At 39.3% G+C, this 72,089-nt stretch overlaps 2 protein-coding genes across 2 annotated transcripts in view; one reads left to right on the top strand and one right to left on the bottom strand.

Annotated features, from left to right (window-relative positions):
* The window catches only part of LOC148117299 (uncharacterized), a 5,990-nt gene extending 3,102 nt beyond the window's left edge, over positions 1-2,888 (bottom strand). The window contains exon 1 of the mRNA XM_085684767.2: positions 2,391-2,888. Coding sequence (XP_085540893.2) covers positions 2,391-2,784 — 394 coding nt within the window. The 5' untranslated portion in view covers positions 2,785-2,888. The remainder of the gene's footprint in view (positions 1-2,390) is intronic.
* A 59,890-nt stretch (positions 2,889-62,778) lies between these two features.
* Positions 62,779-63,696, top strand: LOC148117298 (histone H2A-Bbd type 2/3-like). Its single transcript, XM_087902883.1, has one exon. It carries the CDS (start codon positions 63,002-63,004, stop codon positions 63,506-63,508), a length of 507 nt encoding a protein of 168 aa, XP_087759009.1. The 5' UTR covers positions 62,779-63,001; the 3' UTR covers positions 63,509-63,696.
* Positions 63,697-72,089: the final 8,393 nt, after the last annotated feature.

Here is a 72,089-nt window from a genome sequence, read left to right as displayed (position 1 = left end):
ATAAAGATGGAAAACATAGAGAGAGTCTGGATACTGTATGTTATTGTGCTATCTTTGAATTGTTTGACTGCTGAGGAAGGAGCAACAGTTGCTAAAAGACATTTGATTATAAATGCTGTTGGATTACTCCAACCTATACATTTTGAAAATGCCTTGACTTCAAAATTTAAGTCAAAAGATATGTTATTTTGGAGAAGAGATTTTGCTTTTGTTTCCACAGGAAATGAGAGGCTGTGGATTCATTCTGGGTTAAGAAAAAATAGGGTTTGATTGAGAAGCAGCTCCTGAAAAATCTCCAATGGGAACAGACGGCACAGATGATGCAATGTTTTAGAACACCTCTGTTGCAGGTTTTTTTGAGTTCTACATGTAGAACAGCCTCAAGGCTGCTGGCTGAGATGACCTAGCCTCACAGAATATTCCATTCAGGACTTGACCATGATCCTAAATTTTCTTTGCGTCCACATAAGATTATCAACACCCCCAATCAGCAGGAAGTAGCCTAAAACACTACACCCACATTCCCAAAAATGGATTATGGATGGTTGTCTTTGTTGGTTACAAGTTGTTATGGATAAAGGTCAGGAAAAAACCTAAACAAAGGAGATTAGATTCAGGGTTTTTGTTCTGAAAATTAAAAAGGGGAAATGCTGTGGGATAATGCTCTTATACACTGTATAGATTTGTCACTCATATTGGTTTAATAAAACACTGATTGGCCAGTAGCCTGGCAGGAAGAATAGGCAGGACAAGCAGACTAGGAAAATTCTGGAATTAGAAAAGGCAGAGAGAGTCAGTCAACAGTCAGATGCAGAGGAAGCCAGATAAGAATGCCTCACTTAGAAAAGGTTCCAAGCCATGTGGCTAAACAGAGACAAGAATTATGGATTAATTTAAGCTGTGAGAGCTAGTTAATAATAAGACTGATCTAATAGGCCAAACAGTTTGTAATTAATGTAAGCCTCTGTGTGTTTCTTTGGGACTAAATGGCTACAGCAGTGGGTGGGACAGAAACTTCCATTTAAAAATATATACATCTGAGGCTGAGGCAGGAGGAATGCCATGAGTTCAAGGCTGAATGGGGTAACATAACAAGATATTCTTCATTAGGATAGAAAAAGACTTGGGAGAGAGTTCATTCAATAAATGCCTTGTAAGCATGAAGATCTGAGTTCTATCCTTTGAAACCATATATGTATATGTACAAAGAAAAACATAATATTTTATATGTATTAATATTTATTGAACATTTTATTTATATATTAAATATAATTTATATAAATATGTACACAATATAAATAAATATGTGAATATTAAATACATTATATCTAAAAATAAGGCCTGGTGGCCATCACTGGTAATGATAGGGTCACAGAGGTACATAAAGGTAGATTACAGGGAATGACTGACTGCCCAGCCATCTGAGCACAATCTGCAAGTTCAAAATCAGGGAGAGAGCCTCTCTGTTTCTTTGTCTCTGCTTCTGTCTCTCTCTCACACAAGCAGGTAGGTGGTACCTGTGAGTCAACACTCAAGATTGTCCTTTGGCTGGCCTTTTACATGTGTGTGTACACTTTCACCTGAGCCACTAAAAGAGCAAAAACTAAGAAGTGTGAAGATGTACCTTAGTAGCAGGACATGTGCAATTTGAGGCTCAGAAATACAAATTAAAATACAAAGAAAAAAGGAGGAAGGATAGAAATAGGAGAGAGGGAGATGAGGAGAAAAGAGTTCATTTGCCTTCAATTAAAAAAATAAATTATGTTAGGTTTGATGTTGCTCAATCTTTGAAGATAAAACTAATACATTTTTCAAGTACTCTAGTAACAGTTTATTTTCATGGATCTCAGAGGTTAATTTGAAGGAAGCTTACTTTTTTTTTCTTCAGGGTCTTTATTAAATTGGGCTTCTACTTGAGCACACTAGACCCAAAGTTTCTATAAACTGGACCACCACTTAATCAGGATGGACAAGTTTGAGCAAGGGTTTTATGTGAGCCAGAGTGTCAATAGCAGCAGCAAGAGTGGGGGAATTCTCTGTGTCTGCAGCTGGACAAACCCAGGTTGGTGGGATTCCAACCATCTGCAGATGGCTAGCCCTCCTGCCCTTCAGTCTAGGCTCCCCACTGTTCTGCCTTCTGAGATGTTGCCTTGTTTGTGGCGTCCCATGCCTCCTAGCCTGGTAATCCCCCTCCTGCATAGTCACCTTCCCATTCCCCAGCCCACAGGCTCCTCTGCAAGGCTTCACATCCCACCTAGTGCAGTGCCTGCCTACCACACAGCACTTGTGGTGCTCAACCATAATAAGAATAAGGTCTTTCCGTCAGATAACAGTGAAGAACAAATTCCATTATATTCTAGAGTGGGGACCAAAATATAACCATAACTCACAGACACTTGAAGTTCCTGAATCATCGTCATCCTCCTCTTCGCTGTCTTCTTCGTTCACGTACTCCACGAAGTCCAAGTCCTCATAGAAATGCTCGCCGCACTGGAACTCAAATTCACCATCTTCTTCATATTTATTCACTCCATATTCATCTCCCTTTTCTTCCTGCTCCTGCAACATGGCGATGTCATCCACCTCCTGCTTCTCATCATTTTGCCAAAAGATTTGCAAGATTATCTGGAATATCAGGAAACCAAGAAATCCCACAAAGATAAGCCATTCAAGAGAAAACAGAACTATTATGAGGAATTCTTCCCTCAGGACCAAGTCTTCATCGATATCAGCTCTGCTGCACAGGCCACCTACAGCCCAGTCTTGATAGCTGATGTAGGCCATGTCACAAGCAATACACGAGGGCTAAGTTGTGCTAAGCTGCACAAAAGCCAAAGCCAAGCTCACGGGCAGCAGTTCACAGGAGTGCAGCACTGGGGATTGCACAAGTGGCTGTAGAAACAGGGCATGCTGGGAAGGGCAGAGGCGGGGCCTCACCCCTAAAAGGAATTCTTCTGGGGAAGGGCAGTCTGAGTCTGCGCAGAGAGGACAATTTCTGAGGAGAAGAGAAAACCACCGGATATGCTGTGATGGTTAGCGGAAACTCCAAGTTACAGAAGGCCAGCCTCTGGCCTCATGAGCTCTAAGCTCATTGGTTGAGAAATAATTACCTGCAAGTCACACACCCAATGAAAGATCTAGGTTCTCAGGAGGCTGTAAGATCTTTGGATGGTCACGTGGTCTTTTAAGTCTCTCGTCATGATGGACGAGAGCGTTCCAATATGGACACCAGCTTTATTTTTTTCCCAAGTCCCCTGGGACAGCTTGTGGCAGGAGGGACACAGGCTTGTAGTGTGAGAAAACACAGCTATGCATTACTAACAATCCCCAATCTTCATACCGAAAAAGGAACGGACATTTGAACGTGTTAACAGTATTAAGAATTTTTTTTTGATTTTTTCTTTTTTTTTTTTGAGACAGTGTTTTTCTGTGCTTTGTAGTTCTGACTGCCCTGGCACTCCCTCTGTAGACCAGGCTGGCCTCAAACTCACAGAGATCTGCCTGCCTCTCCCTCCCCAGTACTGGGATTAAAGGCATGTGCTGCCATATCCTCCTCAGGCTCTGTTAACAGAATTAAAACTGCTTTTGGCCATTGCTTGGCAAAGCTCGTGGCACTGAACATGATGGCCTGTCACTCAGAGATACCAGAGCTGCTGTAAGGGTTTTGTGGTTCAGTCTCGCCCTCCACCTCCACCAGCTTCTCCACACAAGCCACATAGGGTGGGGTGATGCTAGTACGTGGACACAGCAAAAGAGACACACAGGTCAGAGGATTATAGGAGGCATGAGAAGAGGTGGCAAAAATCTCTGTGCACTAGTAGTCTCCAAGGGACTCTAACAGAAGGGCTTGTCATCTGTTCACATGGAATCATGCAATTGACATTGGTTGGAGGGTGCTCCATTAAAGAACACCAAACAAAAAGCCGAAGTCAAGTTTGTAATTATGGACTATGTTGTTTCCAGGACACTAATGGCCTTAGATTTAAGGGTTTATTTTTACACTGTGGATGTCTGAGGACAGTTGGCTTTTCTTCCTTTTTAAAAAAATTCCCTCACCTTACACACTTTACACAAAAGCATTAAAACTGTACACAGTAATGAGGTAATATGTGTAGTATAATAGACATATATGTTGCATAATATTTCAGTCATGATAAACATGATTAATTAAAACATTCTCATTTGTTTCTGGCAGATGCTTTCGACATGCTTTTTAAATAGGAGTTATATTGCTATTATTTCTAGTCACCCTACCGTGCAGTACACATGAGACCTTTCTGTCTCCCCAGTGTCCATTGATCATTACAACTTACTAATGGGTTATGCAAAGTAATGGATTTTACTCCGCCATTTCAGACATGCATATAGTTAGCTTTGCAAACCATCACCCCCATTGTGCTCTCTGGTTCCTCTCCACTCCCTTTGTCCCTCTCCTCTCCAGAAGTAGATTCCCTACTCTTTTATGTTATCTGTGTGTGTGTGTGTGTGTATGAGCACACAAACAGTCCCAGCCACCCATATGTGTAGCACAAATTCATTTCCATATGTAAAAAGCCATGTGTTTGTCTTTGATTTTTGTCTCATTATCCTTTTTTCCTTACCCCTTTCTTCATTTTGGTTCCCTGCCATCTTTCAAATAGTCTCCCACCCCCTTTTATACTTATTCCTGTCAAGTTGAAATTAAGATTCTGCCTATGAGAGAAAATATGATGTGGCTGTCTTCTGAGACAGTCTTACTTTTCTAACATGATAATCTCCAGTTTCACCCATTTCCCAGCTAATAACCTAATTTTCTTTTTTTATGGCCTGAATTTCCATTGTGGTTATGTACATCACATTTTACCCACCTATTTTTGGAATTCAAGGTATACCTTTACTTGATGAAAATTGTGGAATAGCTGTGTATTTCCATTGTGTATATATGCATCACATTTGTATCCACTTGTTTTTGGACTTCAATTTTGGCTTGAGGAAAATTGCCACAATAACTAACCATGGGTATGCAAATATCTCTGTTGAATAATGATTTATGTTCCTTTGGGAGCATATGACCAGAAGCTACAGAGATAAGATTTCTAATATTTTCTAGTCTGTGTAGTAATTTCCATAGTGGCTATTCTAATTTACATTACCATTAGAGGTATATCAGGACACCCTCCACATATTCTAGTACTTACGGGGTTTGTATTTGTTTTTTCTCCATAACATACATTCTGACTAGGATGAGGAAGAAATTTTTGACTTCCATGTCCTGATGGAAAGCAATGATGAACATTTTCACCTATTTTAGGCAGTATTCTTTTGCTTAGAATCTTTCATGCTTAAGATTCATTTTACCTGTGAATAGAGAAAATCGTATTTTCCTCTTGAAAATTTGAAAGCCTGTTATTTAGCTTTATTGTCTGTTTGTCATGACTAGGGTGTTCGGTACAATTTTGAATAGAAGCAGTAAAAGAAGACCTTGTTAATTCATTTATTACATTAGAAATGATTTTATTCTTCCTAATTATGTGGCTATGTGTGGGGGTATGTGTAGGTGCCCCCAAAGACTAGGGGTGCTAGATGTGGGTGTGAATGTGCAGGGTAGTACATGCCCTTAAAGACTGAGCAGCCCCCATTCTTATTTATTTTTAATCTTACAGAGAGAAGTTAGGTGAAAAAAAAAAGCTGGGAAGATTTGGGAGGTACTAGAGGAGGGAGAAGAATATGATCAAAATATATTATATGAAAAAATTTAAATAAAAAACTTTAGGCTTTTAATACTCAGTATCATGGTACTTGTGAGTTTATCATAAATGGCTCAATGATGTAAAGTTCTCTCCATTTTTGTGTATGTATGTATATGTGTGCATATGTGTATTTAATGCATGTAGAAAGATTGATAACATCCAACTCTTTTCTGTATCAATGGAGATGGATATATGGTGTTTTGGTTTTTTCCCATATTTATTAATTTATTTATTTTGGTTTATTGGCCTCGCTGTGTGTACCTGGATGTCTTGGAACTTGCCCTGTAGACCAAGCTGGCTTCAAACTCAGAGATCCGCCCGTCTCTGCCTTTCAGGTGGTATGATTAAAGGCGTGTGCCAAAATGCCCTGCCTTTTCTTCTCTTTTAATGTGTTACGATGATTGTGTTTTGTACAATGAAGCATCTTTCTGTTTCTGGGATAAATACTTCTTGACCCTGATGTAAATCCTGTTTGTATTCTGTTGGGTTTTACTTGCTGCTATATATGATTCAGGTTCTTACATTTATATTTACAAAGCATTTCTTTTTCCTGATGCCTTCACCTAGCCCCAGGGTCAGAGTAACTCTGGTTTCCTAGACTGAATTAGAATGTGCTTCATACTTTCTTTCTAGCAAAAGAATGCAAGAGATATTGGTGTTAATTCTTCCCGACAGTTTTGGTAAAATCCACCACTGAAGGCTATTTGATTACTTATTCAGTGCCTCTAATTACTAGTGGTCCTGTTTCATTTTATTTATTATTTAGTGTTTTTGGTAGTTTTGCTACCTAATACTTGAGCTAAGTATTCTCATTCGCTGTCATGCAATTATTCATACTGCACTCTCTTATGGTCCTTTTACTATTATTCATGAAAAATGCAGCAATGTCCTTAATTTAATTTATGTCTGTGGTGATTTCAGTTTTTCCCCTTTTTTATTGATTGGTGTAGCTCAAAATGTTAGACGGGTTTCCGGGACGAGCTTCAGATCCCAGAGTCTAAAAGGATTCTACTCAGCTAACCATCTATCCGTGAACAGTTCACATAGAAAGGACTTTACTTGGCTAACTATCTCTCTCTGAATAGACTATTAATGGTGAGAACTGAATTTTGTCCTAAAACTTACATTGACAAATTTTCACATCATCACGTATTACATTCCTGGAATAAATACTTTGTGTGTGTGTGTGTGTGTGTGTGTGTGTGTGTGTGTGTGTGTGTGTGTGTTTGCACATGTATTTGAGGGCCAGAGGTATGCCTCCCGACCATTCCTCTGAAAATAATACATGTTGTTTTTAATATGGATCTCTCACTGGCCTGAGCTCACTGACTAGCTTCATTGCCTGTGTGCAAGCTTCAGAGATTGTCTTGTCTCTTCTCCCCTCTGCTGGAATTACAAATGCACATGCGTACAGGGCTTCATCTGGGGTCTCTCTGGATAGATCTGAGCTTGTCATGCTGCTGAAGCTAGTGCTTTATCCACTGAGCTGTCTCCTTAGTGCAAATTTTACTTTTTATTTTTATTTTTAAGATTGTATTATGTCCTGGCCAGTTTTATGTCAACTTGACCCAAGTTAGAGTCACCAGAGAAGAAAGAGCTTCAGTTGGGAAAATGCCTACATAAGACTGGGCTGCAGGCAAGCCCATTAGGAATTTTCTTAATTAGTGATTGATGGGGGATGGCCAAGTCCATGGTGGGTGGTGCCATCCGGCAGTGGTGATCCTGGATTCTATATAAAAGCAGGCTGAGCAAGCCATGTGAGTAATGCAGCAAGCAGCATCCACCCATGGCCTCTGTTTCAGCTCCTGCCTCCAAGTTTATGCCCTGCTTGAGTTCCTGCCCTCACTGCCTTGATGATGAACTGTTCCATGGAACTGTTAGAGAAATACTCCCTTTCCTCCCCATGCTGCTTTTGGTCATGATGGTTCGTCGCAGCAATAGTAACCCAAACCCTTCACATTCACAATTCTCTCTTCCTAAGTCACATCTGCTACTGAGCTGCAATGGGCATGGTTTCCTTTTTGTTGCTGTGCTTCTCATTTCCAGATGTTCTGTTTTCTGTCTCTGTCTGTCTCGAAACAGGTTCTGTTTATATAGTCTGTGATAGTCTCCAAATCTGATCTCCCTGTCTCAGCCCTCAAATACTGTGATTATTTGAATATTCCAGCACACCGAAATTCTTTCTGTTTGTTTTTATGAATTTATTTCCTTTGTTGTGCTTTCTTAAATTATGTCCATTTCTTGGTACTGTTAATTTGGAGAGTGTTCTCACATTTAACACTTCATTTAAGCTTCTTTCAGTGCTTTGAACATTTCTAAAATGTATGCTTTACGTGCCTTGGTGATCCAATGTCTGGCTTGATCAAGAACACTTCCTGTTGCTTTTGTGAGTCATACTTATTTGGAGGGCTATTTGTGGTTTTGTTTTTGTTAAACTGTTAAATAATGCAGTAGTAGAGATCCGCTTCTTTCAAATCTGTTGTTCGGGTTTATGCCCCTGTTGTTGTCTCACACAGTGATTTTGCTCAAATGTTTCCCTTTACTGCCTCATCATCTGTGGCCATTGAATTCTCTGCTGCAATGGCCGGCCAATAATTGGAAGCATTTCATTAAATGTTCTGTACCAATAAATATTCCAGCTCTTATCCAGGTGCTTGCTCTGTGAGTATATCTTGGAATGCTCTCCGTGGTCAGGCAGGAAGCTTACAGCTCTGGCTCAGCCCTTAGTTTCTTTCTGTACAGAGCACTGGCACCAGTTCTAAGCGAAAGCTTAGAACTTTCTTGGGTACTTCTTAAACACACACACGACCTTCCAGATCTCATTTATTTTTGAAATTCTTCAAAGCGTCCTGTGGATGCTTTCCTCTAAAATTTTTCAGTTTAAGATTTTGTGCAGCTTCTACTTGGCTTTAGGTGGTGTCTCTAGCTCTCTAAGTTGCAACATTAACGAGTGCCACCTAACATGTTCTTTTATTCCCTCCAGACACCCTGAGACTAGGTGACTTTGCACAGCATGAACGCCAAAGAAAACCCAAAGATGTTATACTGATAATTAGAGAGCATTGCAGAAAGCTGTCAGATGTGCGAAATGATGATCATTATCTGGGACTAAAGCAGGTGTGCAGATTTTAATTTTGTTATTTTTCACTCTCACATTTCCATTGGTCCAGGCTACAAAGTCTGCAAGTAACATAATAGCAAAGCAGGTGTTTATCACTTCCCTTGATCTGGTGTAAGAAGGATCAGAATAGGAGCTGAAGAGATGGCTCAGAGGTTAAGAGCACTGACTGTTCTTCCAGAGGTCCTGAGTTCAATTCCCAGCAACCACATTGTGGCTCACAGCCATCTATAATGAGATCTGGTGCCCTCTTCTGGCATGCAAGCATACATGGAAGAAATGTTGTATACATAATAAATAAATAAATCTTTAAAAAATAAAAAGGATAAGAATACAGCAAATTAAAACACAGTTCACTGTCCATTTGATTTGCAATGAATGTTGTTTGAATTATTGAATACCTGTTACTCATTTCCAGAGTTATACCGGTTTGATTTGGACCATGTTTTCAGTGTGTTTTGAATGCTGTTGCTCTGTGACTCTGAAAGAAGTTCCTTCACTTGTTTCTTTTCAACAGTGAGCATTTCTTTGGGGTATAGCATTTCCATTTGGATTTATTGCCCATCCACTTACTGTCTACTTGGTTTCATTGATTTCATGATTTTGTTGTCATGTAGTTAAGTGTTTCTAATGGGTAGCTACTTAAATGATAATGAAATATTCCTCCAAGTCCGCTTAGAAGCAATTTGTAAAGAATCATATTATTTCTTGTATAGACCTGACTTTATTTGCCCTGTTATTGTTCAACACAGAGACTATTTCTCCTTAGACACTCTTAGTTACATATTTTAATCTTAAATGCATTCTCGTAAAATTATCAGTTATTAGAAGAATTAAAAACATATTTTGTTTTCCTCAGTGGGGGGGCGTTAAAATAATTATTTGAAAACTTTATATACTCCTTCTGTCTCCACTATATAACAGTGTTCCTTGGGTTGAGATGGTAATCAGGGTCATTTGGTCCCATTGGTATATCAGCTCCTCTAGAATTGTGGGGAGGAGCAAGTTGATTCCTCGCACTCCTGCCCAGATCACCGAAGCAGCAGGATGCGATATGCCCCACTGAAAAAGGTACTGAGCCACATGGCTAAAATAGATCAGAAAAATGGGTTAATCAAGATGTGAGAGTTAGCCAGTAAGAGGCTAGACCTAATGGGCCAATCAGCTTTATAACTTACGGAGTCCTCTGTGTTATTTTCTTTGGAACAAGCTGGCTGTGGGGAACTGGGCAGGACAGAAACCTCCAAACAAACAGGCCCCATCATGTTATACTCTTCATCCACTATGATGAAGAAATTTAAGTCACTAGGTAGTAACTGTAGCTGTAGCTTCCAATTTAGTAGAAACTAGCACTTGCCACTTAATGGAAACACTTCCCCGATCGGACGCAGGCCATCTAATATCCTGGGCATGTGTTGAAGCAATTCTGTGAGTGTGCCCATAGAGAAAGGAACGGCTGTAATCAGTCCTCAAGGAACGGATAGGCTTGACTTGACCTGAAACATGGTTCAGGGGTCAAGCCTCTGCCACCATACAAATAAGCAACGGGAAAGTATAGCTTCATAATGTTTTCATTGAAGATAAGCGTGGGTTCCCAAACAGATTTGAAAAGCAGCTCCAACGAGCAGAGGAGAGAAACTGATACGGGCGTTTTACTGTGGACGTGTTGAGAGATCTGATGAGTGCACAGGGAGTCGTGTGGCTTTAATTTTCCACTAATATTCAAGGAGAAATATTAGAGATTTCTCCTTTACTTTTCTGGTGATGGGGTAAGCACACTATCACTGAGCAAAGCTCCCAAATTCTGAGATTTCTTATCAGCTTGACCATAAGTGGGCTGAAGAGAGACAGAGAGACTGAAAAGCTTCCAGAAACAAAATAACAACAGCAACAAAGTGAAATCAGAAGCATTTCCATGGGTTCCAATCTGATTGTACTTCTTGGCTCCACATTTGTGTGCTCTAAAGTTTCGTGACCATAGCATTAAATATCTGCTTTTGAGTTAAGTGAACAGATATATCTGACCCTGAAAGAAATCGTTCTAGCTCTTCATGCCCTTAAATCTTAAAGTTTCAAAGTCCAGTCTGTTACCCATTACACCTTATACAAGTCAGTTTAGAATAATTTGCTGGTGTTACAGAGCTAATGTCATCTCATTGACTACACTAGCTACAATTTATGATAAGTTCCTAACCATTGTTTCTGAGAGAATAGACAGTGTTATCAGGGGGTATGGAACCATATCCTGGCTAGGAGAGAACAAGAGCTTACAAGGATGGCATTACTCTTAATAGTCTCAAGGAATAATACACAAGCTAAAATGGACACATATCAGCAACAGAAAAGATGCTCTATGGCCCATTTCCATCCTATACTAATATAAAGCCCAAACTCCTATTAGACCACCACATGACCATTCTTACATTTAGATGCAACATTGATAATATAGGTCACAGTTATGGCAGTTGAATTTTGTGGATTCATGTTAGTCACATACAAACAAGTTTATACTGGTCCACATGTAGATGCATGGAGCAGTCCAAATTTGCTAGCCATGGCCCTGGGAAATTTATGTTTCTGTATCACATCAGTATCAGTGAGAAACCAACCACATGTGTGTCATTCAGTGACTGATGCCACTTGACTCAAACAGATAGACAATGGAGATAGTTACCAACCAAGCTTTGGTGCTGGATTTAGGGATATATAAAGCACCATTTCCTCTCCAGTTCTTACCCTCCAAGGACCTCGGGAGCTCCACTCCTGCTATGTAAGTTGTTGGTCTTTCACCAAGTGATCAAGTTATTGTCTTCCCTCCATGGTTGCATAACACATTCCTCCTAATCCAGGCCCTAATACCCCATCTGGTTACTTGCCCACTCTTGTACCCTGACCCTTTTAACATGCATCATGGATTTGTGGGATGTGAAACATTGATTAGGACACCGGAGGAGTAATCTAGGCTTTACAAATTCTATAAACTGATCTTTCTCCCCGTGGCCTAGTGATGCATACTGACCAAAATCAAGTAATAGTAGAAGCAATGGCTTGAAGTCATCCTTGTTGTATAATATAATTAAGATCAGCATGGTGAAAGAGAGAAATGCCTTCAGATTTTCAGTATTAAGTCCCTAATATCCAAGGTCGGTCTTAGTATTCTGTGACCCTTCTGCCCTAGCATTCCCCAATCAACCATTCAAAACAGAATATCCTCCTTGCACAAAACAGCCTAATATAACAACCACGTAGTACAAATATTGTGTTTAATCCACAATTATGACAACATGGCTTGCTTTGCTAATTTATTTTATTCCAGACTAAAAATTCATTCAATCTCTTGATGATACCAATGTTCTGAACATGAAAAGGAGCGTGAAATGCACACTGAGGCAGGCCCATCATCTCACTGTTTGTTAGAGATCCTTCACTGTGAACAAGTGGGAAGTGGGAGAATGTACGTGTCACGAACATAGCAAAGATAATCTAAGTCTTAACATGGTATGGCCAGATGCTACCAGTGCACAAGAATGACAACTTCATAGCTGGAATGGGTTCCAATATCTGATGCCAGAAAGGACCACAAGATGGCAGCAGAGAACAAAGTAGGCTTTCCGTGGCATGGTAAGGGTTCAAAGTTTTGTCACCTACTGACAACACAAGTGGAATACTTCTTTAGAGTGCTAGTTAACATTCCTCAAGTTGTGGCCAAATATCTAATAAGAAACAACTAACAGATGGATGGATTCGCTCAGTCTCTCAGTTGAGGCAATGAAGTGTTCACAACTGTGCCAGTAGGAACTTGAGGCTTCTTGCTCACATCTGAGTGGATCAGGAAGCAGAGACGGGACAAGAAATGGGCTTGATACATATCTCAAAGCCTTCCATCCGTCCTCTTACAGGCTCTACAACCTCCAAAACAGCATAACCAGCTTAGGAACAAATGATCAAACCCCTGAGTTTATGGGGGAGCACATCATACCTACATCCTAATAAAGCCACATCATAATCTGTAGTCACTCTCCTAGTCTGGTAATGAATCCAGGCAATATATCTAGCCCCGCGAGTTTTCTAGGTTTAGTTGCCTGTGTCATTTGACTTAGACTCTTCCATGACTAAACAAATAACTGAATTATGCAGTCACACGGATTGCACAGATGCCCTGCTAACTTCCTTCTGAAGAAAATGGGAGTCAACTAGAAGTCTAGTAGTCAGTCAGCTTTAGTATAACCTCCCACTAACACTATTCAGTAAGAGGCTCTTCACAAACAGGAGAATCCAAGCCAGGTGATGGTGGCACAGGCCTTTAATCCCGGCACTCGGGAGGCAGAAACAGGCTAACTTTGTGAGTTAGTCCAGCCTGGTCCAGGGCTACCCAGAGAAACCCTGTCCTGAAAAACAAACAAACAACAACAACAAAAGCAAATAGGAGAATCCCCCACCCTGGTTTTTCTGAGTACTCATAGTGTGTGCATGTAAAACAATCACAAATATCCATGGAGCAGGACATATAATACTCATAGAGCTAAAGGGCACTCCAAAAGACGGCCTGAAAATGAACACTATTAGTCCTGGTCACTTTGTCCCTCATGAAAACATCGTGTATCAGATGTCCCTCATGAAAACATTGTGTATCAGAGTTTGTTCTTTTCTTTCAAAAAAATCCACTGTTATCCAAATAAACCAAAATGAATTTCGTCTCTTAACCTTTATGAAATGCTTCATTGTACAATTACAGAGGCATATGGTGTACAGCCTCTGGACCCAGCTGGGGACAGAGAGACCTTAATAATCACTCTGTGTGCCTGTTCCTCAAGTGAGGATACAACTGGTTAAGGTCAGGAAGTATGGTTATTGAAGAAAAATTTGTTCCTTGGTAGCCAGCGGCTTCTTTGTTCCCCTTACAAAGAGAGAATGACCTCTAGGGAGGAATCTGGTTCCTCAAAGAGATTTTCTGTTGCAGCTGGACAGGCGGTCGCCTATTCATTTCTCTCCCTACACACTACTCATATCTAGAAGCTGCTTCCATGCTCTGTGCATTAACTCTTCTTTAATAAAATTTATGTTGGTTATTTGGTGGCTGGAGTTGATTTGAGGCTGGGTGTGTGTGTGTGTGTGTGTGTGTGTGTGTGTGTGTTTGAGACAATGATGCACTCTAGCTCAAGTTGTTCTGGAATTCACTGTCTCTAACTTGTAACAATCTTCCTGCCTCAGCCTTCAGAGCACTAGAACTCAGTTGGGAGCCATTACGTCAGGTTTGGAATCTTGGCTTTGTAGCCAAATGCACATTGACTCGTGGGTAGGTCCTGCTCTGGGGAATCTACGCTCATGCTCAGCAGCAGCATTCTGTGAGCGATACATTCTGTTAAGTCAGGCTGGGGTAGCTACAGCTACCGTATTTTGTTTCGTGTTACTTTTTCTTAAGGCGGTCTCATTTGTAACCCAGTCTGACTTCGAACTTACGGTCTTCCTGCTTCACCCTTCAGTTAGAATGCTAGGACTGCACGTGTACATCACCACACCTGGCTCAGCTACTACATTTTGAACAGCTTCCTTTGTGTCCATTCTGGGTTGGTCATAGTTTCACTGAGACAGCAATCCGAAGCAGCAGGCCGTGTTTGGAATGTTTCTCCTTGTGTCATGAGGTCTTGTGTGAGAGAGCCCACACGCCACCATCCATCATCTGACTGTGTGCCAGTTCTTGTTCTAGTTTCAGATATGCTGACTGCATCTCTAGCTGCCTCCCATCTTTTAAAGGCCCTTATTCCCTATTTTGTACAAGGAACTGTTTAGACAGCTTAATGAAATGAGACCTTTCACCACGCAGTGACTGTTCATCAGCTCACTTCTGTTGACGGGAAAACCCACTTGCCGTCCTCCTATTCCACTGTATGGGCTAATGCATTCCTTCCTCATATCAGGGAATTGATGTGGGTGTGTTTCTCTTTCTCTTCCACAGAGGCACTGTCTATATTGGCAGGTTGCTATGCTGGTTCTTGAAGAAACCTAATAGGAGTGCATGAAGCAGCTACACTAGAGAGGAAATGAATAAGTATGCCAGCACACCAATTTGCCATTCTCCACAGGTGGCGAAAGAACACAAGATTGAGTGAGTCAGTACAAAAAGTTGATTACTAACAACACAGTCAACAGCCGCGCCAACAGCCTGGGAGCTCCAGTTCACCTGTCCCTGAATTCCACTGTGTGACACTTCAGGAGCAGATGGCAGCTAAGCATACTGGGTTTCGCCACAGCTGAGCAACTTGGGCTACAAATTCAGTGCCTTTATATAGCAAGTCGTTAACCAGCCAATCACTCTCCCGCAGGGAGGGAGTGTTGCTGCAGGTCCTGCTGCCGTGTCATGTCAGTAATTTTCCTCTCTTCTCCCCCATTCCCACCTAGAGCTTAAGATCCACCGTCACATATGTCTTCAGGGTTTGCGGCAGCATATTTGGTCTGTGCTTACCACTTCCTTTGTTCATAAGTTCTTTCTTCTGAGAGGAGGAGCTTTATATCCCTGCTTTTCCTGGAACGAGAGCTAATCTTACAAGTTGCTGTGGAGGCAATGAGAGCATGGTTTTTGAAGAAGGGGTCATCATGCCATCATCCTGGCCTTGTAATGCACATTCTAGTTTTCCTCACGGGAAATTTGCTGTCTTCAAGCAAACTGAAAGGGCAGTCATAGGAAGGGCTATTATTATTGATCGGTGTGCATAAGGGGCGTGTAATGGTTCAAGATTTCAGATTCTCCCTAACAAATCTTCACATCCAAGTGATCATAACGGCATTATTTTTTATTTGCAGTCCCTGATTTTGAGGGAGGAAAACTCTTCAAGTCATGTATCTAGTTCCATTTTGAAGCTGCCTCTTGACCCTGCATTTAAGTGCCGCCTTCTGTTTTATGGCAGTCTCATTAGGCACTGCTGTAGAAGCCCTCTGGGTTTCCCAAGGGTCTGTAATGGATCCCAGGCAGTTAGCTTCTTTATATTTGTGCTATTATGTTTACTGGATCATAACCTATAGAAAACGGAGAATAAACTATAAATTTTCAATTTGATGATTTTTTTCACAGTGTGTAACATACATGTAACTGTAATGACAAAAAGCATATTGTCACATCCCATAATCGCGTCTCATTCATACTTCAGGTTGTTGAACTCAAGGAATTAACACTAATCTGACTTCTCTCATCATATATTACTTATGCCTATTTTTCAGCTTCATATAAAGTGAGTTCTATATAATATATAGTCTCTTCTGAATGCCTTAACATGCTTTTGTAAATTCACATATTTTAGATGATTGTTTTTTGGTTTTTTGCTATGTGATATTTCATTGAGTATCTATGCCACAGTTATTTAATCATTCTATTTTCATGTGAGAACTTCAAGATTTTGAGCTATTATGAGTAATGAATGATGCATTTCCGCTGGATAATTTCCTAGGTTATGATAAAAATCATACACATACTCTATTGCTGCATAGTCATTATATGTATGTATATTATATATAGGCAGAATATGCTAATTCTGGTTACTCAGTGTCTTCACAAAGATATGATTTGCTCGGTAGTTTTCATTTTAGCTGTTAAGATAAAAGAGCAAATACAGTATAATATAGCTTTAACGTTCATTTTCCTGATCCTTACAGAGAATGAGAGTGAGAACCTTTTCATTCATTCGTTATTTAATTCTTCTACCCTTTTTTTTTTCAGACTGGCTTGTTGCCAATTTTACATGGCATTTTCTGTTCTGTTATGGATATGTAGAAATTCTTTATATAGTCTGTATAAAATTTTCTTTGGATGCACATATTCAAATTAATAGGACTTATTTCTTAATGAAAAGAATTCTCAAGTTTTTAATATTGTTCCTTTTTATTGTTGATGTGTTTACCCTTTCTGGTGCATCCTGTTAAAGAAACCATTGCCTCCCACAAAGTCAGTAAGGCATTCCCTACTGGGGGCTGGAGCTCATGCCTGCTTGTGGAGGCCAGAGGACGGTCTCAGCTGTCATTCTTCAAGCACTGTCCACCACTTTTTTTGGACACAAGGTCTCTCTCTTGGCTTGGAAATCACCAAGTAAGCTAGACTAAGTGTACATTGAGCCCAAGGGATGCACCTGTCTCTATCTCCCACTGTAATTACAAGCACATGCCACCATGCCTGACTTTTCTATACATGGCTTCTGTGAATCCAACTCTTGCCCTTACAAGCATTTAACCAATTGATTTATTTCCTCAGGCCTCCTCATGTCTCCTTTTGAATTTTTCTAAAACTCTGGCATATATACCTAGTGACCTTTTCTGATTTTTAGCAGTTGAAATCCTTTCCTCAGTGTAATATCACTTTTTATCATAAATCTGATAACTATGTTTATGTACATTTTTGCTGAATAATTAGTGTGTACATACCATTTCAACAATCTCTGTAGTCCTCTGTTAGTTTAGTTTTAACATACATAAATTGTCCAAAGTAATATACTGGGCAATTATATTTCCATTTTATAATTTTATAATTATTTTATATTTATTGTTATTTTATAATAAACAAATAGCCTTTATTTTGATCATAGTAGTCCTTCCATATTTCTAATAGTAGTTCTCCTTTTCAAGTTCCCTGTTTTCTCCTAGAGTCTGCATATGAGAGAAAACATGTACTTGTATTTATGAGAGTGACATATTTCAATTGGTATAATAATGTTTCAATTGGTATAATAATGTTCAATTCTATCCACTTTCCTGCTGATGATGGAATTTTGTGCTTTGTGGTTGAGTAAAAGTTCTCTCTCTCTCTCTTACTTCCTCTCCCTCTCTCTCTGGGGGGGAGGGGTGACTGGGTACACGTACGTACATGTGTGTATGCTTGTATATGTATATGTATGCAAGAGAGAAATTTTCCTTATTTAGTCATCTTCAACAGGCACATGGGCTGTTTCACAATTTGCCTACTGGAAAAAGTGCCACATTCAACATGGACATGCATGTATTTATATTGTATGCTGCTTTTTAACCATTCTGACTAGTTTGAGATGAACTCCTTGTTTGATTTGTATGTCCCTGGTGGCTATTAATGTTGAACTTTGTGTGTGTGTGTGTGTGTGTGTGTGTGTGTGTGTGTGTGTGTGTGTGCTTTCATCATTTGCAGAGTTTCTATTTAATTTATTTTACTGATTGAAGTGTTTGATTTGTGCTGCATATTCATCAAACCCAGGCCTTGAAACAGCACAAGACTTAGAGCTGCCTCCAAGCTGCTCCTGCCAGGTAAGCTATTGAACCACCTTACCAGAAGTTCCCTTGCACCAGTGATGCTCCACCAGAGTGTGAGTGAAGGTGGGAAATGCCTGAGCGGTGGTGGAAGGACAGTTCCACCAAATGTCTGTGGAATGCTCAGAATATAGAAAGCTCTCTAACCAAATGGTCTTTGTGGCAAGTGGGGGGAAGTGAGGGTCGTGAACACTATGTGATCCTGTGTGACTTTGCCATACTAATCTCTGTCTTGGTGTCCTATTCATGTTCACACAAAGCTGGACCAGCTCCTCCTTCCAGGAGTTCTCATATGAACATGCTTTCTGTTATATGCTCCACTGAAGAGGGTTTCTTATTATTCAGGGACCTACCACCCAGCTCCCAAATAAATACACAGAAACTTATTCTTAGTTATAAATGCCTGGCTGTAACTTGTTTCGAGCTAGCTTTTCTAATTTAAATTAACCCATTTATTTTTAACTACATTTTGCATCTGGGCTTTTTACCTGTCTTTATTCTACATATCTTCCTTTCCTTCTTACTCCATAACTGACTGTGTAGCTGTGTGACTAGCCCCTGGCATCCTCCTCTCCTTTTCTTTTACTTGCTCCAACCTCTTCTCTCCAGCCTAGATTTCTCCTACTATTTATTCTCTCTGCCTGTCATCCCCACCTATTCCTTTTTCCTGCCTGGCTATTTGCTGTTCAGCTCTTTATTGAACCAATCAGGTGTTTTAGACAAGGAAAGTAACACAGTTTTACAGAGTTAAGCAAATATAGCATAATAGAATGGAACACATCATTGCATCATTAAATAAATATTCCACAGCATAAACAAATGTAACACATCTTAAACTTATATTTCACAACAGTCCACAATTCCATACCACATTATCTTGTGTCTTTGGGACTGTGTCCAAGTTATAACTAGTTTCCTGGGGCCACTCGAGGCCTTGGGGATGTTACTTGCTTAGTGATATGGGATTCACATTTGTTTACTGTGAATACCATTGGCTAATAAAGAATCTACTTTGGACCTATTGCATCACAGAATATGGCAAGGTGGTAATTCCAAGCAAATAGAGGAGAAGAGAGAAGACGGAGTCAAGAAAAAGCCATATAACCGCTGCAGCAGACAGACACTGGACACCAGACAGAACCTTACCAGCAGGCCACAACTAAGTGGCAATACACAGATTAATAGAAATGGGTTAATTTAAGATGTAAGAGCTAGCTAGGAATACATTAGAGTCATTGGTCAAGCAGTGTTGCAATTAATATAGTTTATTTGTGGTCTGAGTGTCCAGGAAATGTACAAACAACCTCTAGCTACAGTTTAGCCCATGGAAACATACAAATGTAAGAGCCTCTTGTAAGATGATCCTCCATTAAGGAAACAAGGGGCAAAGTAGAGGGTGTAAGGGGCCTACTTGCTATACAAATCATAGCGCACACGTCTTAAACTAATTTTATTTGTTTTATCTTTAGATGAATTTGTGGAGAGCAGATGTCTTTGTAATAGTAAAGTCTTCCTCTTTTTGTCATTCACACAGTCTTAGTAGCTGAACAGCATAATGTAGAAAATGGCAAGATCAAAAAGAAAAGTATCATAGGAGACACTGCAGGTCTCCCATGGTACATTATTCAGAATATCTGGCACACAATAAAGTCAACAGCCACACACAACACAAAAATTGTGATCCATAATTAAGAAAATTTAAAAGCCAGTAGAAATTAATGAGGGATGTTGGAATTAGCACTAATAGTACAGGAGAAATGAGCCGTATGAAGTTAATGCTTCCAGAATATTATATCTCAAATGTTTTTCCAAGTGGATAGAGACATTATGATTCAATTGGTGTAAAACTATACTTCAGTGAAGAACATTCGCCTGGCATGTGCAAGGCTCTAGGCTTGATTCCCAGCAATTACAAAAAAGTCTAAAGGACTCAATAAATTTCAAGGATCAAGTCCCAAAGTATGCTCTCCTGTCATATGTAACTAAATTAGGAATTAATTATAATTTTGGAAGTGTGCTGAGCAAAAAGATAGCACAAAGCAAATCAGAAAATAATTCAAGCAAAATGTTTTGTAGAACTACCAAGTGGTCCACTGGAGGTGTGGTGTTGGAACAAGCTAATGCAACCCTTAAACAATAAATTTAGAGTATGTTCCCATGTCTGTATTCCATGATATCAAACGGATAGATTGAAATCAGACACATAAATTGTCAGTTGCTAATTTTGCTTTTTAAAAAACCCTCACACTTCTGAATCCCTCTTTCTCATATACATCATAGATAAAAGTTTGGCAGTATACAGCAGAACAACATTGAATTCACCAGCAAGACCATGTGGAATGGAAGATTTATCTGTGCAAACCTTGCTGGTGTCAGTATTGAGCTATTTTTTGACTAATGTATAATGATGTTAAAGTGGTTAAATAATTTGTTTTAAATTTACAAAGTGATATAATTATCATGATAAATCAGTTAGAATACTTTAATCAGTTCAGCATATTTTTTGTATGTATTTACTTTAGATCCCCATTCTCCCTTTCCTCCCCCAGGAAATCATTAGCATACTTCTTGTCTCAATGAGTTTCCTTTCTCTGGGTGAAAGATATATGGAATAATATGATATATACAATATGTAGCCTCTTGTGTCTGTCTTCTCTCACTATACATATTTTTGTAGATTTTAAATTTTTTTATTTTATGTATATTAGTGTTTGCACATGATGTGCTTGTAGTGCCAGTGGAGGCCAGAACGGGGCATTAATTCATCTGGAACTGGAGTTATACAGATGGTTGTGAGCCACCACTTGAGTGCTGAGAATTGAACTCTGGTCCTTAAGAAGAAGCAGTGCTCTTAATCATTGAGTCCTCTCTCCAGCCTCACTGTACAACTTTGAGATTCATCTATGTCGTAATTCAATATACAGATTACTAGAAATGGGTTAAATTAATATAAGAGTTAACCAATAAGAAGCTAGAGCTAATGGGCCGAGGAGTATTTTAATTATACAATTTCTGTGTGATTATTTAAGTTCTGGGTAGCCAGGACGAACAAGCAGCTCCTCTGTCTACACCTGGGCTGGATAAATTTAGGGTAGTGGGCAGAGAATGCCAGCCAGGAGGTAACAGGCAGTAACTGAGGGATGCTGGGAGAACCTGGCAGCCAGGTCTGCTTTGAGTAGGTACTTCAGGTGTTTGTCTGGATTTGAAACATAATAATGTTCATGTGAAAATAGATGAAGGAATGAAAATAAAATCATTTTATGCTGAAATTGGAAACATCACAAAATCCACAATTTATATATGGATAATAAAATGTGATTAATATATACAATGAAGCCTTAGCATGCAATGAAAAAGAGTAAAGAAAGCAGTGGTATATGTTATAACACAGGTGAACCAGACCGGGGTGGGGGGTGGTGGGGTGGGGACATGCTAAGCCAAAGAGGCAAGTTACAAAAACACCAAGTATTTTGTAATGAAATGGATGTGAAATATTCAGAGAATCAAATTCATAAAGTTATAAATTTGATTACCAAGAGACTAGAGGCATATGTAGAGGGAGACATCCACAGTCATTTGATCAACACTGAATAAAAAAAATTGTAGGGTCTAAGGGTGTAGCTCAGAGGTAGTGTTCTTGTATAGCATGTAATGACAAACTCTGAAAAGTGAAAAAATAAAAAAATTATAAAATTACAGTGATGATATCTGCACAATGCTGTGCATATACTAAATAACCAAACTGCTATGCACCTTAAAATAGGTGATTGTAGAATATATAGCTATGTCTTTATAAGCAAAATAGAGTGCCAGGCACAGTGGTGTGAGTCTATAAGCCCAGAACTTGGGAAGCAGAGAAAGGTAGGTGAGTCAGGAGTTTAAGGCCACCTTTGGCTGCACACCAAGTTTGATGCCACCCTGGGCTGAGAGCTTCCTGTTTCAAAAACAATTAACTTTTCCTATTGTTGTGATAGAAACTCTGACCAAAGTAACAAGGGAGGAAGGGTTTGTTTTGGCCCCATAGTTCAATGTTACAGCCCATCATGGTAGGGGAGTTCGACCAGCAGAGCTTGAGATAATCATATTTTATTTGCAGCAAAAGAACAGACAGCAATGGATGCTTGTGCTCAGTCAGCCTTTTTCTTTTCTAGTACAGAATCTCAGCTCTGGGGATGGCACCACACACAGTACATAAGTCTTCCTACCCCAGCTAGCCTAATTTAGATTTTAAGAAATCCTCTAACAAAAGAGAATAAAACAGAGATGCAACATATGGTACAGACATGAAGTAGAATACATATAATACAAAGTCACATTATAGAATAATTACTACATTAGAACAAATACATGGAAAAAGCCCCCACAAAATACATTTAAGTGGAGTCTGATTAGGTAAATAAGTTAAAGTGGATGTTCAAAAGTCAGAATTAACTACCACATAAAGAACTTGAAGACAACTGGAATGTTTTGTTAAGATTCATTTCAGAACTTTGATAAAAAAGGACGCTATCCAACTAGGGATGGCACCTAAAGCAGTTCAGAGAAGAAATCCCCTGCAGAATTGGGAGTCTTCTATTTGAAGCAGGAGAATTTCATGCTCAGATAATATAGAAGGTTCTCAGAGGAATATACTTTCAGAACTGAGATCAAGTGTGATTATAATAATAGTCCTTCATATTTGTAGAGTAGAGAAACCATAAATCCAATCACCCATCTCTAATGAATTAACATATCTCTGCCTAGTTGGAGTTGTTTTGTTAGGGTACAGGAGTGATGTAAGACTTCTAAAAAGTTGTAACAATTTGCTTCTCTCTACTTCAGACTTTCTGTCTTCATCTAAATTCATTTGATCAGAAGTTTCAATTAGATTTACAAATTTTGATTAGATACTTAAGCAGCAGCCATATTAGTGCTTTACTCAGTAACTGGGAAGGTGTCTGGAAGCCAAAGGAAATCTCTCTCCTATCTTGTAGTTTAACTTAGCCAACTTGAAACATTATGAAATTTCAACACTTTTGAGATGTGATTAATAAAATAGAAATAAATATGGCAAAATGCATTGCCCCAAACCTAATGGCATAGATCAGGTATATAATTAAGGATTTATTTTATGCTTGGGGAACCATTTTCAGATTTAGATACTGGTTACTACACAAAATATATTCTTCATAGCAGCTCTTTCAGAAATGGAGTGTTGGTTAAGGCAAGGAAATCCACAATCTGTTCCCTTTAGTGGTCCATAAAATATCATCTTAATTGATATATTCCTTTCATAAGTTCAATATTATTTCTTTCCTGTGAATATATAAACAGAAACAACTACATATAAAGTATTTATTACAATGGAGTTGAATACATGATTGTGGGGGATATATGTCTGTTATAAATATAGATGCAGATTTTGAAGTTATCTTTAAATACATTTTCTTACACAGTGTTGGATGATTAAGAATGTTTGCAAACCTCTTCATAGAAAAGCTCACTCACCATATGGCCTTCCCCCTACACTCCTTATTTTAGAACACAGAAACTAGGAAGCGGAAGTAAAGGCTGTTGACTTAGTCACTAGTCTCCTCTCAGCGTGAATTGACATCATTTCACACAGCAGGTGAAATTAAGCCCACTTATGCCTAAGCATACATCCCTCCCGTTAACACATGGTTGATAATGATAGACTTGGTGTTAATGTTAGTATCCCACACAGATCATCTGTGAATAGCACTGCCAAATGTTTCTGCTTCCTCAAAAAGATGAGTCCCCCTAGAACAAATGGTCTGAGTTGTCATAGAAACAAGATCTTCTGCCTGATGTCAGTCTACTCTAGCAACCAGGAAGTACGAATTCATTCACAGAAGCAAAGTTGAAATTACTAACCTAGCTGCTTACACTCAGCTCAGTTCAATTCATGAGTGTGTGGAAAGAAGCAGGAGGATGAAAACAAGTACTAATAAAGCATTACAAGTTAAGTAAAGTATTAGATGACAAAGAGTTTTAAAACGGCAGATTAAGGATGCAGTATGAGGTGGTCTGATAATTCTTCTACTCATCTAATAGATGTTCACTATCCCACCCCACAGACACCTTAAAATTGCCGCTAGAAGACAAGATAGGAAGTATGCAAGAAAAAGAAGCAAATTATTAGATCTTTCCACTTCTTATGTCCCTCTAAAACTGGGCACAATTTTATGACTACAATAATCAAACATCTGGGTGATAAATACGCAGACCAGCATCACATTCAAGAATATAACCATAAGCTCTCAAAGTAGGTTCCCTTGGGAGCCTTGATTTCTGCTGCTGGAGTTTAATAGCTTTCATCAGTTCTTTTTATCATCTCTTTTTATCATTTTCTGCCTTTGAGACAAAACTGAATACAGATCATTACAGAAAAATAATTGTATCTGGTTCACAAGGTTAATATCTTCTTTGTGTAGGAATTTTCTCTTCAACATTGCTTTAGGGTAGAATCTTAAGTCATATCCAAAATTCTTGTAAACTTCAAAACGCTCTACATACATTCATGAATGACTCATTGCAATAATGAAGTATCTGTAACTATGAAGTGTCAGTGATGTTGCTAGAAGCTGAAATTAAAGAACATAGAAGCTGACACACATATGAATCTGTCTCTAATACAAGGCCCACGTAGAGATCATGTGTTCTACAAGCTTCTCAAGGTATGTGCGAGTGAGAAGTCTAACAACTGTGATAAAATGGAAACAATACTAATTAGGAAGAGTTCCAGAAGTTTAGGAAAAGACAAAGAATGCCATGAGAGGCGCAATAGGCGAATGAATGCAGGTAAGTGCTCAAATAAATTTTCCTCGTAATATTAAGAGAGGAAAATTGTTCCCTACAATAGAAAGACGTTTGAACAATGTGCTCTGTATCCTATACTCCACCAGGAGATGAATTTGAGCCTACCATTCATCTGGAAAAATAAACATAACGTCGTGAATGCAAATATCCTGTAATAAGATTGTCAACATGGGCAAATCAGCCCTTTCATGTGTTAAAATAGTCCATAGAACCACAGCCACCTCAAAACAGGTACTAGCACATTTTTTTTCAACAAATCATATCATGAAGAAACAGGAAGGTTGGAAGATAGGACCACAGAAGCCCAAGTCATTGGTGAAGAACTACGGATAAGGCCCTTGGTGAATTTCATTTCAAACTAGAGTAATAGGTGACTAGTATTGCTTGAACTTTTATCACCCTCCCACACATAGAAAAACACACACATGAGAAAGACACAATTGATTGATCTCTCGAACCTCCAGTGAGAAAGCAAATAAAGTAATAAAGAAGGCCCCAACTAGTAAGTGTAAAAATAGTCACATTGTTCAATAAACAATTAAAGGAAAATGTGAACAGCAAGCAGAATCTCATTCAAATGCCCTCGCCCACCTGTCATTTAACTCAACTGTTCAAGAAACAAAGAATAACAAAGCATACTGTGGGCCAGCAGCTGAGGAAGCAGGCAGTTTGCCATTTGCTCAAGATCACACAAGTGGAAATGAGGGCCCACACAGCATTTCAGGTCTGTGAACCTATAAGGCAATTTTTTGTCTACCACTCAATCTCCCCATAGGTTTGCTCTCTTTGACTCTTCCAGTTTAACCATGCAGTGGTGGCGCATGTCTTTAATCCAAGCACTGGGAGTCACCAGCATTTGGGAGGCAGAGGCAGGTGAATCTCCATGAGTTCGAGCCCAGTCTGGTCTACAAGAGCTAGTTCCAGGACAGGCTCCAAAGCTACACAGAGAAATCCTGTATTGAAAAAAACAAAAAAGCATTATTAGAATACTTTAAAATTTATCCTTTTAAAGTATATATATCAACAATTATTATATATTCTTTGACATGTACAATCATCAGATAAATCTAAGTTTGGACATTTTTTCTCAAATATATTTTATTTTAGAGACAAGGTTTATGAAAGTGTTATGAACAAGTGTTTACATTTATACTTCAGAATTAACAGGAAGTAAAACACAGTGTACATGATTCTCATTTTCACTTGTAAATAGGTATAATCTTTCAGCTGTTCTGTGTACCAAGATTTTTAGATGAAAATACTGTTTACTATTTTAAGCCTTTATTGATACAATATTCTTACAAATTTTATTTCTTCACAGGTGAGATGGCTCAAAGAGAAAAATTCATGAGGTGGGCAAGGCTAGTAACTCGAACAGGACCACAGAAACCCTAAAAGGAGGATAGAGAGAACACCGCAAAAAGATATCATCTGGTTTTGACATATTTTCATAGCCTAAATACCTATAACTACATCACAGAAATGTTTGTCTAAAAAGAAATTTTGGAAGCCTGCTGCAGAGAGAAGATGGAGGTCATGGTGAGAACTTTGCAGGAGCAGCTCAAAAAAGCCAAAGAGAGTCTCAAGAACATAGATGAGAATATCTACAAGCTCATCGGGCAGGACACAAATGATGGGGCCTATCCAAGCCAGATTGCTGGCCCTTTCTGGTCCTGGTGGAGGTAGAGGACATGGTAGTTTATTGTTAAGGCGGTGGATTCTCATATAGTGAAGGAGGACCCCCAGGCAAACAGAGTGATCTGGACAGGGCAGTCAGTAGGCTGGGTGGGGAGCAGCAGACAAGAAGAAAATCATGCCAGGAAAGCAACCCAGAAGTGGATGATGTTAAAAAAACCAGCACAGCAATCTTCCGTTGTAGCTACCTTCAAAGAGCATACAAATAGAAAATCATATAATTGTAGCCTTTCGGATTAATTTCTTTCATTCTGAATGTTTTCAAGTTTCTTTTATGATGAAGAACAAGTTGGTTCTGTATCTCATTTCTTACATAGCTGAATAATCTGAACATCCTGCTTATCTTGTCTTTGATTGATAGACATTTTGTTTCCACTTTGTGATGTTATGAATGATGCTGTCATGAACATTCATGAACAGTTATTTTGGGTGAACATAAATTTCAGTGTTGGGGGATGGAGAAATGGATCAGCAGTTAATAACACTGACTACTCTTCAAGAATTCACAGTTTTGAGCCCCCAAATCCACATGACACCTCATAACCTAGTTTAATTGGTGTCAGTATTTTAAAATATTTATTTATTTTTAAAATTAAAGTGTAATTATATCATTTTCCCTATCCTTTCCTCCTTTTAACTGACCCTGTCTTTCACTCTCTCAAATTTATGGCATCTTTTTTGTTATTTTTTTCACACACACAAACGCACGAGCACACACATGCCTAAATACATAAATACAATTTGCTCAGTCTCTTTAGTATTACATACATGTGTGCATACATGTATACATACTGTGCAGTATATTTTCTTAGTGAAATGAATATGCTATCAAGCAAAATAATGAATCTTGGTATATAGTTGCCTTTGAGGAAGAACACCTGAAATACACTCAGCAAATTTCTACCGTATAAAACACTGTTATTAACTATATTTATCATACAGTGCATTAGGATGCTAGACTTACCAGACATTCCATAACTGCAACATTGTGCCTCCTTTTGAGTTACATTTCCTATTCCCTACATGGGGTCTTATGATCAAAACTCTGTAGTACTTTATAGATTAGACCTTTATAGATTCCAGATGTTAGTAAGATCAATGCAGCATTTTCTTTTGGTGTCTGACTTTTTACACTTAGCATACTGACCTCTAGTTTATCTGTGTTTCTGAAAATGATAGGGTCTCCTTTTTACGACTGTAGTGTTCCATGATAGGTACGTTAAAATAAATCAGTACACAGCACAAATGTTTTTGTCTATTCATGAGCTACCATGCATTTAACATAGCACATATCGTGGTTCCTGTTTATAATGCTGCTGTGAATTTAAGACATAGATATACCTATTGGGAATATATTCAGAAGAGGATTGCTTGACCCCCATGGTACGTCTACTTTAACGTTTATGAGAGGCCTCTATCTTATTGGCCATAATGGTTTAGCAATCTACTCTCCCACCACTAGTGTGTGTTCCCTCTTTATTCATTTACATTCTTGGTTCCCATGGCAAATTTAGATACCTATTTGTGCTTGCCTTTGTTTTTTGATTTTTGATTCTGTTTGATTTATCTCTGTATGTGTTATGTTCTCATGCTGCTGATTTTATTACTATAGTTCCATAATATAATTTGAAATTAAGATTTATGATCCCTCTTACTTTGGTTTTATTCTTCAAGATGGCTTTGGCTATTCGTGATATTTTGTGCTTTCACATGGATTTTAGAGAAATAAATTATGATTTAGAATTATGATTAAGAATTGAACTCAGGATTTTGAACATGCTAGGCAAGTTCTCTAGCATGTAGACATACCCACAGCTATTATATATATTTTAATTTTTTTCTGTTTCTGTAAAAAATCCATTTGATATTGGGGTACAATTGACTTCGAATCTGTTTATCACTTTGGATACTAAGGTCATTTTAAACAATATTTATTCTAACTCATCACTGTATCAACAGTGTTACTTCCTTTGTACAATTTTAACCTCCTTTCACCAGTATTTTATAATTTCAGTGTACAAATATTTTATTTCTTTGGTTAAGTTTATTTGTGAACATTTTATATATTTTGATAATATGATTGGTTTCTTGGGGTGTCCTCAGTGCAAATAAATGCAACTGGTTTCTTTGTGTTGATTTTTGTACCTTTCAACTTTGATTAATTAATTTTTTCAGTTATAAAATTTCTTGAGACAAAATTTTATTGCATAGCTCAGTCTGGACTTGAGCATTTAGCCTAAGCTAGCCATGAACTTGCTATCCTCTTGCCTCAGTCTTCCAAGTGTTGGAATTTCACCACCATGCCCATCAATTCTAAGGGTGCTTGTGAAGTCTGCAGGTTTTCCACATGTGGGATTATATTTGTGTATCCATGACAGTTAAATTTCATTTCTTTCTGTAGCATCAATCTTCTCCCTTTTGTGTAGACCTTCTCCTTTTTGTTCTTCTTCTTCCTTCCCTCCTCCATTCTTATTCAACCACAGACTTTCTTGCCTGAATCACAGAATCCTTCTACACCACCTTCTCAAGTTGTTGGCATGTACTAAACCTGGCGTGATGGTTAATCTCTATTTTCAAATTGATGAAAACTTAAATTATAGGCTGCTGGGCATTCCTATGAGAGATTATCTTAATTAGGTTAATTGAAATGAGGAAAACCCTCCCACAGTGGGTGCCAACATGCCCTGGGCTGGGATCCTGAAATCTATATAAAGGAGAAAGCGACCTGAGCAATAAACTTGTCACTCTCTGATTCTTGACAGCAGATATGGCATACTGCCTAAAGCTCCAGCTGCTGCAAATTCTCCAGCGATGAAATAACATGAGTCCTTTATTCCTCATTATTTTTGTCAGGACATTTTACCACTGCAATAGGAAAGGTAATAAGACATCTGACTTTTCACCTCTTTTTATTATACACATCTATTTCTCTAAACTTCCTCCTGAGAACTGCTTTTGCCATACCTATAAGTGTTGGTAATTTGAGTTTTCTGTCTTGTACTATTTGAGGTATTTTTAACATTCTATTAGTGGTGACTCATCAGTTAAGAATTCATATGCTCTTGTAGATGATCAGAATCCCTGCTTTCTATTTAAACCCTACCTTCATGGCAAAGCCCTAAAGATGCACTTCAGGGAGTTGCTGGATCTTTTTGTTCTTCCCAATGTGTAGCCCCATTAACAAAACCAAAAACAACAGAAAAATAAGTTTCTCTAAATGTTTATCTGAGTAGACAGCTCAAATAGGGGGGAAACACTCCATTTTATTTTCTCTATTGCAGATAAAGGGTAGAACACCATTCCCCATTAAGAAAATGAAGAAATTTATTTTTCAGTATGATGACCAAGAGATAGTACTTGGATCCATGGATTCTGTGAGAACTAAAATGATTCCAGTTTGCTCTGAAGGCACCCAGTCAGGCCCCAGTATAATATAGTCTACTTGTTGATCCCTTAAACTGTCTGATGCTGCATATCTACTCTCTATTAATTCATTATCCAATGGAGTGCTATGATTACAAGGTCTTTGTCACACTTATTTAAAATGCACCTTCTTAGCCAGGCGATGGTGGTTCATGCATTTAATTCCAGCACTCAGGAGGCAGAGGCAGGCAGATCTCTGTGAGTTCGAGGTCAGTCTGGTCTACAGAGCTAATTTCAGGACAGCTAGGGCTGTTACACAGAGAAATCCTGTCTCGAAAAATAAAAAAAGTATTTTCTTAACCTTAGCTTAATATTATCCAAAGGAACTCATTTCTAGCACCCTTTCTAAAGATGTATCAAGTTAACATGGCATTTGATATCTGTTAATATTACCATGAAATGGTGCATAGATAAAACAATTAGAAATGACGTAAGTAAATATATTAAAGGCCTTTAAAATATGATCCTGCAGGTGTGCAGTTTGGTTAAGTTTACTTGAAGAGGTTTTCCTGATTGTGGCTGGGTTCACTTGGATATATGTGTGTTGTTTGACAGTTGAACACGTGGCTGATCTAGATGTGCATCTTTCCAGTGCCTAGAGTGATTTGACTATGGTTCCCTTGTCTTTTATATCAGTAGTCTTGGCATATTATATGGGTGATAAAGTATAACAATTTAAACTAAAATGCCAACGAACTGTTTTATGCCTCTGATTTGTGCCACTACCATGAAAATATCATCAATCAATGCAAAGAAATGGACAGAATCAAAATGAATTGGTAGTATAAATATAGTTCATCTCCAGATAAGAACTTCTACTAAGTTGTGAGACAAAGGGAATAGATAAGATATATGGGATCACAAAATATACAGGACTAAGTTATTGCACATCCGATGCCTAAACTTACACTCACAATGAAAAGAGTTTCAGAGAAGCAGCAGCATAAACTCAAATGTCCAGACGAATTGTCCTGTTTTTAGGATGTACTATAATAGGATGTTTGTTACATGCTTGACATCTATCTTATACAATATAAAAAATAGATTCATTTTATGATTCACAAGTTGTATTCTTAGATATATAAAGGGAATGCATACAGCACATATACAACAAATTTTCATAGCCAAAAATGGAAATGTCCCAAACATTAATCAGTTAGTGAGTGAATATGCATATTATGTTATATCCACATTGAATAACATCGAGCCTTAAGTTTAGGAATAAAAAGGAACAAAATTTTGATACGTCTAAAACATGCCATTTTAAAAACATGCTGGGTGAAAGGAAGTAAAGACAAAAGGATATGTTGTTTTTTGGTGATTACTGAGGGACCCTGTAACATTAAGTCACTGGGAACAACTAGAAACAAAGAGGAGAGGTGGGGCTCACAGATCTGGGTAGTGACAGCATCTTTCTGCTGGTTGACAGCCTGTCCAACAGCTTTACTTCACCAAGGAATTGAACCAGTTGTTACAATAGTCTAGAAAGCACAGTTGACAGTTTTGTCTTGCTTGAATCCCTAACCAGTATTCTTGCCAAGCTACAAACGTTATTACATGCCTTTGACTTAAAGGGAATCAATTCAAGGAGCTCTCCAATCTACTTGACCAAAGAGCATATAGTAACTCTGCCAGCCTCAGAGTCCAGACCCTGCAGGAGTATATAGTTGAGCCAGAGACACAACTTGAGTAAGAAACATGGCCTATAACCCCATCTGATCATAGAGAATGAACTGTTACCCTGCCCAGTGGTGGAGATTAGTTTACATCTATGCACCATCACAAAGCTAAACTAGTAGCTCCTATCAGTTGAGGAGAGTAACCTTTGGCCTCATCCAACTAAGAAATCAGACCAGCAAATTTATCCATCTGCGATAGTCCAATGTACATCACTGCCTGACCAGATAACCCAGTTTAAAGTCCAGGCTTGTCATCAAACCCATTATATAACTTCATCAGATTAATGATCATTCCCCATGCCAAAGCAAGAGTGACCCCAGTTAATTGCAGATCAAAGTCTGAAAACCCACGCAATTGGAGAGCCGAGTCTGTAGTGCCACCTAATTTTAGATTTCAGATCTCAGCTTTGTCTAACTTCACGTTAGGTCTGTCATGGTCAACTGACTACAAGTATTGGCCAGAAACCTTCTTACCCAAATGTGGAATACAGCCAATATTTCAACCTGATCAAAGAATCTAAGAATTACTTCCCTATCCTAGTTTTCTTCTCTGTGGCTGTGATAAAAACCCATCACCAAAAACAAATGGGGAAGAGAGTGTTTATTTTATCTTATAGGATACAACCTACCAACAATGGAAACCAAGGCAGGAACTGAAGCAGAGACAAGGGGAAATCTTGCTTGCTGGCTTGTTTCCCCAAGGCTTGATTTCTTATACAGCTCAGGACTACCAGTCTGCGGGTGGCACCACCCATAGTGGGCAGGGCTGTCTTACATCATTCAATAAGAAAATGCCCTCACAGTCATGCCGATAGGCCAATCTGATGAAAGCAATTCTGCAATTCATGTTCTCTCTTCCCAGATGACTATAACTGTGTAAAGCTGATAGAAGCTAATCAAAACAAGTTCCTAAAATATAGGTTGGAGAAAAATAAAACTATAGTGATGTGGGAAAATGCTCTTGTACACTGTAAATATTTGTCACTCATATTGATTTAGTAAAACACTGATTGGCCAGTAGCCAGGCAGGAAGTATAGGAAGGGTGATCAGACTAGGAGAATTCTGGGAGGAGGAAAGACAGAGATGCAGTTGCAAGCCAGATACAAAAGAAGCAAGATGAGAATGCCTTACTGAGAAAAAGTACCAAGCCATGTAGCTAAACATAGACAAGAATTATGGGTTAATTTAAGTTGTATGAACTAGTTAATAATAAGCCTGAGATAATAGACCAAACAGTTTATAATTAACATAAGATTCTGTGTGTTTATTTGAGACTGAATGGCTGTGGGACCAGGTAGGACAAGAACTTCCCTCTACAAATGGTGCCCAATATTGGGCAACTACATCCATATAAAACCTGAGAGAGCTTGGGAATGGATTTTAGACACAAAAGAACAGAGTCAAGCATAGCTTCTTGGTAGCAGCATTTTCTCTGGTGGGCTCTGTTTGCTGGAGGCAAACAGAGATGTGGCTCCTTTAAGAGAGGCTTCCTGACTCAGCAATAGTGACAAAAACCACATAGTTCTTTTAAGAGGTCCTGCTACCAAACACTTAAATGGTGTTTATGTGTAGTCAGCAGCATGCTTCTTGGACCTAGAATCCTAGCCATGCCACTTAGCAGATTAAAGCCTCATGTGGTCAGAAAAAGAGATATACAGTAAAGACAGATTCAGAGTAAAAACTTCTAAACAGTTTATAGTGTGTGTGTGTATATATATATAGGCTTGGGGGAGAAAAGAAAAAGGATAGAGAAAGTCCTTTAAAAAGGAAAGAATAATTTTTAAAAAGGCACATAAAGATGGAAAATAAAGAGAAAGTCTTTTATAATAATATAAAATATTATTATATAACATTATATGTTATTGTGTTGTCTTTGAGTTGTTTGGCTGCTGAAGAAGGAGTAACAGCTGATATAGTTTTTATTTTTTATTATATTTTTAAAGCAATTTTATTTTGCATACAAATCCCAGCTCCCTCTCTCTCCCATCCTCCTGTTCTCCCATCTTCTCAACATCCCATCCCTCATCCACTCATCACAGAGGGTGAGGCCTCCCATGTGGAGTCAAGAAAGTCTGTTACATCACTTGAGGTAGGACCAAGGCCCTCCCCCTTGTATCTAGGATGAGCAAGGTGTCCCTCTATAAGGAATGCTAGACTAACAGCTGGAGAACCTGAATCAGGCCCTCTGAGTGTGGGTGACAGTTATATGGTTTGGGCAGTCTCTGGGGCTACTGGCCATGTAACCAGTATTTATCCCTAATGCATGAACTGGCTCTTAGGAGCCCAATATATATATTTTAAAAATATCTTGACTTCAAAATTTAAGGCAAAAGATATGTTACTTTTGGAAAGATGTTCTGTTTTTATTTCCATAGGAAATGAGAGGCTGTTGATTCATTCTGGGTTAAGAAAAATCAGGTTTGATCAAGATATACCCCCTGAAAAATCCCTAATAAGAATGGATGACCCAGATGATCCAATGTCTCAGAGAGTCTATGTTGCAGTTTTCTCTGAATTCTATATCTAGAACAGCCTCAAAGTGTCTGCTTGAGGTGATCCAGCCTCACAGAATGCTCTAGACAGGATTTGACCATAATCCTAAATTTTCTCAGGGGTCCCCAAAGATTACCCAGTGCCCTCAGTCAGCAGGAAGTAGCCTAGAAAATTGTGCCCACATCCCCTCTAAAAATGGATTATGGATGTTTGTATTTGTTTAGATTGTTCATTGCAAGTTGTTATGGATAATGGTCAGAAAAAAAAGCTAAAGAAAAGGAGATTAGATTCAAGGTTCTTGTTTTGAAAAGGAAATGAAGGGTAAATGCTGTGGTTTAATATAAGCCTCTGGATGTTTATATGGGACTGAAAGACTGTGGAACCAGGTGGGACAAAAACTTTCATCTGCACTATAGAGTTTGGGGGTATGATTACAGTTATCAATTTAATATTACATGTTATTTCATGCAACTGACATGGTAACTCAAAAAACAGATTTGTCATAGATACATAAAAGATTATGAGAAAAAGAACTGGTCTGAAGAGATGGCTCAGTAGCTAAGAATGTTTGCTATACACATGAAGTTTGGATCACAGCATCCACAAAACAAGCACAGCATCCTACAAAATGTCTATATCTGCACATCCAAGGATTCAGTGCATACTTCAAACCACTGTGTTCACAAAGGAGTGTGCAACTTCACACATATATGCACATACACACAAATAAGTAAAGAAATGACAGCAATGAAAGAACTTAAGTGTCCATCAACTGACAAATGAATAAAGAAAAAGCGTCACCATGTTATTCCACCATGTTAATGAAGTCTGTCATTTTGGGGGATTAATCTTAAGGGAAACCAGGCATAGAAACAAGAACCAAATGATCTCACTAATGTGAAAATCAATAATTGTGATCTCATTAGAAACTTACAGTATAATAGCAGTGACCAAATGCAGGGAGAAAAGACATAGATGACAGACGAAAGCAGATTAATCAATGGGTACAAGGTTATAGTCAGATAGGAGCAAGAGTTTCTAAAGTGCTATTGTATAGTAGGGTACTGTAGATAATAGCAATGTGTTAAATAAATAGCAAACTTTTGAAATTTTTCACTTATAAAAAATTATAAATTTTGAAAAGATAAATAATATTTAACCTCATTTAAACATTATGCAACTACACATCTCAAGACTTAAGTGCTACCTCATTAATATGTAGAATACTTATGTTTCATACATCAGTTAAGAAATAGTGTCTGAATGGATAAAAATAAGATATATCTGTTCATTTCCTATAAAAGATTTTGTTTGAAGGGGACAAATAGGTTTCAAGTGAGGGATGTCACTGGTAACCAAAGAAAAACAGGGTAACACAAAGAAAGTAGTGTTATTATGTGACAAATCCATTCACTGAAACATATAGCACTTGTAAGTATTTATGCACTTGTAAGTATATCTAACATAAGAAACCTAAATATATAAAAACAAAACTGAAAGGGTAAATCAACAGCAGAATAACATACTTGATTGAACAATGAATCCCATTTATTTTACATGTCTCCATGTATGTCCGTGCATGCCTGGTACCCGAGAAGGTCAGGAGGTAATTAGATTCCCTGGAACTGGAGGTATAGAAAGCTTCTCTGTGGGTGTTAAGATCAAGGCTGAGTCTTCTGGGAGAGCAACTAGTCTTCTTACCATTTATCTATCTCTCCATCCTGAGAAATTTAAAATATTTAAGACAAAAATGGAAACCACATACCAAAATACATGAGGTTTCTCCAAAACATAGCTATAAATGCCTGTACTAAGAAAAAAAACAGTATCTATTTGTAACCTAACTTATACCTCAAAGCCTAGAAATAAACTAAGTAAAACCAAGGTTAGAAGAAAGGTAGAAACAATAAAAATTAGAGCAAAAATAGATTAGAGACTACAAGAACACTGGACCTTGACAATAAAACTCAGATCTAATTCTTTAAAAGTATAAATTTGGTTATTTTTTTTAATCTTGACTCAAAAGGTTGGAAAAGTTGAATGAGTAAAATCAGAGGTGGCACAGGAGGTACAGGAGGCACTGGCACTGATACCATAGAGAATGATAGGAAGAATTGAAGTTAACCAACTGGATAGCCTGGGCTAAGTGTATAAATTCTTTGATATTTCTAACAAGATGGAATTATGGAGGAAAAGAAAATCCAAGCAGGTCAATATCAAGTAAGGACATTGCATCAGTGATTTAAAGAAAAACCACTGGCCAGATGGCTTCATTATTGAATTCCACTGAACTTTTAAGGAATATCTTTCTCACATTATTCTAATGAAAAGGAAAGAATATTTCCAAACTTTATTTATAAACTCAGTCTTGTACTTATCCTCAAACAAGACAAGGACATACTGGAAAAAGAAAACTACAGGCCAACCTCCCCGATAAGTACTTAAAAACAAAGGAACGAACAACCTCTTTCTATCAAATTTGAGCTATTAGAATACAGAATTTAATAATGACTCATAAATCATGTTATGATCAAATGTGATTCATTTCAGCAAAACAAAGATGGGTTAACATATATAAATCAATTAATGTATGATGCATCATATTAGCAGTGAGTGGTGCATTATTCTGCCTATTAAATTTGGTTTCAGATTAAAGTTATAACGACGCAGACCAATATGAGTCTTCTGATAGGAATGAATCTTTGTACATATGGTTTGATACTTTTTGTTGTTGCTGCTGCTAAATTCCTCAAAGTGTAATTACTGAATCACATGCTGAAACACTGAGAAATTGACAGTTTTCCAGGGAGGTTGCAGCTTGGAATCATCTCTACAGCAATCTCCTGCTGCTCTGTACTCTTGTTCCCACCGGGGGTCCTGTTTTTTCCCATGCGAGCTCTCCCAGGGCATATGTAGTAGCAGCCAGGTTCCTGAGGACTAAAGATAATGGTCACTAAACAAAATGCCATGGTTTGAATATGGTGTCCTTTGAAAAGCCTCATTTTGAAGGCTTTATCCCCAACTGAGGCCTCCAATCATTGAGAATTGACCAGTTTATGAAGGCACAAACTTTATCAGTTGATAAATTCATCAATAAATTTATAATTTGCAAATATTAAGTGGAGGCAGTAGTAGATGGGTTAAGTTGAAGGATTAAAATAAACAAGAGCATGTTTTTAAATAGTGAATTTCATCCTGCAACCCCTCATTGTCCTCTCTCTTCCTGCTTCCTGTTACCATAAAGTGAGCATCTTTGCTTTTCCATTTCCTTCTGCTGTGATGCTCTGCCTTGCTGCAGGCCAGAAACAACAGAGCCAACTGATCACAAACCAAAATTTCTGAAATCACAACTCAATAAACCCTCCTACCTTTAAGTTGTCAATATTTGTCACAGCAAGAAAGCAAAAGCTAACTAGCAGCTTCTTTTCTTTTTTAAAATTTGCTTCTTGATCAATAAAATAACTTTCTCTGTGAATAATCCATTTATTTTTTCACTTTAGAAACTGAATAGGGACTGGTAAGATGGCCTAGTTAGTAAAGAAACTTGCTGCCAAGTCTGATGACCTGAGTTAGACTCCTGCAACTCACATGGTGGAAAAAGAGAACCAAGATCCTCAAGTTGTCCTTTGACTACTACGTGAATGTCCTAACACACACATATGCATATACACAGAATAAAATAATTTCAATGTTTTGAAATTCAAAAGCCCCAAACCTGAAGTTTGCCTTTTACTTGCTGAACTGTATACTTTGTATTTCTATACATATTTTTAAATTGTTTAAAATTCACCTGTTACTTGGAAGTAGTTTCTCTTAGATACTAATTTTGTAATTCAGTATACATATTTGAAGGTATGTCATCCAGGACAGATTATTCCCTGTACAGGGACCAAGTTTTAGTGCCACAGAGCTTAGTGAAGAAAGAAAAGCTGAGCATATATAGATATACACATATGTGTGCATTACTGTTCACTAAAATATATTTCCTACAAATAAAACAATAAGCATAATCATGAGCCATATAAAACATTTCAGTGAACAAATGGCCACATGTTTAATACTGGTTCCATGTGATCATGACAGCTGAAAAAATCCTATTAGTGCTAGTATGACTATTGTAATGCTATATAGTACAATGCTTTATTCACGTGTTACTGGTGATGCTAATGAAATAAACTTTCTGCATTGTAGCTATATACATTTTTAGCATATATAATTATGTGCAATGACTAGAGCCTGATAGTTATAAAATTTATAGTTATTACTTGATGAATTTATTGCTCTATACTTTTAACCATTATGCAATGCTCATTATATGAACCAAAAAAATTTTAAGCATAAAACAGTACATAATGCTATGGTAGTCTCTGCCTCATACATCTTCATGCTTACCTCTACTCTTGATTCTGATATTTTCTCTGGTGCTTGATTTAATCTGTTGTTTCAGTTGAACCCTATAATACATTCAGATATATGCAAACACAGATGTATGAATGCACATGTCTTATAAGCCTAGACCTATAGTAGGCTAGACTACCCAGGTTTATAAGTGTATACTCTGATATGCACACAATTATGAAACCTGTTAATGATGCATTTCTTAGTACATGTTCTCAGTGTTAGCCATAATTTTAAATATTCTGTCTTCTTTAGAGGCATAATTAATAAATGCAAAGAATGTCTGCTACTTCAACAAAAATTACAAGCAAAATAAAACAACCAAATCCAAGAAACTTGTGGTTTATGGGTATAATAATGTATGGGGGTATTTACAGAATTTAATTACTGGTATAATAAATCAAAAGTTTTCCTTTAGAGCAACAATGTTTAAAGTGATGCTCAGATATCAAGGAAATATTTAAATGACTCATAGAAGACCAGAAGAAAAGAGTATTAGTATTTCAATATATTCATTATTTTACTACTTATTTCAAAAATCATGGATTTATGTAGTAGGAGGCCACTTGTTTGTTCCCAGCTGCTCAGCCCCAAAATAATCACACAGAAACTGTATTAATTGCAATACTGTTTAGCCAATAGCTTAAGCATATTTCTGGAAAACTTATATCTCAAATTAACCCATCTCCATTAATCTGTGTTTTGCCACAAGGCTGTGGGAAAAGTTCCACCATCTGTCTCTGGTGGAGATACATGACTTCCTTCTGACTCTACCTTCTTTCTCCCAGAATTCACTTTAATTTTTCTTGTCCAGCTTTGCTCTACCCTATCACAGGCCCAAAACAGCTTTATTAACCAATGGTATTCACAGCATACAGAGGGGATGCCCACATTAGAGTTATAATTTACTGTCCTCAAATTTCATTAATATATGTAGACACAGTATAAGCAATACTACATTTTTAGGGATTTTGAAAGAGTTCATAGTTTAAAATGTTTTGAAACTTCTGCTTTGTAGAATCTGAGATTGCAAAAGCCCTTAGATTACAGATGTCATCGGAGGACACAGAAACAAGAAAGACGATAGAGCAAATGGTGACTCAGCCATTTCAGGCTCCTCTCAGTAGTGTCTACTTTCCTTCTCCACAAGCAGTAGTCAGGATCTATATTTGTCACCATGGGTTTAGTCTTCACCTCCATCTTCATATAAAAACATATTGTGCTGAAGGTAAATGTGGGAACCTAAAGATTTGAGCCTATTCCTTGTCTGAAGATCAGAGAGTTTGAGTTTTTTGTTGCTCTTTCAAAGTTGTTGACTACAGATGTGGCTACAAAACAAGATATTCTGACCTAAGGTGTGGTTACTAGGTTATTCAGTGTTTAGATGACCCATAGAGGTGGATCCTCTTCACCCTGACCAAAGGTCAGAAAATTCAAGAATGCTTTCTCTCCTTTTGAAAGAGGAGGTTTGACTTAGGGTGCGGCTGCCTTTAAGATAATTGATCTAGGGTGTGTTCACTGTCCTCAAACATCAAATGCTTTGCTCAGAAATTAATGGCTTGATGTCTAAAGTATTAAAGTAAATAACTGTTCTGGTTATCCTCTGTGTAATAGTCTGTCCTGTTCCTTTAAGAGACAAGTCCCACCCACTCCCTCCCCTATCCACTACTGAGGCAGGCAGATCTTCCTTTTGCTTCTGAGCTCTCTTCCTTTCCAGCTCTCTCCCAAAGAGGGAGCTGCTGCCATGGCTCCTCTCCTCCCTCCTGTTTCTCTCTGCTCTTCCCCCTTCTACCCTTACCTTCCATAACCCACTAAATAAATACCCACTTCCTCTGTATGGCATGCCTATTCATCTTGGTCTCTCACCTGCCACATGGCTCCTTGCCTTGGAGCCGGCTGCCTTCATGGCCTCCCATGGTCTCAGGACCCACTTGGCCATTGCCTGATACCACTCAAGGACATACAGCATGGTCTCATGGACTGCTGACCACTGCTGCCACTTGGGGACCTGCAGCATTTCTGCCACTGCACCCCTCGGGTACCTGAAGCATTTTATTTTTACCATTACATTGGTGCTTGTGACTTGGCCAGGATATCTCCATGTTCCCTCCCACCTGTGGGCAGGCCGACTGAGGAAATATGGAACCCTGGGCTTGGGAACCAGGTTCCTTTACAACAACTCTGCATTCTATCTACCTGAACGCTGATCTCTATGCACACCAGCAGCTTCGGTGGTCAGTTTTCCCCTTCCAGTCAGCCAACCACAGCCTTTACAGCTATGGTTGAGCCCTTCACTCACATTCATCTCTGCCTTCCATAGCTAAAAATGTGATTGGATGACCCAGGGTCAGTCTTCCTGCACTAGCACTGCACAGGCTGTGTGGTACATTCGACTGGGAGCCCAGGGTCCTCAGATTTTTCTTTCTCTTTTCTTTTCTTTTCTTTTCTTTTGGACCACTCTTCAGTGGTCCCCGCCATGAGAGACCACTCAGAGTGGCCTCCAGCCTCTCTTGCTTTTGAGTTGCCTGGACCAGAGCCAGTCAGGCTTCAACACCCTGCCTGCAGAGAGAGGGTGTTCTTCTATAGGTCCTGTGGTGCTTTTCACAGGTTTTCATAGTTTGAGCTACGGTATAAACCCTCAAATTATGCTCCACAGGTGTCCTGCTGGCTCTGCTTTTCCTCAAACTGTCTCTGCCAGCACTACTGCTGCCAACAAGATTAGTCAGACCCACAAGGTGGCTGTTTTCAATTCCAGTCTTCTGCTCCCCGCTGCAGTTTGTGGCATGGCAACTCAGTAACAGGGCAGATCACACCTCTATGTCTCTCTTCCATACAACATGTGACCCCTGACATTTTGACTGAGGTCAGGTGACTTCACCACCATCTTAACTGACAGCCAGATCAGGTGACCAAGTCCCACCATTTTTGCTGAAGTATACTCTGCCTGGTCCTCTGGTTTGCTTATGTTTTTGTCTCTAAATTCCTCTTGCTGACTCTGTTACATGTGTGTTTTTTTGTAGTGGCATGGCTTTGGTAGGGCCCAACAAAGCATTCACTTTGCCCAATTCCTGTTCACTGTGTGTACATACATGTAACTTAAATACACCTATGTTTACTGTTAAATGTTATAATTGTCTGCCCATTCTATCTCATTCCAGACTAACACACCAATAAGCCTCATGTTTTAAATTGATATGCACTTTTAAGTCTCTTAATTCAATCCTGCTTTACAATATATTAAGCTGTTCTCTGCTATTGTCAATTCTGCCATTAACCTTCTATTGCAAGCAGTTTTTTCTTCTTTCTGTCTTTTTACAAATGTAAATCTTACCTGTTAAGTTGACAGCCAGTACAGTCAAGCTCAAACACAGCTCTCCAGGCAGATTCTATACTGTAGTTATACCTGATAAACAGCCTTCAACTGTTCAGAGATCTAGGGAATATGGTATTTAAATGTTTAATTATTAAAAAAAACTTTTCATAACAAAAAGAGACAAGTTGGCTCCTAGCAGCAGCACTCTATTTCCTCCAAAAAAGACAAAAGACAAATGGGCACAGAACAATGTCCATCCACAATTCACTTCAACTGACAAGCACTGATCACTGAGAAAAACTATCTTTCATCTAAACTGAAGATCTCCAGATAGTGGACAGAATTGCTGGAATCGATAACCTAGCTGCTCAGGTCAAGATAGGCTTGTCTTCCTACAGATTTCTTAGCCCACAGGATCTTCTGGAGCCTAGCAGGGCACGCAGTAAACAGCAAAAGGCAAATGCGACCCTCAGCGACCATGGAGGACCCTGAGGAGAAGCTCTAAGTGTCAACCTAGTAAGTTCTCTGTTGTTTTTTAATCAATAACTCAAGTAAAATTTTATCCTTCTCAAAGATCTCTGATGCAGTTTGACAGCCGAGAAGTTTTGTCAGTTTAAAAGGACAACCTCACCAAACAAATTTCAGCAAAATACAAATACAAGTTATTAAAGTGTGTACCTGCAAGTAATATAGGTGTGAGAACAAATACAAGTTTGCTGTGGGAGTTCCTTCAGCTCCTTCAGCCAATCGCCGCTGAGTTACCAGCCCATTGGGGCGTGGTCTCTCCCTTTAAAAAAAGCAGCAGCTGTCCTCCACTCTCTTTTTGTCTTCCGGCTCCGTTTCCGGCCCCTGGACTCCTTTCCTGTTCGCGCGGAGGGGCTGTTGTCTGGGACGGTAATCTGTAAGTTTTTTCCCCTTTGAATAAATAACCATTCTATTAATCATAATTCCAAACTGGTGTGGGATTGTCTGTGACTTACGCCTTCATCTGGCGCCCCACGTTTGGTTGTAGAACCCCCCCTTCCCCCCCACTCAACTGCTTGCTACCAGCTCGGCTAGTCACGAGACCTCCCTCAGCTGCGGCCTGTGCCCTGTGTGTGGAGCCAGCAGTTCAGTTAAACCCCACGCCTCCCAAGCTCCACAGGCTCGGGACAGTCTCTGCCTGCCTGGTTTGCTCTTTTCTGAGTTGTTTTCAAATTTCCCTTGTAAGTGCGGTGCTTTAGTGGCGTGAATCAGAACGACTCGGTCACGTGGAGGCATACGCGGCTTCCGGGTTGCTCTTTTCTACCCCTGGATTCTGGGTTTCTGGTTCCGTGTATGGAATTGATTTAATTAAACTTTCTTTCTTGAGCAACTTATATTTCCTAGTTTTTAACAAATACTAAGGCAGACACTGAAACAGGACCTGTTTAAGTCACCTTTGCAGTGGTTCTAGTCGCAACTTGGCAACAGCGCCACCAACTAGACAAGAGGTAATATGGCAGTTTTTGTTTCCAACGCCAATTTTACTGTTTTCTTTATTAATACAATGGATTATGTCATGCAAGGTTTATATGACTATGGGAATATATTAATTTACTTGTTACTAGGTTTCAGTTTTCTTTTCAATATTTTATCATTAAGAAAGATACGATTTTTACGGACTAATATTGAACAACTAGTTGAAAGGATTAAAATTATTGAAAATCAGGGGTTATCTGAACAAGTGGATACTATGATAGACAAAATTGACTCCATGTCCAAGGGTACTAGGAAGTTACCTGAAAGGGTACAGGCTGTTGAATTTGACGTTCAGATGTTACCACAAAGTTTTGATAAGGTAACAGATAGAATGAACCTCCAGAATGGGAACCAAAAAACTGATACCTTAGTGAAATTACTAGAAACACGGGTAGGTCAGGAGATTCAGGATTTAAGGGATACAATGATAAAAAGATTAGAAATGATTGAAGAAACTATTGGAGCTGGTGAACAGAGTAAGAAGGCACAAGGACAGGATACAATGCCACCACCAGCTGTTAGAACTGGCTTACCCAGGGTCCTAACAACATACCCTGTAATTTATTCTGACAAAGGGTTAACTTCCAAAGGCTCAAAGGGAGTTAAAGAAGCTAGATGGACACCAATAGCAATGAATGATTTAAAAGAAATTAAGCAAGCTGTCGTTAACTTTGGCTTGCACTCTGCATTTGTTAAGGAAATGATAAGGACTTGGGCTTCTAATGTCAGAGCTACCCCCCATGATTTCTCTCAGCTAGTGTCTGCAGTTTTAGATGATGGGCCTTCCTTGATGTTTGGAATTTATTTCAGAGAAGAATCCAAACATATGGAACAGCAAGGAAGAGCAAAAGGTGTGGAGGTTTCCCAAGATCAAATTCTTGGTGTAGGAGCATATGCTGATCCACAGGTCCAAGCTCTTTATGATGAAGAAGTGCTGTCCTTATGTCACAAAGCAGCCTTGAATGCTTTGAATAGAATACAAGATCCAGCAAAAAGGGTCGAATCATATACCAGGGTTAGGCAGGGACAGAGAGAACCCTTTACTGACTTTGTGCAAAGATTAATTAAGGCTCTGGACATAGGGGTAACAGACCCAGAAGCTAGACGAATACTTCTTGAATCTCTAGCTTTTGAAAATGCAAATACTGAATGTAAAAAGATAATTGGGCCTTTAAGATCTAGATCAGCACCAATGGAAGAATGGATACAGCATACAATGAATGTTGAGATGTTTAGCTATAACAATGAATCCTGGGTAGGAGAAGCGATTTCCAAAGCTATGAGGAGACATCAAACTACCAGGTGTTTTAATTGTGGTAAATTAGGACATCTGAAAAGGGATTGCAGGCAAAGAAATCCTAGGAATAATATCTCCTCTGGGAATGACAAAAGTAGGAGATCTCAGCCTTCAGGTATATGCAGAAGATGCGGTAAAGGCCGACATTGGTCCAACAAATGCAGGTCAACAACAGACAGACAAGGCAACCCGATACCATCGGGAAACTCCTTGAGGGGCCTCTCGCAGGCCCCCAAGCCAAAAGTGGCCCAGTCATTCCCAGTTACAGTCGAAAATGTGTCTCACCAAGAAAATTAAAAACTCCAATGTCTGCCGTAAAAAGTAATACTGGTCTAAATGATGAATTACATGTGGAGAATGAGTCAAAAAATTCAGGAGGACAGAGTAAACGTATATTTTGGCAAACGTATATTAACGATCAAAGACCAAAGCTAAGAGTCTGTATAAATGGCATTTTTATTGAAGGCTTATTAGACACAGGTGCGGATGTAAGTATAATTACTCCAGAATCCTGGCATCCGAATTGGCCTCTTCATGAGGTAGATGTTCAGTTCCTGGGAATTGGAACCCTATCTCGTGTAAAACAAAGCACAAGATGGGTAGAATGCATAGGGCCTGAAGGGCAAATAGGAAGATTAAGGCCATATATAGCAAATATTGCAATAAATTTATGGGGCCGTGACCTGCTACAGCAATGGAATACCCAGATTAACATTCCTGTAGTTCCAGGAACTCACAATTCTGGGAAGGATATAATGAGGTATTATGGAAAAAGGTCACCAGCCATTCAGGCTGTACAAGAACACACAGCCAATAGCAAACCTTTAGAGGTACCAACAGCCCTACCTTTAAAATGGCTAACTGAGAAGCCAATATGGATCAAGCAGTGGCCTCTAGCTGAAGATAAGTTACAGGCTTTGGAACAGCTGGTACAAGAGCAACTAGATGCTAACCATATTGAAGAATCAACCAGCCCTTGGAATTCTCCTGTGTTTGTTGTAAAAAAGAAATCTGGTAAATGGAGAATGGTGACAGATCTAAGAGCTGTCAACAAGGTAATTCAGCCTATGGGTCCGCTACAACCTGGAATTCCTTTGCCTTCTCTATTACCAAGAGGATGGCCTCTTATAGTTATTGATTTGAAAGATTGTTTTTTCACTATACCTTTGCAAAAAAAGGATAGAGAAAAATTTGCCTTCACAGTGCCTACTTATAATAATTCTCAGCCTACTAGGAGATATCAATGGACTGTCCTCCCACAGGGGATGCTCAATAGTCCCACATTGTGTCAATATTTTGTTAATAAGCCACTGGAAATAATTCGTAAGCAATTTCCCAAGTCCATAATTTATCATTACATGGATGACATTTTATTATCTGATTCAAATAAAGATATTTTGGAAAGTATGTTTGAAGAAGTAAAGAAAGTTTTGCCTAGGTGGGGATTACAAATTGCCCCTGAAAAGATTCAAAGAGGAGATTCTATTAATTACCTAGGCTACAGAATAGGGTTAGAGAAAATTCGAACACAAAAGGCACAAATTAGGAGAGACCGGTTACGGACTCTTAATGACTTCCAAAGATTGTTAGGAGATATTTCCAGTCTACGACCAGCTGTTGGGATAACACCTGATCTAATAGTTCATTTAAACAAAACCTTAGATGGTGATAAGGATTTGAATAGTCCCAGAAAATTGACAGTTGAAGCAGAAAAGGAACTGACAATGATTGAGGAAAAATTACAGGAGGCACATGTGGATAGGGTCAACCCGAATCTTAGTTCCATCCTAGTCATACTGCCTTCCAGAATTTCTCCTACAGGGATTTTAATGCAGAGGGAAGATATTATTTTAGAGTGGATATTTATACCTCATAAACCAAGTAAAAAATTAAAAACTTATGTAGAAAAGGTTTCAGAATTAATTATAAAAGGTAAACTGAGACTTCGTCAACTAGCAGGTATAGACCCAGCAGAAATTATAGTGCCTTTTACTACTGAGGAAATAAGAAAGTTATGGGAAGATAATGAACCATGGCAAAGAGCTTGTGCTAATTTTTTGGGAGAAATTAGCAGCAACTATCCCAAAAGTGATAGACTTAACCTCATAAAGAGAACTTCTTGGATTCTTCCTAGAATTGTACGTGATGCTCCAATAACTGGAGCTCGGACATTTTATACCGATGCAAATAAATCAGGGAAAGCAGGTTATAAATCGGAAGAATTGAGTAAGGTGGAACAAAGCCCTTATAATTCTGTCCAGAAGGCAGAATTATATGCCATTCTTATGGTGCTAAGGGATTTTAAAGAACCTCTTAATATAGTTACAGATTCACAATATGCAGAAAGAGTTATCTTGCATATTGAAACCACTGAATTCATACCAGATGACACAGAGTTGACTTCATTGTTTATCGAGGTACAGGACATAATTAGGAATAGGCTTTGTCCAATGTACATAACACACATCCGGTCCCATACCGGTCTGCCTGGGCCTCTAGCACAAGGTAACGCTGAAATTGACCAATTATTGATTGGAAGCGTTCTGCAGGCCTCAGAATTTCATAAAAAACATCATGTCAATAGTAAAGGCTTAAAGAAAGAGTTTTCCATTACATGGCAACAAGCTAAGGACATTATAAAGAGATGTCCTACTTGTTCTTTCTATAATCAAACACCATTGCCTGCAGGGAGTAACCCAAAGGGTACTCAAAGGAATGAAATCTGGCAGATGGATGTGTTCCACTTTATGGAATTTGGTAAATTAAAATATGTACACCACACCATAGACACGTATTCAGGTTTTCAATGGGCAACTGCCCTGAGCTCAGAAAAGGCTGATTCGGTAATCACACATTTATTGGAAGTTATGGCCATCATGGGTATACCTGCACAAATAAAGACAGACAATGGTCCAGCATATGTATCTAAGAAAATGAAACGCTTCTTTGCTTATTATAATATAAAACACGTTACAGGTATACCAAATAATCCTACAGGTCAGGCAGTTATAGAAAGATCAAATCGTACTATAAAGGATATGCTAAACAAACAGAAAGGGACGAAAGATACCCCCAGAAATAGATTGCATAATGCTTTATTAACCTTGAATTTTCTTAATGCTAATGAGAAAGGAACAACAGCAGCAGAGAGGCATTGGATAATGGAAAAAACTTCTGAACTAAACCAACCTGTTTATTTCAAAGACGTGCTGACCTCTCAATGGAAGCCAGGAGATGTGCTACGTTGGGGAAGGGGTTTTGCTCTTGTTTCCACAGGAGAAGAAAAATTGTGGATACCATCAAAATTAATAAAGGTTCGATTTGAAGAGGAGAAACCTCTTGGAAAGGAGAAATGACAGCATCTACAATGATGATAACCATACAGGTGGTAAGAAAAGCATATAGAATGGGGGCAGGGTTCTGTTCTTATCTCCACAGGAAAACACTGATCTTTGAAAAGTTCAAGGGACCCTGGATATTTGAATACTGACAGATGGAAAATAACGGCCCAATAGGGACTATCAAGAAAACTGAATAGGTTCTGTAAGTACCATATACTAAATCATATTTCTAAATTTATAGAGCTGGTTTTAGAGTTGGACTCTGGCTCAGTCCCTCTCTAATTCCAAGCCTGTTGTTTAAAGAAAAACCCAGAGTTTCTGGAGTTTCTGTCTCATGTCTAGAGCCATGATATGGGACAGAAAGAAATATGAGTTTAGAAAACATCTTTACTTTTCTTCATATCTATCATACCTTCATTAAATATATCTATCATGTCTCTCATTGAATATAGGTATTCATGTATATGTCTATATAATTAATGTTTAAGTTTTCCACAATGAACAATGAGTTTTTCCTACAGTGACATTTGAAGTTTCCAGGAAGAAGATGGGGCCCCATAACAACAACTCCACCTGGTTGATATGACGTCATGATACTGATAGCGCTACTACAAGACCTGTTTTGGGTACCAGCTGCACAAGACGGTTCCAACGTGCTGAAATGGTGCACATCTTGTACAACATTCTGGCCAGACCTCCACAAAATACTCAGAGACTATTTGCAATTTTAAAAGACATTGATCTTGAAATTTAACCATCATTTTACTTTCACAGGATCCCCCAGAAAGAACGTCGCCCCCATGACAGCTGGAAGTAATTCTAGAGAACGACGTCCCCTCTCCCAATAAAGTTTGTCCTTGGGTTTAGGGACATCATTTAGGGGTTGGTTATAATTAGTATACGGTTGAGGGTTGGGGGAGGAATTTTATAAGCACAGGAATCTTAAAAAAAAAAAAAAAAAAAAGGAGGGATAATTGGATTATGGGATAAATAGATTTGTATTTGTGAGTTATTGCTTTTAGACAAACATATTGGTATCGATTCTTATATATTGATACAAAGTTAAATTATGTTGACTATTTTATGCATGCATGCTTCATGCTTCTACCTCTGTTTAAAACATTTTTATGTATTTGTATATATATATTGTATTGATATATGTATATTTACCATATTGCATTGTACACTTCTACCTCTGATTAAGATACTTATATATTGTTTATGTATTGATATATATTTACCATATTGCAATGTATACTTGCACATTGTTTATATTTGGAGGTCTCATTGTCCTCATTTATTGCACATTTGTTTATTATCTCAGTCTTTAAGTTAGATAGATATTGAGAATTATATAGATCAACAGTCATCTAAGTTTGTCATTTATAATTAGACTAATCAGGTTCTTTAGATATATAGAGATTATATTCAGTATAGATAGATAATCTTCAACCTCTTCAAAGAGCTGTAGAAAATGGCCTTTAATCTAATTCAGAGTTCTATGGTAGGGAGACACAATCACTCCTGGCAACACTGATCTATGCCCGAGAGAATGTTGAGCACCAAAGACACTCCACCTGGAGCCTTTCTTCTTGGCAGAACTGGCCTTTGGGTAAAGAAATGCTCATACCTCAACTACTGACAGAGTTACAGAATATCCGTAAATGGATAAAACAAGACTGTCATATCCTGCCAAGACAGGGTAAGATAGTTTTGAAGTTTCTTGCCTTTGAAAATGGTATGTCAGTTACATCAGGCCTTAGCCAAAGTTGGTTGCTTCAACGCTGCAAATGTGACTTTGGGTGTTTGTCCAGGTAGCCAGTTGTCTCTGCGATTTGTTACATGTTCTGGAAGTTGTTTGATTGCACTTCCTAATTACTCAGATAACATTATTTCCCTTCTCAGATCTTCGATGGGATTGAAGATTATATAAATGTAGTTACTTTCCTTTCATGACTTGGCCAAGTTATTTGTTATACAAGACTTAAGCTAGTTAGAATAGGATATTTGTATTTATTGTATATAATTTCGTAGGTTTGTACTTATTGTATATAATTGCGTAGTAGGCTTAGAACTCTCTTACTTAAACAAAAGGGGGAGATGCTGTGGGAGTTCCTTCAGCTCCTTCAGCCAATCGCCGCTGAGTTACCAGCCCATTGGGGCGTGGTCTCTCCCTTTAAAAAAAGCAGCAGCTGTCCTCCACTCTCTTTTTGTCTTCCGGCTCCGTTTCCGGCCCCTGGACTCCTTTCCTGTTCGCGCGGAGGGGCTGTTGTCTGGGACGGTAATCTGTAAGTTTTTTCCCTTTGAATAAATAACCATTCTATTAATCATAATTCCAAACTGGTGTGGGATTGTCTGTGACTTACGCCTTCACAAGTTAATCAAATTTCTCTCTCACACTGTCTTCCATAGTCTTAAAGATACTTTTCACTATGCAAGAACATCTGTCACAGTCATTCTGATATAAATATTCTACTGTTTATCTTGTGAGTTCCAGGGAGCAAATTGAAGGATTCACCTTAAACTGGTCAGATACACCCCTCTCTCAATTCCCTGATCCTATTTTTTTCCCTAAACTTAACTTTGTCCTCTGTTCTGGCAATATCTTAAACAGGTGTAAGAGACACCAGACATTTCCATACCACAAACACCAGACAGGAGCAAAGAGACCAGCTATGCTAGGATGTGACCATGCACCCAGCTTTCTCAGGTCCCCCCCCGCCCCCACCAAGACGACTCCCACAAATAAGCAGGAAGCCGTCTTAAGAATTGGCTACCCCAGTTCCTTTAACCTGTTATGCCTAACCTCCCACCATTTTATTATAAAAAGAGATGGGAATATAATGGTCTGTCCTGTCCCTTTAAGAGACAAGTCCCACCCACTCCCTCCCCCATCCACTGCTGAGGCAGGCAGATCTTCCTTCTGCTTCTGGCCTGAGCTCTCTTCCTTTCCCTCTCTCCTCCAAAGAGGGAGCTGCTGCCATGGTTCCTTTCTCTCTCTCTCTCTCTCTCTCTCTCTGTTTCTTTCTGTTCTTCCCACTTCTCCCCTTATCCCCTTCCCTTCTATAACACACTAAATAAATATCCAACCTCACTCTGCATGGCATGCCTATCCGTCTGTTTGTCACCCACCATGGCTGTGGCTGCTCATGGGACTGGCTGCTTCACCTGGGAATCTCATCCGCCACACAACTCCCTACCTGGAATCTGCTGCTCCATCTGCATTACACTTTGTATCATGTTAAAGCAGTCCTTTGCCTTCTCATCCCCCTTTTGTATTGAGGTATAAAAGTATATGAAAATAAAACACTGGCAGATTTCAGCACTCAGTATTTGTGCTGAGTTGCCCTCCTATTACTATCCTATGTCTCTGTGTTTCTTTCTTATCTCCATTCCCTTTACCTAACATTTCTAATTCTCATGCCACTACCCTGGAAGTACAAATCTGCCATGGCTAGGACTGTGGCGGAAGTCACACCAAAAAGGTGGCTTATGACATATGGCACAACAATGTGGGTCTTAGGACTCATGACAGATAATGAGCATACATTTGGCCAGTGGTACAAGGGGGCACATTTTGCACACTGCATAAAGGAGGCACTGCAGGTATAAGAGTAGAAGGCGAGAGCTCGAATAAATATAGAAAATTAATGTGAAAAGGTGGTGATAAAATATCAGGAGAAAGGCTGTAAATATTTATAAATAGGGAGCAAGGAAATAGTATTCAACTGTCTGTACAGTTCCTTGGATGGATTTTGATAGCCAGAGGAGCTGGGGTGGAGCAGAAACAAATACAGAGATTTTTAGAGTTTGTAAATATTATGTTCTCTCCCCCATGCTGGAATTGTAGCCACCAGTGCCTCTGGACAGCTCTGGGACTGGGAGAGGCCAAAGTGTGGTCCGGCCTTTGCTCTGGCAAACTCCAGATGCTATACCCTCAGAGGGGCAGCCTTAGCCTCTGTTGAGTGGGTAGAGGAATGAAGGGAGCCCAGAGCATGTGGCCCAGCAACGGCTTGGGTTGCTACTGAGCCACCCATGTGCCTGTGCTATAGCTAGTTGAGTCTGACCCCCGCTTTGCCATAGAGCCAAAAAGCGGCAAAAGACAGGACAATCTAAAGGGCTGTGCCTCCCACATCCAGTGCCCAGAGCCGGTCAGCAAGAAATGACTGGAGGCAGCATGCCCTGATGCAGGAATTCTCCTAATTTTGTGATTACAAGGTTTAAAATAAGAAAACAGGGATAGTAAAGAAACAGCATGGCTATACCTGCCTAAGTTTATGGACACAGCGATTTCAAAGTCACTGCAATGGAGGACATCTTGGAGCCTGTCAGCTGCCTATAAGGCAGGCCTTTGATGGGATGGCTAAACATAAAAAGCATGACCTGAGCCCAGACACAGCAGGCAGTGAGGGATCAGCCTCCTGGTCCCAAGTCCCAGTTGGGACAACCAAGGGGCAGAGAGCATGGCCTGTACCCCACCCTGCTCCCAGCTTCAGCTAAGCAGGTTCCTGGCCTGACAGCCAAGCTGCAAAAAAGTAGCCTCAGTGAACTGTAGCTTCCATCCCAGTCAAGAGTCTCTTAAAATGCAAATGCTGCACCTTGAACCAGGTGTCTGCAAAAGCCTGTCAGACAGGTAGACTTGCAGCTTGGATTAGAAAGGTAATTTACAAACTACAAATAAAATATCCAGTGGCTATGGTCCTATTTATTGTTGCTTACATGGGATCATGAGCCCCTCAGTGAGATTATTAAGGGGTATAATAATCCTAATTCCCCAGGCAACTCACAGAAGCTGTTAAACCAAATGCTGGCTCTAAAAAAGCATGCAGTTAATGTGTCTATACAGCACAACTTCAAAAAAAAATAAATAAATAAGGGAGATTATACCCTCAGTCACCACATACTGCTTTAAATCATGCCCTTTTTACTCTAAACTTCTTGAATGTGGACACTCGTGGGAAGTCTGCTGTGGATAGATTTTGGCACAAAAGCAAGGTAGAAAGGATTATGGAAAGGACCCGACTATATTAATATGGGGTGGAGGTTATGTCTGTGCTTTTTCACAGGACCACAGTGAAGCACAATGGCTTTCAGAATGTCTTGTTCGATGTGTCCAGAAGAAAGATGCCAGCTCTGATGACGTCACAGCCGCTGATGACCCCAGAGAAAATGCAGAAGGAGGTTCCTGAACTTGTGTGCCTGACCTCTGCCATCATGCTGCAGTCTGAGAGGGAAAGAAGACTGCGATGATGAATGGCGACTCCTCTTTTCTTGGAGGGCCTACTGCACAAGCTGCCAGACCTCAGAGTGTCCTGTTTGCTTTGGAGCTGACCCAAGGACACTGACTGAGTGTTTGACACGTTATCCACACTATATCTTGAGACACAGACCTCATTTGGTCAGTATTGTATTCAATCTGCTGTTGCAGTAAAGGACCTGAGAACTGAAACTTCAATTTTCCACTCTGGGGGAAAAAAAAAGACTCATTATAAAGAGTGACTGAAGGCCCTCTTCGGAAGTGAGGAGAGATAGCCTAAAGGATTTTGCTGCTACTCAAAGACTGGGACAATTCAGACTTTTCTCTGAAGCTTAGGAGCAGTAATGCAGATGAACATTAGGAGAAGAAAAGACTCATAGTTCAGCTATCACAGAAACCTTTTCTTGTCTTTTGATTAGAACAGATTCAAGAGAATTGTGATTTGACAATTTTTGTCAAAATTGCATGTTTATTATTAATCTCTATGCTAGAATTATGATATTGACCCGTTAATGTTTGTAACTGCTTTAGTTCATTATGAAGAGGCTACTGATTAGAAAATAGTTAAGTTAGAGCTTGTCTGAGAGAATTTTGACATTGCCAATGAGTTCTTAGATTTGATATGATTGAAAGGACAAATTTGGAATTTGATTGTGAATAAAAACTGGTAGAGATATGTTATCATTTATAAAGATATGGGGGACCAATGGCCTCGGTGGGGCAGGCATGGGTCACCCAAGGTCTTGGAGAGTCCCCTTGGTGGGTGGGAGACCGTGGTGGGTGACAATTAGATAGATCTTGCAGGATGAGTTTGGATATAGAGTTTATTTAGTGGGCTATGGAGGGGATAGGGAAGGGGGAGAAGAAAGAGAGAGGGGGGAGGGGAGAGGAGAGAGAGGCAGTAGTTACCCCTTCAGAAGAGGACAGGAAGAAGAGAGCAGGCTGGAAAGGAGGCAGGAGACCTGCTTCCCTTGGCAGAAGGAGGGGGTTGGGAGTGGACGGAGCTTGTATCTTCAAGGGACAGGATACCCAGGTGACAGAGCAGGCCAGCAGATTACAACAAGATATCCTAGACTAACTTAAAAAGACAGTCGCACCTCTAGCCATCCACTCCTTTATTAGGAGATACTGCAACCCTAAGAGCAGGTATATGGCGAAGCATTATCTGCTTGCATATGATTATCTAGCTGTTGGTAAACTCTTTTGACAAAAAGTTGACTCAAAGGTGCACAGCGCCTAGAGACGCTTCCTCCCCTCCCCTTTTGTTTACAGAGACTGGGACGGGTAGTCAGAGACAAATAAGATCCTCAGCCTCCCCAGGTAATCTAAGACAGTACATTCATGACAGATTATATGTACCAAGGATGGGTAAGTCTGGAAAACAGGAAAACAACCCCTAGGCAGGCATGGTCATCGGTCCTGTATCAGAAGCTTTATAAATAAAATTAAGAGGGAGGAATGCGTGGGAATCCAAAAATGTGAGCCTATTCAGAGAATTTGAGCTTATCTTTGCTCTGTCAATGAAATTATAGAGCAAGTGACACACACTTTTTGTCTGTAAATATTCACTTTAAATGTTTCTATTCCAAGAATGGGATGACATAGTTCAGTTGTCATAGAAACCAGAAGTTTATCATGTGATAGATAGTTGGTGCGAGTTTTCTGTAGCAACTGGATAGCGCAAACTCATTCTCAGAGGCTATAGTTTAATCATTGCCTCGGAAACTTGAAACAGAACCCAATTCAATAATTAAATGAAAATGTATTAGAGAAAGCACCCACAATTTGCCACAATATAAACATTAGAGGAAAATATTTTTATGGTTTAATAAATCAATTCAGAAAGATGAATTGACAATTTTGGCTTTCTTTTGTAGTCCCAGTGACATGCTTTACAAAATATCCTTAGCCTATATTGGGTCTAAAAGAGATCTCAGATGCTAATACATCCTAATTGTACTCTTACTTCAACATGACATCTAATGACACAAATGAATGTTGTGTGGTATTTTGATTGTGTTCTGACAAAACTGGATTGAATTTTCACTGGGTCTCATCATAGCTTAGTGAATGATACTGTCTTTTATATCATGCATCATACGAAATGATTAACCAAGTGATTTCCGCATGCCAGAACTCTGTTAAACCTTGCAGAAATATAATGTAATTTAAAATCAGTAATTATTCAATTAATCAGTTGTCATTACATACATATTACACCCAACGTTAGAATCCCTGTTCCATAGTTTTTATACTCATTCTATTAAGTCTTAGTACCAGCCTCCTAATTATTCCTATATATTTGTAAAATGCAAATAACATAAATGGAAATGCACAGACATCCCAGGTCAGCCTGGATTTCATGGTGAGCTCCAGGATCTTGGGATACACTTGGTCTGCTGTAAGACTCTCAATAAAATGAAAAGGAAAAAAAGCCTTAAACGCAAAGCAGATCTCATCTCTTCATGAAACTTTGGACAGAACCACTTAGATGATCCCATCTAATCACCAAATGGAGGAATTACAACTTCCTGTTGTCAATAAAAATGGAGGAGGACCAAATACTGTTGTATTTCTAACAAAATCTCAGCCCTATTGGAATAATATAGTTTATAGGTACAGAATAGAAACACAAACATTAAATCCAAGCCTTAGCTTGGTCACTTATTGCCTGATGAGTGGCTTAAATTCTAAACTCAGCCTAATATGTAAGTAATGATAACTAACTAATTGAAAAATTATTGGTTTTAAATTATATTATTTATAATATATTATATCATAAATATATTGTATTATATTATACAATGTGATGATAAGAAGAAAACTACTGTTAGATTAAAAGGAAATTCTCTGTCATAGGAGACAAAATAGCCACCTATAGTGCCTGTTAAAACCAAATAGACCCAGATCTATGAACAGCTAGATTCAGTAGCTGAAATAGTTCTAAGTATGATAGGCCACTCAACCTGGTCTGTGTAAAAAAAAGAAAGAAAAGAAAAGAAAAAAGAAAAAAATCAGAGAGGTGATTGTATAGCTTTAAGAGAAAAATGTTGTTTCTATATAAACCACTCAGGAATCATTGTAAATAATCTGGCTGTTCTAAAAAAAAACTCATTGCAAAAAAGGGGAACTGAGATGAAGGACGTAACTGGTCCCCATTCTCATTTCCAGGTTCCTTGTTGATAGTAACCCTGTCAGTCATTTCAGGGCCTTTGGGCCTTCTTCTGCTGCTGCTAGTTATTGTTGATTCTTGCATCATTGGTTTCTTAACTAAATGATAATTCCTGTCTGGTCACCATTAAGCTGATGGTTATTAGATCCCAATATAAACAGATAACCATCACAAGGTCAAAGATTTGACTCAGGACACAACTCAAGGGTGGAATGTGAGAGTTGAAGTCACATTTTAATTTTTAATTACTATGCCTAAGAGATCCATGAAGCAAAAATGTCTCTGATCTGCAAATCTCTTGCTCAAGGACACACAGTTCCTGAAATGCTGTAGGCTACCGTTTATGGGAGATAAAAAGCCACAGGCTTTCACTCCCCTAAACAAGATTGCTTTTCCCATCTGCACTGAATGTGCTGCTCACACGTGGTCAAGAGGCTCACAAGCAGGAAATACGGCAAGATACACACTTCTTCCTGACTGTGGGATGTAGGAGATGCATCAGGATGTACGCTTGCCCTTGGTTGGACCAGATGGGAAATGCAATTTGTTATAGGTTTTCCTTCTTAAACTGTTGCAAACTATTACTTAGAGCCATGTCTTAGGGACCTAGGTATGGACCTGGCCTGAGCCCACCCACCTGGCCAGTATTTAATCAGAGTTTGCTTCAAATTTGACTTTAAACTGTGATAGTGGTCTTATTTCAGTTGGTGGGATTAGCAGGTATTCTGTTGATCAGAGGGTCATGGAATACTACAAGTATCACACCACACGAAAGACTTCAGACAAGACATTTATGGGGAAAACAAAAAGACCACCTATGAGCAAGTATATGAGAGAGAGAGAGAGAGAGAGAGAGAGAGAGAGAGAGAGAGAGAGAGAGAGAGAGAGAGAGCACGCAATGATCGCTTGGGGCTTTTCTGTGGGTGGGGTATGCACATTGGAAAAATAAATGACACTAGTAATGGGGAAATGTGTTGCACTGGCCTTTAGTGATGGTGACAACTGAAGGTGTGGAGGGGGATGGGGAAGCACCTGGGTCTGGAATCTGGGTGGTTCTAAGAAAGATCATGGAGATTTTGCAAGTTGGGCTGAAAGCATTTTGCATTTTGACATAGTGAAAGCCCATGGAGGCAGGGGAGAATGTGGTGGTTTGACTGAAAATGGCCACCATAAACTCATATGTCTCAAGGCTTGGTCCCCAGTTACTGGAATTCTTTGGGAAAGATTTGAAGGTGTGGACTTGTTGGAGGAGAAGTGTCACAAGGGGGGTTCTTTGAGGTTTCTAAAGCCCATTGCAGCCAGCCAGGTTCAGTCTCTCTGTCTCTGTCTCCCTCTGTATCTCTCTTCCTGCTGTCTGCAGAAAAGGATATAAAACTCTTAGTTGCTGTTCCAGTACCATGCCTGTCTGCATCCCACCATGATGATAATGGATTAACCCTCTGAAATTGTAAGCTAAGCAACATGCAGGTAAATGTTTCCTTTTATAATAGTTGCCTTGGCCATGGTGTCTCTTCACAGCATTTTAACAGTGACTAAGACAGGGGACATTCTTATTTAAATGACCACAACACCTCTGCAACAAATTATGAAGATCTACCTGTATGAGTTTATTTCTAGATCTTCTATTCAATCACATGGATTTTTGTAACTTTTTGGGAGCCAGTACAGTGTTGTTTTGGTAACTATGACATTAGCATGTAATTTAAGATCAGGTATTGTCGCACCTCAAGCATACCCTTTTGATTAGGATCGCTTTGACTATTCAGTGTATTTGTGTAGCAAAGCAAATTTTAGTATTATTATTTTCTTCTAGTTCTATAAAGAATTTTATGGGAATTGTGATGGGTATTTCATTGAATCTGTTAATTTTCTGTTGCTATGATAAAACTACATACCCAAAGCAATTAATCGATGGAAGAGTTTATTTGGACTTATAGTTCCAGTGAGCTAGAATACATAATGTTAGGGACAGAATGGCAGAAGATGCCTTGCAAGACATAAGGAGCAAGTACCTGAACACTCAGATGCTGTTGGGTGTTCTATCATTCCAACCCAACGAATACTTTATCTTGGAAGATCTGTGTGATGGACTGCCAGGCATCAGATCATTGATTGCACGACTTGTCTGCACGCTGTTTTCTTAGTTAGTTAGTTAGTTAGTTAGTTAGTTAGTTTGTTTGTTTGTTTTTGAAAAACGGTTTCTCTGTGTAGTCCTGGCTGTCCTGGAACTTACTCTATAGGCTGTCCTCAAACTCAGAGATTTGCCTGCTTCTGCCTCCCAAGTACTGGGATTAAAAGGCGTCCATCACAATCACCCAGCTGCTGTCTGCATGTTTTTTAGCTTCTTCCAAAATCCCATGTTTTTATTCAAATTATCATTTTGGATTCTATATAGAGGTGGCCTTGAGATCATAGGCCTGAGCCTTCACCTTTTCCAGCCTGTCTGTGTGTTTGTTGGTAGGCCTCCATCCCTACCACCATGTGGCCCATGCACCAACCACACCTGTAGTTCCCTGTACGTTGGCATGTGCCTGCATGCATGGATGCCTGCCATTGGCTGCTTGCTTGGCATCCTTTATCTTTCAGTGACTAAAGTATATCTTATTTGCCTATGACTCCTTTCACCTCTTTAACCTCTCAGTGTCCCATAGCCCTCCTGCTTTTCTGGCATTGGATCTTGGATCTCACAACATGCCCAAGGATAGCAACAGGTGGCTCAGAAACACTGCTCTGAGTTTCAAATTGTTCTAGTTTACCCTTTCCCTGTCTGGCATTGGAAAACATTGCTTATTTTCTTTATCTCTCTCCTCCTGTTGAAATTAAATTCAGAAATGTGAGATACTCATCACTGCTGTGAAAATACCTCAAGTAATTCTTTTGCCTTGTGGAATTTCTCCTAAGATGCTCTAAAAGATGCAAATTAGGGAAAATTAGCCTCAAGATTTTGCTTATAAGTTTCAGAGAAGCAATTTGCTTCAATGAATGGCATCAGGGTTTTGTTGTTGTTGTTGATGATGATGTTTTCTGTTTGTTTAAAAAAATCACTCTTCAAGTTATGCTAGTGCTCAGTTAGCTTCCTACACTCTTATACAGTCCAGACTCACCTGCCTAGGGAGTAGTGTGACCCACAATGGGGACAGTATGCTCACCTCAGCTAACATAATCTAGAAAACTGCCCACACATGGAGAGATGCCCAGAGACCCAACTACAAAATAATTCTAAGTTCTGTAAAATTGACAACAACCATTACAGTTCCTTTCTCTCACATCATGCCACTTCCACTTCCATTGTGAGTGAGTGTGTGTGCACATGCAGCATCCCCACACACAGGTACATACAACAGATTGGCAACCAACATGGGACAGCTAAATCCACATATAGCCTGACACAAAAAAATGCAAACTTTAGCCACATTTTTTTTCTAGGTGGGTTCTGTTGCTAGAAGCAAGCAGAGATGCAATTCTTTTAAGAAAAGGCTTCCTAATTCAGTCATAGCAGCAAAAACAATGTAACTCCTTTAAGAAGGATTCCTTATTTTTACTAGCTGCAGGAATAGCTCTGGCTCTCTCAGAAGATTAAGCATTTAAATGGGATTTGTGAGCAGAGTGCTATAACTTGCTTAATGGCAACACAGACCTGCTCTGACCCAACCCTGGATCTGGGGCAGAGATAATGGATCACAGAGAAAGAAAACATGCTTCTGTCATGTTGGACTTGGTGGAACCAACAGGCAGTGCCATGAAGTTAGTCTTAGCGATGCCCACTTAGCATTAAAAAGAAAAAAAGTGCTTCTGGCTAGAAAATAATTATTACAGATATACAATAAAGAAATTCAGGTGAAAAAGACCTCTAAATGGGTCACAGTATTAGATAAATGGACTTCGGCTTGAGAAAAGAGAGAAGAAAAAGAGTATAGACAGTTATAATGCAGAGTACAGACAATCATAGATTAAAAAAATAAAGATAATAAAATAAATATTTAACTTGTAAAAAAGTAATAGAGTAAGAAAAATAAGCCACATAAAGATGCAACACACACAAAGAGTCTAGTTTATGTACATTATTGTGTTTTTAAAAAAATTTTTGACTGTGAAGGAGCTAAAAAGAATAAAACATTTCATTGTATGGGGCTGCAAAGCTAAACCAACATAAATATTTTAATGGTATCTTGACTTCAAAATTTGGGTCTAACATTTTGCTGTTTTGGAAAAGAGATTCTGATTTTGTTTCCACAGAGGTAGAGAACCTATGGCTTTAACCGAGACTTATGTGGTTTGATGGAAAAAGACCCTCCAAAAGGTCATTGTGAACACCCCCAGGAAATTCACCCAAGAAAAAGCAGGAAACAGTTTGGAGAGAACTATGCCCAAATATCCCGTATATTTCTTATAAATGTTTATTTAAATTTAAAGGGGGATATGCTATAGAGATTTGCATTGGTATGGGTCTTGGTTTACTGATACAGATAAGGTCAATTTTGTGATATGTATATTTCTGCTCTTGATTAAGCTATTGTGTTTGTTCAGCTCATTTATAATGTAATGTATAATTAAGAAACACAGGTTAATAGTCATCTATAATAGTCAAGTTTGTAGTCATGTTAGTTAGGTTTTCTATACATACAGAGATATATTTCAGATGGGTAGGCATTCTTCAAACCTTTCTAAGACTAACAGAATACGACATTTAAAATGTTTAAGGATGTAGGACTTTTCATGACAATAAAACTCATCTGCTTTTGGTAGTACCTATCTACTTCAAGAGGATGATGGGCATTGAAGAGTCTCCTTATGGAGTTTGTTAGTCATTTGGGCAGGAAACTGTTCTTGTCTAAATTGCTTGATGGTATGCTGTATGAACTGAACATGCTGATCTTGCCTAAGGGTGAGACCATCCTTCAGGGTTCATGCTTCATGAAAGAGTCTGCCAGATATTCTGCAAGAAACAAAAGAAAGCAACTGATGGATTTGGCATTACAAGACAGAACATATCTTCAGATTTCCTGCTTCATAGAAAAGTCTGCTGGACACTATGGGCCAGTAGGTCAAAGATTGGATGCCCCAATGTTACAGAAGAACTTAGGGTGACTGTCCAGGCAACAAGACGTCTCTGTGAATTCTAGAGTTTTGCTTATAATGTTGTTTTAATGCATTGTTTGTTACTTAGATAATACTATATCATTCTGGAACCTTTGATGGAGGTGAAAGACACATAGTGAATATTTTCCCTAGTTATGATGTAAAATAAATCACATATAAATGTTCTAGCTGTAATTCGTGCTTGATACCTGCTTTGTTGCATGTAATTTTGCTATGTTAAAATTAAAAACGTCCTACTTATTTAGACAGAAAAGGCTGGATACTGTAGGAAGTCCTTCTGTAAATATGTTGAATTTATTAGTTAGTGAATAAAGAAGCTGTTTTGCTTTATGATAGGGCTGAGTAGAGTTAACTGGAAAAACTACACTGAAAGCTGGGAGAAAGAAGGAAGAGTCAAAAACCATGGAGCCACCAGATGAGAAAGATGTGAGCCATCAGCCAGAACCTTGCAGGAATGTCACAGCCTCGTGGTGAAAAATAAAATAATAGAAATTGGTTAATTGAATATGTAAGAGCTAACTAGAAATACAATTAAGCTATTGGACAAAGAGTATTGCAAATTAAACAGTTTCTGTGTGTTTATTGAGGGACCGGGCAGCGGAGAACCCTCCGATAATATGAAGAAATGAGTAAAATGATTGGTGCAGGCAGTGGACTAATATTCGGGTGTGAGAAGGAATGGGGGAAACACTGGTTCAACCCTTCAATAGGTGATGTGAGACACAAGGAACTATATACTGGGCATGAAGCATCGTGTACCCAGGATTCTAAGTAAACGGGCAGATACACAAGAGGTCAGTGTTTGCCAAATGATCCCACCTACAGGACCTGCCCAACTCAGACATGAGCGGATACACATGGCAGAAGCAGAGAAATGGCTAAGAAGGTCCAGGGACCAGGAAAGCTGTAGCTCTGGATTTGCTCCAGCTGCCTGGAGCTCTGAGCTTGAATGTCCAGCAGGAAAAGGGAAAACCCTCAGGTTTACAGTGGTGCCTGGGGCCCTGGTGGCACAGGGAGGGGGACAGGCGAGGCAGGAGAGGGACAGACAGCTCGTACTTAATGGGTAGGCTTGGTGACAGCACCTTAGAAGCCAAGGACTGTGAAGGACTTGTTCTCGATAGCACCACAGACGTCTTTGTCTTTCCTAGAAGGCACCCCGGGGTGTCAAGGTGGCAACAGCGCCCCTAGCGAGGGCTGGCTGGGAGTCATCCCACACGTGACACGTCATCAGTGAGAGCGGAAGTGTGACAGAGTGGGCTGCGACCCACCGTGAGGGGCCCCTTGACACACAGGGAGGCGCAGAGGCGGCCATTGGGATCAGGGTGGAGGCCCAGAGTCCAGCAGGCCAGCAGGGAGCAGCCAGGTAGAGCCGAGCCAGCCCCTGGGGGCACACCTCGAGGCCACCATGCCCCAGACCAGGCAGAGCAGCCGCCAAGGGTCGTCTCGTCAAGGGTCCTCGTCTCGTCAGGGGTCCTCGTCTCGTCAGGGGTCCTCGTCTCGTCAGGGGTCCTCGTCTCGTCAGGGGCCCTCGTCTCGTCAGGGGTCCTCGTCTCGTCAGGGGTCGTCTCGTCGCGGGTCGACTCGCCGCCTTGCAATCTCCGCCAGAGCCAGGCTGACACTGGCTGTGAGTCTGGTGGAACACCTTCTTCGGGAGGCCGGCCACACCTCGCGACTGAGCGAAACAGCGCCCATCTTGCTGACCGCCATCCTGGAGTTCCTGATCTGCAGAGTGCTGGAGCTGGCAAGCAACGAGGCCCAACGCCGAGGTGCCGAGATGTTCATCACCCCGGAGCTGTTGGACTTCACTGTCTACAACAACACGCTCCTCAGCGAACTCTTCCAGTTCACCACCATCTCTCGTGTGGCTCCGCCTCAACCTGGTCCTCGTCGTAGTAGTCGTCGACGTCAATGATGACTCCTACCTGCTCCTGGATGGCTGGCTGCCTGGCTCTGGGTTTCTGATGGACTTTCTGCCCCGTTTATTCATCGAGCATCAGTTAGTTCATCCTGCCCAACATTTCCCATGGCCAGCCCTGTTTGGCTGACAAGCCTCGCCACTCTGTTGTGTTCTCATTAAAGTTTTTGTTAGAGCATCGCATAGATTTGCTTCCCTGAATTTTCCTTTGGGCATGGGATAGGGGTGGAGGTGGGTGTGAGGGAGGCAGTGGGGGCAGAAGGTTAGGTGGGCCTACTTAAGGAACACAGGGGGTGTGCCTAGCTGAAGGAGCACAGGGGGTGGGAGTGATTGCTGGGGTTGCCAGGGATCCACAGCCTGGTTTCCCCAGTTTTTCTTTGGGCATGAGGCAGGAGTGGAAGGTGGGGGAGGAGGGTGAGCTGGGCCTAGTCGCAGAACACTGTGATATTTGGGGTGCTGGTGTGAAAGGCAGGCAGGGATGGTGGGGGAGCTGTTGCTCCAGAGAGAGACAAGGAGAACCTGGGTAGGGAGGGGTACACAACTTGGTCCTGAAGCAGTGTGGATCAGCCTGAATAACTGCATCAGAATGATGGCCTTTTCATAGAAAACCACAGGGCAGAGGGGCCCACATCCAAAGGCAGACTTTCGATTCAGGATGCAGATGTGGACAAGAACGCTAGCACGTGGCAATTAGGTTCATGGAGGAATATTATTTATTATTAATTCTTGGAAGATCTATCAGGAGTTTCGCCTGGCAATGGATGTGAATATGTAACCTAGCCCACCAGTGTGTGTACTGCCCCAGCATCTATGGCTTTGCCTGCCCTGGGTCAAGGGCTTGTACATGAGGCTATATCCCCGAATCTAAGCTCAACCCCACATCCTGTTATTTGCACACTGGTCAGACACTTGGCTTGCCCTGCCTCCAGACATGTGGCTACTCCAGCCATACCTATAGTATGTGTGGTTGGCAGCTGGTTTCATCCACTTGCTATCATTTGCATATAGGGCTGGTGGTCTGGCATCATCAGAAATATCATCCGGGTGACTCTGACTGGAGTGGAGATCTTCTCTGTATGTTGTAGGCAAGAATGCCACCTCCCACTTCTGGCTTCAAACAGCTGCAGTTGCCCATTCCTTCGCAGCGTTTGCCCGCTCCTCCCAAATACAGCTGAGACCATAACTTAAAGTGGCTCAGGCCTGTCCACCTCAGTCTAAGCATTGACACCACCACTTCCAACTGTCCAGTTTCCTGCAAACTCACCAAACTCTGTCTTGTTCTCCCCTGCCACAATGGAAACTAACAACAACATAGGATCATCCACTAGAGGTGACAGAGAAAAGCACCAATGAATGATATAAGTGGACTACTCATGAAGGCAAAAAACAATACATCAATGCATACATATTTGAAGCCTCTCCAAGGTTATAAAGTGAATGACATTCTTCTATGTGTAAGAAAATGGGTCCAACTGTAGGCACGGAGAGAGAGAAATAAAAGCCAGGCATGGAAACACAAACACTACATCTTATCTTTCAAATGTGGAGAAAAAGGAAAAATGGAAAAGACTGGAAACTAGAGGAGATGACTATCAGGAATGGTGGTTCTGGAAGATAGCATATTTAGAAAGAAGTGAAAGGTAGAAGCCTGAGGGCTGAATCATCCCAGAGAATTGAATCATCCCAGAGAATTAACAGCTGAAGCAGAAAAGGAATTGACAATTGTTGAGGAGAAATTACAGCAGTCGCATATGGACAGATGAATCCAAGTCTTAATTGTGTTCTAGTCACATTGCCGTCCAGAATTTCTCCAACAGGAATTTTAATGGAGGGACAATAGACAATATTATCTTAGAATGTATCTTTTTACCACATAAAACAAGTAATAAAATTAAAAACATGTGTGTGAAAAAGTCTCTGAATTAATTATAAAAGGTAAATTGAGACTTCATCAACTAGCAGGTATAGACCCAGCAGAAATTGTAATGCCTTCCACTATTGATGAAATAAAAAAAGTTATGGGAAGACAATGAACCATGGCCAAGAGCTTGTGCTATTTTTTTTTGGGAGAATTAATTACAATTATCCCAAAAGTGATGAATTTAACCTTACAAAAAGATCTTCCTGGATTCTCCTCCAAATTGTACATGATGCTCCAATAACCAGAGTACATACATTTTATACTGATGCAAATAAATCAGGGAAGGCAGGTTACATATCATAAGAATTAAGGAAGGTGGAACAAAGCCCTTATAATTTTATCCAGAAGGAAGAATTATATCCTATCCTAATGATACTAAGGGATTTTAAAGAACCCCTTAATGTAATTACTAATTTACAATATGCAGAAAGAGTTGTCTTGCATGTTGAAACTGTTGCATTTATACCACATAATACATAATTGACTTCATTATGTATCCAGGTGCAAGACATAATCAGGAATAGACTTTGTCCTATACACATAACACACATCTGATCTCATAAGGGTCTTCCAGGTCCTCTAGCACAAGGTAATGCAGAAATTGATCAATTATTCATTGGGAGTGTGTTGCAGGCCTCAGAATATCAAAAAAATCATCATGTCAATAGCAAAGGTTTAAAGAAAGATTTATCTATTATGTGGCAACAAGTTAAGGACATTATAAAGAGATGTCCTACTTGTTCTTTCTATAACTCAACACACTACATGCAAGGGTTCACTCAAAGGCTACTCAAAGGAATGAAACCTGGCAGATGGATGTGTTCCACTTTGCAGAATTTGGAAAATTAAAATATGTACACCATACCACTGACACTTATTTAGGTTTTCAGTGAGCAACTGATTTAAATACAGAGAAGTTTGATTCAGTAATCAAACAATTATTAGAAGTTATGGCCATCATGGGTATACCCGCACAAATAAAGACAGATATTGTTTCAGCATATGTCTCTAAGAAAATGAAACAGTTTTTTGCTGATTATAATATAAAGCATATTACAGATATACCACACAATCCTACACGTCAGGCAGTTATAGAAAGATCAAATTGAACTATAAAGGCCATGTCAAATAAACACAAAGGAGTGAAAATACCCCCCTTTTATTTATTTATGTATTTTATTTATTTATGTAAAATAGATTACATAATGTCTTAATGAACCTTGAATTTTCTTAATGCTAATGAGAAAGGAACAACTGCATCAGAGAGACATTGGATAATAGAAAAGTCTGCTGAACTAAATTAGCCAGTTTTTTTTAAGGGATGTGTTGACCTCACAATGGAAACCAGGAGATGTGCTACGTTGGGGAAGGGTTTTTGCTCTTGTTTCCACAGAAGAAGAAAAACTATAGATATCCTCAAAATTAATAAAGATTCGGTTGGAAAAAGAGAAACCTCTTGAGAAAATGAAATGATAGCTCATCCACAACAGTGACAACCATGCAGGTGGTAAGAAAAACATATAGGGTTGAGGAAGGGTTTTGTTTCTGTCTTTGTGGGAAAATACTCATCTTCAAAAATTCAAGAGGCCCTGGATGTTTGAAGGCTGACAGATGGAAAAATAACCATCCACTAAGGATCATCGAGAAAAAGGAATATGAGTTATGAGACCAGGTAACTGATAAACATATATTTAAACATATAAAAGTATATACATATGAATATACAGAGCTGGTTTTGGAGTTGGACAACGGCTCTGTCCTTCTCTACATCCAAGCATGTTGTTAAAAGTAATATTCAGAGTTTCTGTCTCATGTCAAGAACGATATGATATGGGACAGAAAGAAAAAAGAATTTAGAAAATAATTCACTTTTCTTCACATCTGTTTTGTCTATATTGTACCTTTCATTAAATATATATGTCTGTATATGTCTATATAAATAATGTTTACATTATCCACAATGAACAATGAATTTTCCTGCAGTATTCTTTGAAGTTTCCAGGATGAAGATGGGGCCACACAACAACAACTCTACCTGGTAGACATGATGTCATGATGCTGTTAGCGCTACTATAAGACCTGTTTGGGGTACCAGCTGTTCAAGATGGTTTCAACTTGGTTAGCTGAAATGGTGCATTTTTTTACAACATTCTGGCCAGAACTCCAAATAGGAACATCAGGAAAAACCTACTGAATACTCAGAGACTATTTGCAATTATACCATACAGTATTCTTGGAACTTAACCATCATTTTACTTTCACATCCTATAGAAAGTACATCACACCTATGACACCTGGAAGTAAATTTAGTAGACAATCTCCCTCTCCCTACAATATTTGTCCTCAGGGTTAGAGACATCATTTAGGGATTGATTATAATTGGTATCGAGTTGGGTGTTGGAGGGGAAACTTTGTAGGCTCAGGGATCTCTTTGCAAAAAAAAAGGGAAAATTGGATAGGATAATAGATTAGTGTAAGCTTACTCACACTAATAACAATAGTAAGTAATAGAGTGGATACTTGTGAGTTATTATGTATAGGCAATGTATATTGGTATAGCTTCTTGTATATTGATACAAACTTAAATTATATTGAATATGTTCCTATTTTAGTCTACCATATTTGTATACCGAGACAAAGTTATTTTGTCATATTGTATGCAATGACTGAAAGAGAAATTCATGATGAAAAGAACAAAAAAGTGTTAATGGGGGGAATAATCCTAGGTCTGTCCAAGTGGCATGGAAATCTTTATGTGGCTTTAAAAGCTGGAAACCTGGCTACAAGCTTCCGAGCTCTGACATATATCACTCTATGGTTTTGTTCACATTGGTAGCCTTTTCTGTCCAAATTTATTCATTTATAATGAAGAGGGATTGAAGTAAAATTGAGTCTTATAAAAATTTCTGGGTACAATTCATAACGAGAAATTCATTTGACATCATACTCCACTCATGTACATACCAAAACATTTGAGACAAAATTTTAAAGATGTATTTGTACTTGATGTGCATGAGTGTTTTCCTGTACGTATGTCTGTGTACCAACCACATGCAAGCAAGGCTTTGGAGGTCAAAGGACAGTATTGGATACCCTGGAACTGGAATTGCAGATGGTTGTGAGCTATCATGTTTATCCTGGGAATTGAACCCAGGTCCTTTGGAAGATCAGTCAGTGTTTTTACCCACTAAACTTTCTCTCTAGCCCCAATAAGACGAATCTTCTACATAGTTATTCTAACTATTGTATATATTTGCTATGATTTTTTAGTCTTGACTTTATGTTCAGCTTATGACCAATAAATTGGTTTTATACCTCATTAGTGCTTTTCAATGCACAATTTGAAAAATACCTAAATTAATGGGTGACCTAATGGTTTCCTATAGTTCTGAAAGCCTATTGCTTTAATGTTGTGTCTTATCTTTTAGAGAAAAAACAGTACCAGCGAGTAGCATTTTTAAAAACTTTTCCACAGTGCCAAACACTATCTTGAGCACTCCACTCGTACGAACTAACCTCACATTTCAACAACCATGATGACTACCTTCATTAGTGCACTTTTAAAGGTGAAGAAAGTCAACGAGGCTGATATGCACATTGAATTTAATGGACTAACAAAGCCATTTCACATTATATTAGAGTGTTTTGACTCTTTTACAATATGCCCATTTTATAAAACATTGTCCCAGGACTAGAGCAGTGCCTCAGTGGTTATGAGCAGTGGATGCTATTCCTTAGGATCTGGGTTCAGTTTTCAGCACCCACATGGTGGCTCACATTCAGTGGAATTCCTGTTCTAGGGGACCGTGCTCTCTCTCTTGTGGACTCTGTGGGCACAGCACACATGTTGTACATATGTAGACAAAGCATGGATACATAAAACAAAAATAGACAAATCAAATACAAACAATGAAACAAAGCAAACCATTTTACCTATAGAGGCATTATAACAGATCTTCCAGTTTGGAAGGGATACCCATTATAGGACTCTCAAAGTCCTTTAGCTTACTGATTATGTTATTGTGTATTGTACTTAATCCTAAAGCATGTGCTTAGCAACAGTACACCAGAGAGCATTCATACTTGCAAGATTACCCAAGTTGTCCCCTTAACACAGAGTAATGCACACATTTGACCACAATTGTATGCATATTCCTTAGTCACATTCATCTTTATTATCAATATGGTAAAAGCAAACTTTCGTCCTATTGAAACATTATCCAATTATCAAGCATCACCGTCAAAAAGCCATCTTTCATAAATTCACTGGATCAGATGGACCCAGAATTTGATCATATAATACCTTTATTCATAAATTACATTTTGTGTATAGTTTAGACTGGAAATAAAACCGATTTGAGATATGTACTAAGTCATTTTATTTTGAAACAAGACCTTACTATGTAGCACTGGATGGACTGGAACATGCTATATAGATGATGCTGGCCTCAAATTCGCAGATCTCCCTCTGCCTCCTGAATGCTGGAATTAAAGGTGTACACCACACCAGGCTCAATGAAGCTCTTCTAAACAAGTAATAGAGAAAGATGTGGCTTAATGGTACTTGTAGTAAATCTAGTAAAGTTTCATAATTTTGTTTATTCAACTGTAAATTAATATTGAGGACTTATGTAGAGTCCTATGTTACACACTGTTTTGGACACTCAAGACTTAGCAATGAACACAATAAAATATATATATATATATATATATATATATATATATATATATATATATATATATATATACTTGGGAAAGTGTGCAGGGTGGGGGGATGTTCCTGAGTTGGCATATGTGTGTTCATACCTCTGCACACTAGAGGACATCCTTGGCTATCATTCCTCAGGTGCTGTCTACCTTCTCTTATATTTGAGGCAGGGTATCTCATCAGCCTAGAACTCAACAAGAAGGTTATGCTACTGCCCTATTGTCTGGGAGGTCCTTGGCCCAGGAACAGGAACAGGTCCTGCTCCTTCACTGAGGCTACCCACCCAGAGGAGTGAGCACACCAGCCTGGCCAAAGGGGAGTGCACGGCGCCTCCAGCTCCTGTCGCAGGGGCTTCTTGTCTCCGCACAACTCTCCCCTCCCCCTCGACTTTGCCCTTTTGTATGCTGGGTCCTTTGACCTCCAAGAGTCCTGTCCCTGTGCTGAGGACAACCTTTCAGAACGACCAGCCAACCAGGGAGCAGTTCCTGCGCCTGCACTGAGAAGATCCACCCAGAGTCAGTCACAGCAAAGGTCGAACCAAGACACCAATACTCTCCTGGCTGCATTTAAAGGAAGAGATGGGCAGGCACCAATGCAAGAATTCCTCCAACAACCCGAAAGACAACATGACATCACCAGAATCCAGGGATCACGAAACAAGAAGAATTGAACACCCTACTCAAGAAGAAATCGAATTTAAACAGAACTATATGAAAATAATAGAGGAACTTAAACAGGAGGTGAAAAACTGCCATAAAGAAATGGAGATAACAAGCAAAATGATAGATGAAATGAATGAATCTCTCAAAGATACCCAAGAAAACCAAGAAAAAACAATCAAACAGGTAAGGGAAACAGTTGAAAAAAGACTTGAAAAATAAAATGAAGGTAATTAAAAATCACAAACCGAGGGAATGCTGGATATGGAAAATTTGGGTACACGAAAAGGAACTGCAGAGACAAGTATTACCAACAGAATACAAGAGATAGAAGAAAGAATCTCAGACACTGAAGATACTGTACAGGAAATAAACTCACTGATTAAAGAACAAAACAAATCCAACAAATTCTTAACACAAAACATCTAGGAAATCTGGGACACCATGAAAAGACCAAACCTAAGAATAATAGGGGTAGAAGAAGGAGAAGATTTACAGCTCAAAGGCCCAGAAAATATATTCACCAAAATTACTAAAGAAATCTTTCCCAACCTAAAGAAGGATATTCCTATGAAGATACATGAAGCATACAGAACACCAAATGGACTGGATCAAAAAAAAATCCCCTCGCCATATGATAATCAAAACACAAAACATACAGAATAAAGAACAAATATTAAGAGCTGCAAGGGGAAAAGAACAAGTAACATATAAAGGGAAACCTATCAGAATTACACCTGAGTTCTCAATGGAAATCATGAAAGCCAGAAGGTCTTGGATAGATGTGCTGCAGAAACTAAGAGACCAAGGATGCAAGCCCAGACTACTATACCCAGCAAAGCTTGCATTCACCATCGATGGAGAAAACAAGATATTCCAGGACAAAAACAGATTTAAACAATACGTAGCCACAAACCCAGCCTTACAGAAAATACTAGAAGGAAAATAGCAAACCAAGAAAGCCAACAACACCCGTAATAACACAAGCATCTTGGCAGGGTACAAGATCAACTTCAAAAAATCAGTTGCCCTCCTATAGACAACAAACAAAGATACAGAGAGGGAAATCAGAGAAACATCACCTTTCACGATAGCCACAAATAGCATGAAGTATCTTGGGGTAACTCTAACCAAGGAAGTGAAAGATCTATTTGACAAGAAATTTAAGGTTTTAAAGAAAGAAATTGAAGAGGATACTAGAAAATGGAAGAATCTCCAATGCTCTTGGATTGGGAGGATAAACATAGTAAAAATGGCAATTCTACCAAAAGCAATCTATAGATTCGATGC

The sequence above is a fragment of the Myodes glareolus genome, chromosome X, assembly GCF_982192425.1.
Source record: "Myodes glareolus chromosome X, mMyoGla1.1, whole genome shotgun sequence".
Lineage (NCBI taxonomy): Eukaryota > Metazoa > Chordata > Mammalia > Rodentia > Cricetidae > Myodes > Myodes glareolus.
This window is presented reverse-complemented; position numbering and strand designations above follow the sequence as displayed.

Coding starts and splice junctions, on each gene's coding strand:
- LOC148117298 (XM_087902883.1), top strand. CDS start 63,002: ATGCCCCAGACCAGGCAGAGCAGCCGCCAAGGGTCGTCTCGTCAAGGG.